Here is a 71,142-nt window from a genome sequence, read left to right as displayed (position 1 = left end):
AGGGACCCAGTTTTCCTAGAGGTAGACCAGATGCACAACAAGTTGGATCACAGAACTGGGGCAACAAATCTCTCTAGAAAGTGTGTTGAGTACAACACTGAATTAGGGAACAGTGCCCTGAACTTCAGGTTCACCTTCAGCGTTTCTCTACAGGAAGCTCCAAGGATGGTCCCTTCCTGTAGAAAGCTCATGATCACCTAGGGAGGTTGGCCAATTCATGTCAAGAAAGAGCTCAGGATGCAGGTGTTTCTGCTTTTTCTTCTCCATGAGGGAGTAAACATGAGGCTGGCCAGAGGACGTGAGCTTGGAAAGAGGCACAGCATCGACCTTCACGTGTAAGCCACCAAGTTTTGTTTGACATGTTCGACATTTCCTTTTCTTACAAATGCCTATCTATGCCATTCTCTGTCAGATTGAACACAGAGACTGTATTTCTCAAAGTAATGCAACTCCAACTTACTTTAAGTGCAAGGAGGCATAGGGCAAGGTTACACTCAAGCCATTACCAAGAAAGCAAGAGGGATTGCTGGAGTCTTCCAGCACTTACCTTGATTACTTGGGATGTGATCAGGGCAGGGACAGCTGGATGCACACAGTGGCATGGGGCAAACGTGGGAGTAAAGGGTTAACTGTCAGGGTTAAAATTCAGGACACCCGTTTTAATTTGAATTCCAGATAAACAACAAGTAATTTTTTAGTGTAAGTGTGTTGTCCCATGAAATACATGTTTGTTTGAAATTCGAGTTTAATTGGGAGTCGTCCTTTTTTATTCACTGAATTTGGACCCTGGAACACACTGCTACACTGTAATTGTCGTGATTGTGTTGTAATAATCGCTGGCTTGTTTCCTGTTGCTTTGAATCTTTTGATTCCTTCAAGTATGCCGCCAAAAATTCTAGTATCCGAAAAAGCTGAGAGCCACTGAATTCCCTATTTATTCTGGAAAGTCTCCTCTGATTAAGACTGACAAATAAAATTCAGGACACCCATTTAAATTTGAATTTCAGATAAACAAGTAATTTTTTAGTGTAAGTGTGATGTCCCACGGAATACATGTTTGTCTGAAATTTGAGTTTAATTGGGAGCCTTCCATTTTTGTTTACTGATCGGCAACCGGACCTGTGATTCCCTTGGCAGGTGATCAATGCAGCCCCACTAAAGGGCTAATGTTTTGCCCTGTCCGCCATCTAGTGGCCACACGAACGAGGCGGAAACCAGGAAATCGCTTGAAAACAGCAATGCGAGAAAGTTGAAAAGAAGCAACTCGGCTTTCATCTTTAAGATTCTTTAAATTATTTTCTTTTTACGTACTTCTTGGGATGATCCAATCAACAGCGCAAAGTGTCCACCAAATATCTGAAGTCCATGTAAGTCATCCCTGGTTTAAAGGGCAAGACTCACCCGCCCACTGCCTGAGACCTTGGGCTTCCCCATTAACACATAAATGCGAATGTGCAGCCTTGTCCTTGATCTGCTGGGGCTCCTAGATTCCTAGTGATTGTTTTATAATAAGCACGTGGCTGCCAGCAGTATCGAGTATGATATAGGTCAAGCTGGTGCAATCTTATTAAACCCAACTGTGCCCATAGGGAGACACAGGGAAACAAGTATTTCCTGTTTGCTGTTAACCCAGGGGTATGCGGTTGAGTGCCAAAGGGAGCTGGTACCATGCTGTGAGCCTCTGGGTGCACGCTGGAATCACCTGGGGTTTTTCAAAATACCAATGCCTCTGCCTTCCCTCTTTCACCTCCCCCCTACCCTTCCTTTCCTCCCTCTACTTCTTCTTCTTGTTCTATTCAAATCACGGGAGTTATGCATCTGCATGGCCTTGCTTTAAAGTAGTACATTATATAGCCCTGCGGACTTAGTAAGAGAGGGACCTGGAAATCGGATTTCCCTTTAAAGCTGGGATATTCTGGGGACAAAAATCTCTCCTCCTCAGTATATCCACAGCGGCCTCTCCGCTTTGTTTTGTCTTGTTTTACAGAGAAGTTTGAAAGGCACAGGAGCTTCTCTGTCTCCAATTTTGTTTCTGTGATTCTGTGATCTCATCACAAAAACTCATTATGAAATGATACAGAAACTCCATTTGCAATTTAGCCCAGAATAAAAGCTCAATTTGTTCTTTGAATAGATTTTAGAATAAACCGAGAGGGAGTTCTGTATAGAAATTTATTTTCAAGCACCCTCCAAATTGACAAGGTAGCTCTCTAATTATGACAGTAATTGTAATAAAAATGATAAAAATGATAAAAATTGCCTGCAATTTATCGAAAGTCTCTTATTTGTCGGATATTAACCAGGATGCTTTACATGCATTATCTTTTTTTAAACTCTCAAAGCAACCCAGGGGGCCTGGGGACCATATCCCCATTTTCCACACAAGGAAACTGAGGCTCAGAACCCGTGTTTCCTCAGATGACACAGCTGGGAAGTGGCAGGGCTGTTTTTCACAGCCAGCTTTGTCCGATCGCAAAGCCTTTGTTCTTCCTTCTCTGATATTGTGCCAAGGCTACAATGCACGGTTCTGCAGGTGTCTTTCCCCTCGAAGCCCCTCTTGGGATGGAGAGGTCACTTCCAAGTCCCTCCCGCGTCCATGACCCTCAGGCTCCAGCCACCCTTGCCCAGCGTTTTGAGGTACTTGGAAGCAGGTTTTAAAGATGACTCCCTTCCTTCCGGCTGGCTCAAGGAGTCCAAAAGCAGTTTTCATTTTTTAGGACACGTACCTTTGAGGAGCCGAGTGGCCGTGGGTCTTACTGGGGCTCTGGTGATGATATTCTAGGCTCTCCTTAAGGGTCTGTGGAGGATGAACAAGAAAACAAACCACCGTTTGCGAAATGGGGAGCGGAGATATTACCAACACAAAATCTGTATTTCCGAATCAATCCTTTCCTCGCGCCTCGAGGCCCCTCCGGCTGAAATGATGTCTCCCTCCCTCCTCTGCAAAGCTGTCGGTGACCTCCCTCTGCTGGGGGTCCGTGAATTGCTCCCTCCAGGCTCCCAGCTCCTCTCGCTCAGGCCTCTGTTCTGCTCTGCACACTCTGTCAGAGGCAGTGGGCCGTGGGGTGGGTGCAGACACATCTCTTCCTCTAGACTATGAGCTCCTTGGGCTGCACAGGGAGGGTCTAGACTGGTCAGACTTCCCCAGGGAGTGTGTGAGTGTCCAAGGAGAAGTGGTCCCAAGGCACACAGAGCAGGCAGCAGGCAGGAAGGAGGTAAGCCTTTGCTAGCCTTTGCTTGGGGACCCAGGAGAGTGTGGATGCCTCTTTAGGGAGGGCTTTGAAAATCCGTACGGTGTCGGGGAATGGTACATCTTCTCCATTTCACAGCCTGTGGTTTTTCTGAGCACCTTAGATTTTCCTGAATACCTTTAGCCTCTCCTTTGTGACAGTCCCCCAGCGCCCCCCCCCCGGCTGTCAGAGGACAGAAAACACTCACTCTTTCATTCAGCAAGCCCTTCTTGAGAGTCTGTTAGGGGCAGGGCTCTGTGCTGGGTGCTGGGGATAAAACGGGCAGCTCTCCATGGCTCCTACCCCCATGAAGCTTACAGACAAGGGAAACGGCTTACGATCACGGGGACTAAAGTGTCCAGTACACCATGAGCTCCATGAAAGTACAGATTAGGTTATATTTCCTTCTTAACATTTTCAATTTATTTTATTTTTTAATGGATTATGTAATTCACACACCACAAAACGCGCCCTTGGAAAGTGGGCAATTTTAACCGTTTGGTATATTCGCAAGGTTCTGCAAAACTCACCACTGTGTAATGGCAGAACATTTTCATCGCGCCCCCAAAGGAAGTCCATCCCCATTGGCCATCACTCCCCATTCCCTCTGTCCCCAGTTCCTGGCAACCACCAATCTACTTTCTATACTGTGGGTTTGCCTTTTCTAGACATGTCACGTCAATGGAATCATGCCATACGTGGTCTTTCGTGTCTGGTTTCTTCTACGTAGCATCGTGTGACCAAGGTTTGTCCGCCCTGTGGCACAGATCAGTGTTTCAATCCTTTCTATGGCCAACAAACCCCTGATACGAATATTGCACATTCTGTTTCGTTGGTCATCACTGGCTGGACGGCTACGTTTCCTTTCGCGTCTCGTGCCTCCCCCTTTCTCTCTTCCTCTTTCTTCTTGCCTCTCTTCTCCATTCCTCCTTCCTTCCCTTGTTGCTGCTTCCCTCTCTCAGATGCTTCTGAGTCACCGTGTGACCGGCGCTGTTATTAAGCATCTGATAAAGGCTCCAGCCTGAGATAAATTGAAGAGCACCAATTTTTTTTTTTTTTTAATGAAAGCTTTACTTGAAAACAGATTTAGTTTTGCTGAGAAGTTATGAAGATAGTCCAGAATTCCTGTCTCCCTGTCGCCCAGTTTCCCCTACTGTGACCGTCTTCTGCACGAAGGTGCATTCCTTCTAGTGAAGGACCCAGGACTGTTACAGAACATCAGCTAAACTCTATCCTTCACTCAGATTTCACTGGTTTTCCCCCAGTGGCCTTTTCCTGTTCCAGGCTCCCACAGAGACTTTAACCGCCATGTCTCACGAGGCTCCTCTGATCTGTGACGCTGTCTCAGGCTTCCCGTGTTTTGGATGACCTTGAGAGTTTTGAGGGGTACTGGTAAGGTTCTTTGTAGAATGTCCCTCCGCTGGGGTTTGTCTGTTTTCGTTTGTTTCTTGGGCTTAGACTGGGGCTATGGGTTACAGGTGAATAAAGGCATCACTTTGAAACTTCTGTGAGAAGCCCCACGGCTAAGAAGTAAGACCAAATCGGCCAGGATTACTCAGAAGAAAAGAGAGAGAGAGAGAAGCTTTACTTTTGAGGACTTGAAGTGATAAAAGTGGCATATGGAAGGATCCCTGGGCCCCTTTCCCAAAGAGTTGTATGTTCCCTGTCCCATAGCGGTGAAGAAAGCCTTTATCCGGCATGTAAACACAACTGGACATTTGTCCTTTCTCTTCCCTTGGTTCTACGGTGTGCCCTTGGGAGAGTCAAGCCCTCTTTCTGGGTGTCCATAGAATCTGGAAGTTGGAACCAGTGACCTCCAAGTCTTCTTCTTGCTACAACATAGGAGGAGACTAGAGGGCTCCCTTGTCTCCTCAACACTCAGCACATTCCTCAGTAGGAATCCCTTCTTTTCCATACGGGTCTCAGGTGGCTGGAGTCACATGACAGACACCCCCAGACCGCAGCCCCGCCCAACCCCATTTTTAAAGCTTCCTTTGCAAACACCAGAAGAAAACAAAACCCAGAAGCTTGTCACAAGGATCTCCACGCTGAGGAATGCAGTGAGCCCCAGGATGGCAGTGCCCAGAGCAGGACCCCTGTCCCTGGCTGTCCCCAGTCCCCTGCTGACACAGCACAGGGGCCAGAGGGATGAGGGTCATAGGCAGCTCCACACACTTCACGATGTTGGAGACTCACCCCAAGAGGCTGTTTTGGTTCAACAACTCCTGTGGCTCGACTAAGTTAATCACTGATGACAGGAGATTAATTTATAACCGGACAGCAGACAAGATAGTTCAGGCTTTGGCGGGGTGGCACTGAACTGTGGCATGGGGCGTCGTGCAGAAGAGGCCCGGTCTGCAGCTCGGTGTGGAGGCTGAGGGCTTCAGCTGTGCACAGCTTCCCAGAGGCCGGCTGGACAAAACAGAGAGGGACACTGTGCCAGGGACTCTCCTCTCTGAGCAGATTCGCTGCTCATAGAAGACCCGTCCAGGAGCACCTGGGTGGCTCAGTAGGTTAAGCGTCTGCCTTTGGCTTGGGTCATGATCCCAGGCTCCTCCCTACCCAGAAAGCCTGCTTCTTCCTCTCCCTCTGCCTACTGTTCTCCCTGTTGTGCTCTCAATCTCTCTGTCAAACAAATAAATAAAATCTCAAAATAAATAAACAAACAAACAAACAAATAAATAAATAAATAAAGGAGACCTGTCAAAACAACAGCCGAGCTTATGGGAAACGTCCAGTGTGAAAAGTCCAATTAGGAGGGAGTATCAGCCTGCCAGCGCAGTCCGGGCCCATCGGCTAAGCCATATGGGACAGGAGGAGGGTAAGGGGACAAGTAAGGAGATGAATGGAAGGTGACGGACAGGGGCGGAAGGCCAGCTGGGAGTCCTGCGCAGGGTGTAGGGTGAGGGGTGCTTCCGCAGCCTCCAGCGCCTCGCTCGGGGACCGCACCCCTCCAGCAAAGGCAGGTCTCTGAGGACCAACCCTCCTATCCCACCTGCATCCCCTCTGTCGTTCCCAACATGACCAACCCCATTCTGGGGCCAAAGAAGATCGAAAGGAATCATGATGTGCAGACTCCTCTGGGGCCTGGACGTCATACTCTAGACGTTGCTTTTGCAACAAGTAAAAAGACCCTTTCCTGCTGCATTGGGGCGCACGCGGCATCTGCGGAGGCTGCCGTTCCGCCAGGCGCGGCAAGCTCGTGTTTCTAGCCGGGACACTTTGGCGTTCTGAAGTCAAGCCCGTTGGTCAAGGAAGCCCCTGGCAATCCAGCCCTGGTGGCACAGGGTTCCGGAGGCTAGTCCGCGAGACCGCGGTCTCGATAGAGAAAGAAGGTAAGAGAAAGCGAGAAGACAAATGGGACCAAAAATAGGAAAGAAGCCAGATCAAAAATGGGGGTTGCTGAAATGCAGGCTTCCCACCCAGAAGCGTTCTGGGAGAGCGGCTGAAACGTGAGTGACTTATGCTTGATTGCCTACCGGGAGCCCAGCCCTTGTCATTTTGATTCAGTCCCTGCAGTCTCCTGTTTCTCTGTCCGTGTGTTCCTTCCACCCAGAACACCCTCTTCTCCAGAACCTAGTTCCTATTTGCCAAGAGCCAGCTGAGGCATCATTTCCACCCGAAAGCCTACCAGAAACCTTCAGGCTGGACATCTGGGTTCTTCTCTTTGGCGTCTAAAGTTCCTTACATCTATTGCAGCAACATCTGTGTGTTCCCAACCCTGACAGGCAACTTAGCATCACTTGGAGGACCTTGTTAAAAATATAAATCCTGAATATATATATATAAATCCTAGATGCCTGACTCTCTTGGGACAAGGCTTGGGAAGTTGTGTTTTATTAATCCTCATGAGTGTGTTAGATGCCAGGCCAGGGCTGGGTAGCTCTCATCTAGTCTGTGTCCCCTGGGTCTGCGCATAGGGCTTAGGTCATGGAGACCACATGCCACTGGGCCCAGTCATCCCCTAGGTCTGGCAGGAAAGGATGCAGAAATATAAGACGCAGGCCCTTCAGCTCAGATTATTTCCGTCCATTCATTGCTCCTGCCTCAGGCCCCAAACGCTGTCCTAAGGATAGAAGAACAAAACCCTCACGTAGCTTATAGGCTAGTTGGCAGACAGAGGCAAATCCCATCACCTACACATGTGTTATTGCAAAGTACAATGTGAGTGTTCTAAAGGAAAAGAGAAGCGGCTCAGAAACCCTATAACAGGCACTCTGGCAAAGGCCTTTGTTGAATTATAAAAAGAGACACACACCTCCCTTTGAACTGACATAATCTCACACTGAGAACCAGGCTTGACTGGTGAAGTATAGGCTGGATTTAAGTCACCCTCTCTCCTCTATCTCCCCCAACTCTCCAGCAGTGGAGCACTCTTGCACAGTGAACAACCTGGACACCCTTCTGTTGTGGCCCTGCTGCAGTCTCTAGAAGAACGTTCTGGCTTCTTGGCTCTCCCTTATAGCTGGAAGAGTCCTTTATCCTAGAAGGAGATAATTACATCTTCTACGGGCATAAATCTGTTTGGACATTTAGAGAGGAATTTATATGTAGTTTCTGGAGGACTGGGTGTTTTTCTTATCTAAATTGAAAAGAGGATTCTTTTAAATATGATCCAAGAGTGTTCTTTCATATGGTAATCACACACACTCTGGCTGATAAGCTCTAGACTTGGCATAAGGTTCAAAGCAGAAATTATGTTCAGATGAGGCACAGGGATGTTTTTTGATCTGATTTGTTTTTAGCTGCTGACACTGGGATAATTTTGGCTTCTGTGTGGCAGGAGGCCTCAGAAACCTGGGAAAATGAGACCTTTTGGAAGAAAGTCCAAAATACCTAGAAGGGATGGAAGGGCGCTTGTTACATTTTGGAGCTAGGACAAAGCAGCATTCTCTGGTGGAAGAAAACTCTGGTCACACGCTAGCCGCAGAGGATCTGAGCTGTAGTGGCCCTTGAGAGGCACCGTGTCCAGATCCTTCTTTCTGCCAACGGGGAAACTGAGGCTCAGAGAGAGCAACTGGCTCGGCAGTGCTCCTTCTGTGGATGGCCCACGGCGTCCAGCAGGAGGGTGGTGTGAGCTGACTGGGTGGCTGTATGTATGGAGACAGGGAGAAGGGGGAAGGTAGGGCTGAAGACAAGGAATCTTGCCACAGCCAGCACGGCCCCTCCTCTTTCAGATGCAGGACGCTGCTCTCCCTGCTTCCTAGGGTTAGGGCTAAGTGTCATCTACAGGAGAGGACACTGGGAACTGAAGTAAGGGAAGATGGAAGTCACCCGACAGACACCAGAGAGGGCACGGTGAGCCACATGCCACGTGGCTGTTTCACCAGGGGTGGTAGTAATCGGTCTGGGGTAGGGGAATGTTGGGTGCCCGAGTGACATCCTACTTTGGACACGGTATCTTTCACGCTTTCAGTTGTGAGGACAAGATGGGCTAATGGGTGCTCGGCGAAGGGTGGCATCTCTCATTGGAGAGCCTGCTAAGGAAAGGGGTAGGGGAGGGGCCCCTCAGCGGTCATGATTTCAGGAGGTACGACTCTCCCATCTCACAGGTGAGGAAACAGGAGAATTTCCTGCCTGGAGTCATACAGCTTGAGAGCAGTGAAGTCAGGCTCTTCCGAGGACGTGCCTTAAGCTCCGAGCCAGGCTACCTTCTCTCAGACTCAGCATAATTTTTGCCTGCGCCAGCTGCCGGCTCCTTTCCTTGCCTTCTGGCCCTGCCTCCCCTCCCCAGAGGACCTGCAGCAGACATGATCCCCAAATTCAAGTGCATTTGAGTACAGATGTGGTGCTTTGCACACGAGCCCTGACTTTGACAGACAGATGTGTTGGCAGTTCAAGCATTGGAGAATGCTGGAAATGGGAGTCCCTTTCCCTAAGATGAAAGATTGGGGGATGCTGTGGGACATACCCAGTGTTGGTTTTACTCCAGCTTGTTTTCCAAAGGCCCAAGCTCCACCAGCATGCTAGGGCCCAGCTCTGATTCAAACTTAGGAAGTCAGCACAGACATCTCTAGCCGAGGGCTGCTCCTGCGTGGCCCCTGCGTGGTCTGGGCCCCCTTTCCTTCTCTTGTCTCCTAGTTACTATGCTTCTGGGGACAAGGAAGGGACAGTTCCGAACAAAGGCCTTCATCAGTTCTTTTTGTGAAACTCCTACAGATTGGGTAACTGACAGTTTTTCATCAATACCCACTTCTCTAGTGAATTTCAACAAGCTCAAACTCCTAAAAAACAAAACATTTTCATGCCCTGTGAAGGGTGTAGGTAAATGTGGAACGATTAATTGAAAAGATGAGCATTTCTAACTCCTGAGGGCATGTGCAGGAGTCCCGACCAGGCTGGGAGTGAGGAGACTGAAGTTTCAGTCCTCATTCCTTCTTGCTGCCTGTGTGATCCTGGCCAAGTTGATTAACCTCTCTGGGCCTCCATGCTTGCTAAGGCCTGTTTCACCATTACAAACATGGAAAGAAACCTCTTGGGAACATAGTTCCTTTCCGGGGGTGAGTTTTGCACATTCAATCCTGGCCACTGATACTTGATGAGTTTGGAGTTTTCTCTTGGTGGGAACAGGGACAGGTGTTTAAAGCAAAGACCTGAGTTCTTTCCAGCTGTGGCCCTAAGTCGGTGGGTCTGGGAGGCCAATCAGGCTGTAGAATCATATGTGGTTTACACTGTAGAAATAGATCCAATTTGCTTAGAATAAAATCCTGGAGGTAAAGTGGTGTTTCCAAACTCCACTGAGTTGCAGCCTTAGAACTAAGAGCCAGACCGTGTACTCCGAACACTTCAGCGGACAGGTGGGGAGGCCCACAGTCCATGAAGGAAGTACCCCAGGACTCCTGGAGAATTTGAGACAGAACCAGAGCCAGAACCTAGCTAGACAATGTCCGGCCTAACGCTTGCGTCCTCTCTGTATGAATAAAAGCCAATTTAAAGAGTAAGGGATTATAAAAATCACCCTATTATCTTAAGAACAGCTTTAATATATGTAAATACAGGCCCCAAAGATTTTTATTTATAGTTGCAGTTTAACACAAATCCAAACCCTGCACGTCCTCAGACACCACTATGGACACTCGATTTGCATTTCCCGAAGCCACCCTGAGAGCAACTCTGAAATAAATTAAAAAGAATGGTCAAGCCTGAATGCACACCGAGGTTTCCATGTGCTCAACTCAGCAGATTCAGGTATGACCCCTACAGAGCTTGGACTCTGAACGGCCACTAACATTCTCTACGCTCAATGACCATTTCACACAATGAATTCATCTGTGTAATTGTGCTTAGCTGTCCTGAGATTAACTCCATGTTTGCATGAAGATCAAAATGCTTACTTTAAAAAGTTTGGTTTTCTTCCATTTCTGCCTTATCTGGGGAGGTAGTCATGCTTGGAATTTCCTGGGCTTTTCTTTTTTAAATCTCTTGGAGGGATTGAGAATGTGAGAGCCAGTAGTAGGGGGTGGGGTGTATTACTTACCTTTTATTGTCTTTTTTTTTTTTCTTGAACAACAATGGGCACCCGTTCTTCCCTGTGTTGATGTCCTCTTGTCAAATGCAACCCAGAAAATCGGGATCTTAAAGTGGGGAATGGCATCCTTGCTTGCTTCCAGCCCTAAATCTTACACTAGTTAGAATGTGATCTAGAATTCTGCTTTATCAGAAAGTTTTCTGCTGCTTTAGAGTTGACGTGCAGTAAACAGCACATACCAGAAGTGTACATCCTGATGGACTTTGGTTAACGCATACACTTCTGCATTTGTCATCCTTGGTAGGGGAATATCCGTTCTGGGCTCTTCCAAGGCTGGGCCGCTTCCAGGTGGGGCAGAGGCCGACATCAGGAGTGCTGAGAGGGTGGTGGCGTGATTGGAGTCAGAAGGCCTTATTTTCTCCGGGTTCACCTCACTTGCACTCTGGCTGAAGCTCTGAGAGAAAACGCTGGCCGGCACACTGCACTTTCGCTCACAATGGGGATCGGCCGGGAACGGGAGACGTTTGAATGGGGTGGGGTGTTTCCACTTAATCATTACCACTGCTGACATCAATGAAAACCTGCATGGGCACCCACAATGAGTGGAAAGGAGGCCAGACTCTCGGGAAGTATTGTGATGAGGTCGGGGACACAGAGAATGCAAAACCGAGCTGGGCTTGGATTGCGGCTTCAGTGCACGGTTGTTTTTTGTGGTCGAAGTGTGCAAACTGCCCTAGCTATTTCCAAACAACTTCAGGAGAGGAATGGTTGGGTTTTCCAGCTCCCCAGTGGGTGCCCTGGACACAGGCAGCCTTGAGAACAAATATGTCCTGTCCAGAAATAGGAAGTCAACTATTTACTTATGCAAGCAATGCTATAAAAGGGCTTTATAAGGTGAGTTGCAGCTCCTGAGCTTTGGACTGACCCCTGGATTGGTCTCAGAAGGCTCCTTCCGGAGGAAGGAAGGTCCTGAAGCTCTCGGGTCGAGCACGGGATCAAACAACAACTGAAATCAAGTAGAACCTCCCCCATCTAACAAGCTGGTGAGCCCAGGCAAAACACCCTCGAGACAGCTTCCGAACGAAGATGTCAATATCGCCATGTCAACCTGAACCAACATCACAGCCTTTCAAAATTCATTTTGTGAAGTTAAGAAAAAAAATTTTTTTAAATAAAAGCACTTTCAAATCCTATGATTATTGCCTTCACCCCTTCCTTGTGTGCCCCCAACTCTCTCTCTGAGTCCTTCACCTCGTCAACCTCCTTTGACAAAGCCATAGCCATAGCCTTGGTTCGATCTGACGCAGCTCACTTCACGCCTGACCCCACATAGCTGAACCAGGTTCTAGAAGAACACGCCATCATGCTGGTGGCTCACACTTCAAACTCACACCCTTGAATTTCAGGAAGCTCCTTAGGACTGCCGGGTAGTTATACTGTAGATCCCTGGTCAACGTATATTGGCATGGCCCATTCAATCAGTATTTGTCCAATGAATGGATTGAATAAATGAATGTTATTTAGGATCCTATCTGCACTAAAGCTCCTCTTGCCCGAGTTTACAAGTGGATTTTATTTTTTAAACTTTTTTTTTTTTTTTTTGAATGAACACTGGCCTTAGACCTAGAAGGCTCACGTGCCACTCTCAGCACTGCTGCCTACTAGCTGGGTGATCTCAAGAGAGTTATGTTCCCTCCCCGGGACTCAGCCTTTTCTATAAAATGAGGTGGATGGACCAGAAACGCTAGCAAATAGAGAGTCTCTTTAGATGGAGGTCAAATGAGTAATCTAAGGTTCCTACTTTTTAGTGAAGGTCACAGATCCGTGATTCTTCCTTGAGCCCAGCAAACCCACAGCTGGGTGTCATTTTGAGAGGAGTGGGGTCCCTAGCATTTAAGGGACCCTAAGAGAAACGCTTGCCAGAAGACCTCTTCTCTTCTTTATGGGTCTCTGATTATAGCTTCTGATCCTGTAGCTAGAAAGAGATTGCAGAGTAGGCAAACCTCTCCTGGTTCTGAGCAAACTTAAGGGAGAGTATAGTGGAAAGGTGGCCTTGGACTGGGATTCGGGTGCCTGGATGGTTCCCAATCCTGTCACTGCTCATCAGCCCCTGTCGGGCCTTTGATTTCTGGTCTGTAGAATGAGCGAATTAAAGTTCACTAAACTTTATTCTGTCCTCCACCACTCCCTGGCCCTGGTGGTGTCTTTTTGCCCTTTTTAACTGGCCTGGCCTGTTTCAGATCAAAACCGGCATAGCATTAGCAAGGTTTAGGATGGAAACACCAAGGTCTTTGATGGAAACACCACAGAGCAGGACTTTGGAATGGTAGGAGGAAAGGAAAGGCGTTGATGGTAGAAACATCTGCCCTTGAGTCGAAAACCAGCTGGGCGAGTGACCACAGACACAGGAGATCTCCCCACGCACCCACCATTCTAGAATATTGTACAGCACGTGCCCCCAGTGTGGAGTAGAGTAGACAGCTTGGGTGGTACGTGAGCAAATCATTAAACATGAATCAAAACTTCTAGTGTGAAAATCATGTTGAATTACTTAGCTCTTAATCTTTCTGATTCCTTTAAGGGGTCTGTTGTTGGGCTAGGGTATTTTAATAACATTCAAACCTTTGCTAATCAGTCCTTTCCTCTCTGGCAACATTCTCCCCCAGCCCTCACTTTTTATTAAATGGAGAAGAAACAAGGCTGAAGCTCAGAAAGCTTTGCCAGTCTAGAATTTGGTGATGTTGTTTTGCTTTATTACATTTATTTTTGTGGATAATTAATGGAAAGGGATACTATGTTCCCATGTAAAGTCATGAAAAATTTATCTTAAAATAGATGCATTTAAGTTAAAAAAATTGAGTTGATTTCTCTTTAAATATTAAGTGATAACGTATAAAGTCATGCCCTTTATGACAACATAGAGCAGACGCTTCCTAGGATTTGAGGAACACTGGTGGATGGCATTCCCCATCATAAGATTGGGGGTTGGTGCTCTGGACATTATAATAGTGCTTCATTTAGATCTAGTAAGTAACTCAGCTTTAGGTATCTCTTTCTCTCTAAGTAGGCTCCATGCCCAGCATGGAGCCCAGTTGGAGCCCGAACTCAAGACCCTGAGATCAAGACCCAACCTGAGATCAAGAATCAGATGTTTAACCAACTGAGCCACCCAGGTGCCCCTCTTTTTTTCTTATTCTTTTCTTTTTAAAAAAATTTTTAAAAAGATTTTATTTATTTATTTGACAAAGAGATCACAAGCAGACAGAGAGAAACGGGGAAGCAGGGTCCCTGCTGAGCAGAGAGCCCAATGTGGGGCTCGATCCCAGGACCCTGAGATCATGACCTGAGTCAAAGGCAGAGACTTAACTTACTGAGCCACCCAGCCAGCCCAATTTTTTTCTTTTTAAATAAATTTTTGCCTTTTCCTGATCACTACTGTATAAAACTTGGAAATATAGGAAAACATATAGAACAAAAGGAGGAAATATAGAAAAACCTGTAGACTAGAATGAGAATTTATTCATTCATTCATTCATTCATTATCTGCTCAGAAATAACCACGCCTAACACACTGGTAAATTTTTCTTTCTCAGTGCACTCATTTTTCTTTCTCAGCTATTATTATCATGTATGTATTTTATTTCTGTAGCCAATTTTATTTCCCTAGTATTATAGTATAAGCATATCTCAACATCACCCAAAACTCTTTATACACATTGTTTTAAATGGCTGTCAGGTATTTAACATGGAAAAGCCCCACGCTGGATTTAACCATTCCACAGCTATTGGGAAGCTGGGTTGTTTCCAGTCTTGGCCATGAAAGTGTTGCAAGGAGTGTCTTTACAAATATCAGTGTATCTGCATTTTGGATGGTTTCCTTAGAATAACCACAGAAATGGCATTCCTGTGGGAAGATTTTGAAGGCTTTGGGATAAAGCCAGACTTTTTAGTGGGAAGATTTTGAAGGCTTTGGGATAAAGCCAGACTTTTTAGTGGGGCCCGGAAGTACTTAGATCTGAACCCATGTTCAGTGGGACGCACTCTGGTTTGCGTGTGCAAGGTGGGGCTGTTCCTGGGAAGAGCTCAGCCTCTGCCACTTTGGGCAAGTTACCCAACTTCGCCACCTCCTGCTGGTACAGGTATGACCAGTCACTCCCCAGGAATCCAGGAGCGAGCGTTCTTCATATCTAGGCTTCTGAATGCCCGTATTTCAGCTTCAAAAGTACACACATCATTAACTTACGTGTTTCTCCCTTTGTGTAAAGGAATGAACAGCAGTTTTCTGGAAAATTACTTGTCGCAACAGCCTAAAATGCTCTTTTGTAGCTGAGCTGGGCAAGGTTTGAAAACAAATTGCTGACTCTCCGGGGAAGAGAGTAGATGGCAGGGCTCATACTTTCTTGGTGTCCCCTGTGCGTGTGCCCCAGCTGTGCTTAGCATCTTATGGAAGCTTCCAAAACAGCTCTCCCCAAAGTGCATTAAAGAGATTGCTGGCTCTGCAGGAGGCTAGTCTGTGTGCCTTGCAAAAAAAGGATTCTGTTGCTTAGAAAAGCCTGTGTGGTTCAAAGTTAAACGGATTCTTTCAGAGCTTGGTTGATCTAATTTTACTCACGAATCCCCCAGATGGAGACGTGATAGTCAGCATTTGCCAGGCTCACCTGACGGCAAAACCCTTTCTCACACATCTCATCAGACGGATGTTCTGAAAAACACACTTCGAGAATCACTGCTGACAACAACTGTGCAAGATAATGTCTGTCCGTGTCATGTACAAATGAGGAAACTGAGGCTCAGATAAGTTGATCAGGGTGTTCCAGCTGGTGATTCCTGGCCTTGGGATTTGAACCCAAGGCCACCTGACCTTAAGCCTGGGTTTGGTTCCACTGTCCCCTGGGGCGCAGAGGGTAGGAATCAGGGTGCCTTTAAGCTAAGTGCTGGGCGCATGAAACTGGAGGGTGAATGCGAAATCAATCTCAGAGTTGGGAAGAGGATCCCATGCTGCGTGCATTGGTCCTGGAGCCCAAGTTGATGGAAACTGATGCAGTGGGGAATCCAGAAAGCTGAGGTCAGTGGAAGACAGATGGGGTGAATTCCAGGGGCCCTGCTATTAACACTTCATGGATCGCTTTCTTATGGACTCAGCTGGTTTACGAGGGTGGTGGATTCATCTCTTGTGCCAGTGTAAGGTGGAGAGCAAGAAAGGAGCATTACTCTGTTGTGCTGTGGCGTGGAAGAGCCCAGAAGACTCCTGCCTTATTACCAGCACCTCTTGATTGTGTTAACTGCTCCCTGCCTCCCATGATAGGCTCTTCCCTTGATTCCTGTCTCCCCCGTGGGCTCGGACCGTTTCCTGCTGGGGCTCTGCTCTCGAGCAGCTGCAGGCCTACGGTGTGTGCACTTCACTGACCTCAGAGGTGTGGAAGAGATGAAACCTGGTAATGCAACAGCGTCATAGCCAGAGCTCTTCCATTCCACGCATTCAACAAAAATTCACACGCTGGCATTGTTCTAGGCTTCCGGTGTGTATTAGGAAACCGTCCAGACAAAAACCCCCTACCTGTAGGCATAGTCATGCTAGTGCGGGAGGGAGATGATAAACCAGATAAGAAAAATGTTAGATAGTGATCAGCAATAAGGAAGAAAAGGGGACAAGAGCAAGGTGGGGGATGGAACAGTAGGGGCTCACATTTTGGATCCGGACAGCCAGGGGGACCTTACCGAGAAGGGGCTTTCTAATCCCCGCACCACCCTTCGAGCAGGGAAGGGACCCCACGTGTGCTGTACCTCTAGTAGATGCCAAACATTGCACGTTTGTATATGCCATATGTATTTTTTCCTTTTCAATGTACAGGTGAGTAAAGTAAAGCTCAGAGAAGCCAGGTAATTTTTCCTAGGTCACACAGCCTAGGTATGAAAGAGCCCCCAATACACTGGAAAGCCCATGCTTCCTCTGCAAACCCACACTTTCTTCCTGAAAGAGCTAACCAGGCCAGGTCCCACTGACTCACTTTAGAGGGAAGGAAACAGATGCCCAGAGAGTCCTAGGTAGAGGTCAGGGATGCTGCTAAATGTCCCACATGCAGAGAATAGTCTCCGTAACAAGGAATTACCCTGCCACAGCCGTTGGTCGGAAGGGTGGAGGCAGAGAAACCAGAAGCAGAGGGAGTCTTATACAAGGGAGGTAGGCTCATGGCCACGCTCCGCTCACGACCCTCCCAAGGCTGCCTGTCTTCCTCGAGTGGGTGCAGAAGGACAAGGCCCTCCTGGCTCTGCTCCTGCTCCCTGTTTCACCTCCTGGTCCTTGGGGCCTTGCCCCTACTTTCCATCGAATGTCACCTTTGCAGATTCTCATATGAAGCTGCAGCCCGGCCCAGGGCTCTCCATGCTCCTCCCGTGTTAGAGGCGTCCCCACCCCACCGACGGCCCGACACGAAGTCAGTTACTATATTCCTTCCTCTTCCCCTGGGGGAAGACCCACAGCGAAGGCATACTGGTTTGGTTCACTGCTGTACCCCACTGCCTGGTGCTCAAAACACATTTGCTGAAGGAGCGAGTATATCCACATCATACTGGCCCCGACGTGCTCCTCTCCCCATGCCTGTGACCCGAGGCATGAGGCCACCATCTCATCGGGAAACCGAGGATCATGCTTGGCCCTTCCCTTTCTCCCTCTGACAGCTTTACTGAGGTATAATCCACATACCACACAATTCATTCACCTTTCGGTAGCTTTTTCAGTAGCTTTTCCTAATCAGGTTGGTATTTACCATGAGACACCATCAATTGTAGAACATTTTCCTTACCTCTCCCCCGCAAAACCCCATAGCGCTTAGCCATCAGCTACTAGTTTCCCCTGCACGCCGGCCGTAGGCAGCCAATAATCTACTTTCTGTCCAATATATGTGCCTGTTCTGGACGTGTCGTACGAATGAAATCAGACAATATGTGGTCTTTCGTGATCTTCTCAGTTAGCATAATATTTTCCAGGTTCCTTCATGTTGTAGTACGTATTAGTATTTCATTCCTCTTTTTACTGAATAATGCCCCATTGCATGAATTTCATCTTATTTATCCATTTATCAGTCGATGGACATTCAGATCAAGTTTTTGTGAGCCGTGGGCTCCCTCCCGCATCCCCAGAAACTGCCTGGCCACTTTGCGCCCGGAGAACCACAGTGCCTGCCACCTGGGATCTCTCTCGAGTGGGTCACCCTCACTGTACACCAGAATCATAGGGAGAAGGAAGTTCAACGTCCCAATGCCCAGACTACACCCCAGACCCATTACAGCAGCCTCTGGGTGGTGGACCCAGGCATCAGCCTCTCTCCAGCTCCCAGGTGGTCACAAGCACAGCCAACTGTGAGAGCCACAGTGTCTCTGTCTAACCCCTGCTTCGAGCTGCTACCTTAGTGCAAATCTGGTGGTGTCACCACACTCTTCCTGAAAGTCCCTTATAGCTCCCCGTGGCCCCCAACAAAATCCCAAGCTCCTGGGAGACACACAGATTTCTGGGACCTCCATCCGACGGCCACCCGGTCCTGCCTCCTACCCTCCCTGACTCATGTGGCCCCACAACTCCGTGTCTTTGGACACACCAGTCCCTCTCCACTGGCTGCTCTCTGCTCTCCCTGGGGGGTGGCTGGGCCCCCTCCTCCATGTGGACTATACCACTGTGTGTCCGGGCCTGTCTGGGAGTCTCTCCTGCCGAGGGCGAGTGTGTGATCCATGTCTGCAGGGGCCTGCCACACAGTAGGTGGGTTTGTCGGGTAGGTGGGGCAGGGAGATGAATGAGAGAGAGAAGGCCTATTGGTCTCCGGGGGAATGTGAGCGACCCTCTCTGTTGCCTGACCATTCTCTTCCGAATTCCAGCACGAATCCTGCGGCAGCCAGTTGGCTGTACCCACTGCGCCTCCCCGACCAGTGAGGGTCACAAGCGTGCGTCCCCGCTGTGGCCACGCCCACCGCCTTTTCCCCTCCTGGACCTACCTTGCTTCATTCCCTCGCTGTGGGCCCAGTGCCAGCAGGTGTTGGCAGAAAAGGGGGGACTGGGAGTGACTGTCCTTCTGCAGCTAAAGGCAAAGGGCCCAACCTAGATATAAACCATGTAAATCCACTTTCAAAGGGCTGGAGTGGAGTGGAATGTCTCTCATCCCTCTGTTAGCCATAAATCTTCTGGCTGGGGGAGGTAATTGTCCTGCTCTTGAAGAAGCTATAAAGGGGGGGGGGGCATTAGCAGTTGGCAGGGCAGAGGCTATAAGTGGCCCTCTGGGTGGGGCCCTGGCTGTGTGCCCTCTGCTCTGCTGAGCTCTCCTCTCCTTCTGCCTGGCATGGCTGTGCATCTTGGGAGGGCCTGTTGGAGGGCTCCACTTCTTGTGCTGGAGGCTTCCATGGAAGCCCTCCCTTGCCCTGTAAATAACCCAGCTCCTTTCTGCTGCTCAGCCGTGTGGACGCCACTTCATTTCTGGCAGATGAGGAGCACTGTAGAGGGAGTCCAGCTCTGCTGTGTGACTGTGGGTGACTGAATTCCCTCTCAGGGTCTTGGTTTGCCTTGAGGTGAGGAGGTGAGGAGGGTGGGCTGGCTGATCCCAAAGGGCCGCTGTCAGCTCTAACGTCCCAGCCTGCCCTCCCGACAGCAAGGCTGTATGAACGTCTTTCTGAAGGGCCTGAATTATCAGGAAAACCACGGTTGGGAAGACCAGAATCAAACACAACAAAAAATAACAAGCCAGAAATCACTCCTGTCTGTATTTTCCTTTCTTCTCTATCTGGCCTCAAGGGAGCAGCAGTGGAGAGGGACACAGCACTGGACCAAGGCGTCTGCAAGACCTGAATTCAATTCCCATTCTGCCCCTTACGGGCGGTGTCATTTGGGGTAAGTCATTTTTCCCTCTGTGGGACTCAGTTTGCTCATCTGTGAAGTAGGCTTATTTCACATTTCATTCACACAGGTACTTGCTTAGTGCCGGCTCTTGTGCCTGGCCCAGGGCTTGGTGGGGGAGATAGAAAGATGGATAAGACACAATGCTAACCCTCAGGCTGCTCACGGTCTAGTAGGAAGTCGGCCAAGCAGAAGGGCAACTGTGGCAATAGGATAACGATAGGATAAGATCACAATAAACGCTGTAACCACAGCTAGCATTCATTTACGTCCTGTTAGTGCTCGGCGCTCTGCTAGGGGCGTGATCATTTCATTCCCTCCTGTAACAACCCTGTGAGCATGGCAAGCGTCCCATGTCACCGGTGCTCAGGGAAGGTGGACCAGAGGAAATGGTGTGTCTGCTGGGCCCCGAAGTGGGTATGGGAGCTTCCTGGGCAGACCCTGAAGGGCTGGGAGGGAGCATGGGGACTGACCAAAGGCCTGCACTTGCCTAAGCCTGCATGGCTGGAGCCCACTCAGGGGTTGGGCTGGGGAGGGGGCGGGCAAGCCATGGGAAGAGCTTCGTGAGCAGCTGTGTGGAGGATGAGCCGAGCAGCCAGTGAGAAAGGTGAGAAGCCCTCCAGACCTGCTAGTGGTGGGAGTGCCCTCTTTGGAGGCTACTGTCATAGTCCCTAAGGGCCTGGGCTTAGGGACCCATGGTCAGAGGGGACTGATGGCCGTGTGGGTTGAGTGATGGGGCTAACGAGTGATGAAGCTAATGAGATCCTCCTGGAAAGGCGGAGTCCTACAGCTTGTCCCTGTTCTAGCCTCAGTCTCATTCCCAAAGTGACCCCCACCCCACTCGCCATCTTGGCTGTCAATATACTGACTGGCACTAGGAGAGAGGGGCAGATCAGGGAGGAGCCTGGGAAGCCTACCACAGCCCTGAAGGAATAGAAGCAGGGAGGATCTGAGCAAGGAGGCACGTCAAACCCAGGGGAAGGATGGTTTGATTATGAAAGCAGTCCTGCAGAGGCGATCGGGAAAACATCAAGGTACATCTCTGCCTCACATCACACATCCACGTAAGATTTAACCTCCACTCAAGAGTAGCATGTAAATCAACAAACAGTTGGAATACCATGTCCAGAAAGAGAGAACTGGTTAAAATGCGACCTATTGCTATCTTATGGCTAGCTCTCGAGTCATTAAAATCATGTTTTAGGGTACCTGGGTGGCTCAGTGGGTTAAGCCTCTGCCTTCGGCTCAGGTCATGATCTCCGGGTCCTGGCATCAAGCCCCACATCAGGCTCTCTGCTCCGCGGGGAGCCTGCTTCCCCCCCCCCCCCGCCTGCCTCTCTGTCTACTTGTGATCTCTCTCTGTCAAATAAGTAAATAAATGAAATCTTAAAAAAAAATAAAATCATGTTTTAGGAGCACATTTAATGCTTACGAGAGGTTATTAAGTAAAACAGCAGACTACCAAAAAGGACATAGGTTATGAGCCCAGTTTTGGAGACTGATTTCCACAACATACATGGAGGAGTTTCACGTGAGTCCACGTGGATGGCGTGCACTCACACGCCTGCGCAGATCGCTAGCAGTGGGACTGGAAACATGCCAAAATGATAATAGCTGTCACTGCAAGTCATTTTTACTTACACATACCTACTGGGGATTTTCGCGAAAATTCTGCTGTGAAGACTCCTTGCTTTTATAACATGGAAAAGAGATAAACGTTACATAGAAAGTTAATCTATGCTGGCTCTAATATTAAAATAGTGTAAACACTCGGGTGAAAGAAAGTGCAAACAAATCTGGGGAGCGTACCTCAGGAAGGCTGGAAATCCAGTTGCCCAAGGAGCTCAGCGTTTTCCCAAGGCCCCATCACGAAATGACAGGTCTATTAGTGCAGCTGGAACCTGACCGAAACTTGCGCTTCTCTGGATAGGAGAGACCTCTTCCCTTGTCCCACAAGATGGTCCCAGCTGCCAGGGGGCCAAAAATGAAGTCCACGGTTAGCGCTTTTTTCAATTTAGGTTTATCTCCTATACAATCTTCTTAAACATTGGATGCCTTGAAGTTACTGATATATTGGAAGCTAGTATGAGATGATTATCAGAGCCGGTCCTGATTCTGTATTTCACTCTACTAAGTTTCCCACGTCACCATTTCCGTATGCACTGGTTCTCAAAGGAGTGAAGGCTACAACAGCCCGAGTCTCTGGTTTTCACCTGTTCTCCAGGTGACTCTGAAACTCGCCGGCTCGTGTTACTCGCGCTTACGTGCTGAACGTAGTGGGTCTCAAATTGTGCTGTAATTATAATCACTCATGCAGATTTTAAACCTGCTCAGGGAACGACGGCAATAACTCAGATTCTGTTGTTTTTAAAGTTCTGCAGGTGATTCCAATTCAACCAGGTTTGCGCTTAGAGCTCTCTAAAATCCGGGGGCTAGGGCAGAGAAACAAGACGCGAGTGTGAAGGACTCTGTGTGTTCTCTGTCTCCATCTGCTGGCCGTTCTGCCGCATTGCCATAATTTACCTGTAAAAGGGCGAGGCTGCTTGTACTTTTAAGAACGTTGGCCACGTGAATTAAAGATCCGAAAAGAATGGAAATGTTTAAGTAATAAAAATAGCTACAGAATGTATTCTTGTATATAAGAGGATGGTTTAAGTTATAAATGCAGTAGGATAACCCGTCTAGAATCTTTTCTGCTGTTTCAAATTAAAAGCAGCCAAAAATAGTTAACAATTACCATTAAAATTAGGCATGTTGGACCCCATCTTTTGAGTACAGTGAGTCATTTCTGAATGAATGGCTTTTTTTTTTTAGATTATTTATTTATTTATTTGTCAGAGAGAGAGAGAGAAAGAATGAGTGAGCACAAGCAGGGAGAGCAGCATACAGAGAGGGAAGGAGAAGCAGGCTCCCGGCTGAGCAGGGAGCCCGATATGGGGTTCGATTCCAGGACCCTGGGATCATGACCCGAGCTGAAGGCAGACGCTTAACCAACTGAGCCACCCGGGCATCCCCGAATGAATGGTTTTTATCCATTTAAAAAATATATTTAGTGCTACTATACCTGGCGCCCTGTCGGCTATGGGTACCTAATAGTAAATGGACACCGTCTGTACACTGAGAAAGACATTGGGAGAGAGACAGAGGTCTTTAAAAATTATTATTATAGACTTTTGAGGGAGTGCATGTTCTGTGAGTTCCATACAGATTTATGTATCCACCACAATAAGGATTCCAAACGGTTCCATCAACCCCCAAACACTCCTTCATGCTTCCCTGTAGTTCAATGCTTCCTTCATCCCAATCTTTAGCAAACACTGATTTGCTTTTCCTAACTAGGGTTTTGCCTTTTCCGTAATGCCATGTAAATGGCATTGTACAGTTTGTAACATCTTGAGAGAGGTTCCTTCGCTCAGCATGATTTTCTTTCTTCTGCTTGCTTTAGGTTTCTCTTGTTTTTCTAGAGTTTAAATTTGAAATTGAGATTATTGATTTGAGAACTTTCTTCCCAATTTCTCATGCTACAAATTTCCATCAAAGCCCTAGCTGCATTTTGTGCATTTTGACATGTAGTATTTTTATTTTTGTTCAGTTTAGACTATTTTCTAATATTGTCTGGGACTTCCCCTTCAACCCAGGGTTTACTTAGAAGTATGTTCATGTCCAAGTATTTAGAGATTTTTTCCCCCAGTTATCAATTTCTGGCTTAATTCCTTTGTGGCCAGAGATCATACTGTGGATGATTTCAATTCCCTGAAATTTGTTGAGATTCATTTTATGGTCCAGAATGTGTTCTATTTATTCTATTATTGGTTATTGAGGAAAGAGTAAGTGTTGAAGTTTCCAACTATAATTGTATGCTGATTCGCCATCTCTCTTTGCAATTCTACCAGTTTTGGCTTCCCATAGTTTGAGTATTTGTTGTTAGGTATATTCCATTTAGGATTCCTATGTCTTCTTTTTGTGTTGACCCTATCATTCTAGTGTCCTTTTTTTTTTTTTTAAGGTTTTATTTATTTATTTGACAGAGAGAGAGATCACAAGCAGGCAGAGAGAAAGGGGGAAGCAGGCTCCCTGCCGAGCAGAGAGCCCAATGTGGGGCTCCATTCTAGGGCCCTGAGATTATGACCTGAGCTGAAGGCAGAGGCTTAGCCCACTGAGCCACTCAGGTGCCCCTCTAGTGTCCTTCTTTATTGCTGGTAAATATCCTTGCTCTGAAGTCCATTTTATCTGATTAATATAGCTACTCCAGCTTTCCTTTTATTTTTAAACTACACTATTTACTTAAAATGGTTTTTTTTATACATAGCGAATAGTTAGGTCTTAAGGGGTTCTTCTTTGTGTTTCTTTTTCTTTCTTTTTTTTTAACATCTTGCCAATCTCTCTTAACTAGCATAATTTAGGTCTTATGAATTTCATTGTTGACATGTTTAGATATAGGGCTACTGTTTTATTATTCGTTTTCTATTTGTTCCCTATGTTTTTTATTCCTGTTTTTCTTTGTCTTCTGAATTAGCTGAATATTTCTTTGTATTCCATTTTAAGTAACTGATTACCTAGTGAGTTTTTTTTTTTTAACTGTATCTTTGTGTGATTTTTAAATGTGGATTCTTTAGGCATTGCAAAACACTTCACTTTTCATACTCTGTTTAGGATTAACATTTTATTGCTTCCAGTGCAGTATAGAAATCTTACTACCATACAGATCCCTATTCCCTACCTCTTATAATTTTCATATGTACTACATCTGTATTTGCTAAAACCCAATCAATGTTATGGAAGTGAAACTTCTATTATACATGTTATAATGGACTCAAGATGGGGAAAATAATCAATTATATTTATCCAAATAGTTCTCATTTCTGTTGCTCTTCCATTCCCAAAGTTTCAAATTTCCCTTTGGTGTCAGTGTTCTATTAATAAAATATTATCATATTAAGAGGTCAAACAAGAAAACCCAGAGAGAGAAAGCAAGCAATGGTCATCCCTTGCTGTGGGACGATACTTCCTCTGGACCAAGAGAAGAGCTCCCTCCCTGTAGTTTTGGGTGCCCACGTAGCTGCCAGAGTCCCTGCCCCAGTGGGCTTGCCAAACGGCTGGTGTGAGGGAGGAGAGAAGCTACAAACAGGATTTCCCTACTCTCTGACCCACGCGGCCCTCTTTGCCTTTCCTAAAGCAGGAGATAGAGAGCTTCTGTCTTTCCATCTGCATCTGGTCTGCAGGTCCAGGTCTCTCTGTCTGCTAGGAGTCCAGGCCAGGAGAGACCAGAGGGGGGAAATGGCAAACTTAGGGCCAGTTTGGTGGTGCTCTGAGTTCTCCTGTCCCTCCCTCATGTTCCTGTTTACTCCTTCCCTTCATGATAACTGCATGTGGGGGAGGAGACAGAACCAGGATGGGTAGAACCGGAAGGAGAGAGAGAGATTTGCCGTTAACAGACAGGGGTGTGGATTTACAAAGGTTGGAAAAGTGCTTCTCTGGGGCACACTAATTTAGGGAGAAATTCTCTTTTCTCCCACAGTGTGGTGGCTAAAAGCCTGATTCCTTGGTTTGAATTTTTGCGTTCACTTTTCTAGATGAAATTTAGAATCATTTTGTTGTTTAAAGAAATCTTATTTTGATGGAAATTTAGATTTGTAGATCTGAAGAGAGGTGATCTTTTTATAATATCGAGTCCTTCCATCTAGAACATGGTACACCTTCTCTTTCTAATTCTTGTTTTGTGACCATCGAAGATTTTTAATTTTTTTTTTACAAAATATTCGCTTTGTTTAAACTTATTTATTAATAAATTTATTTCTTAATTGGCTTTGTTTAAATTTATCCCTAAGTATTTTATTTTGTTACTATTGTGAATAGAATCTTTTTGACATAAAAAAATTGCTTCTGTTATTGCTGACATACACAAGAGCCGTTGAGTTGGGCATATTTGTAAACAAGAGTTTAATAACTTTTATTAGTTCTATCATTTTCTGAGTTCATTTTCTTGACTTTTGGCAAATAGTGATTTCTGAATTCAGTCTCTCAGACTGGTTTCTACAAATAATAATTCAGAAACTGTCTTTGAAAAAATTTCTTGGAAATTTCTATTGCTGGTTTAACCACCTCCTTGGCCATTAAATCTTGTATAGCTTTAGGTCACAATTCGTAATGACCAGCTTACTCGTTTTGATTCTGACTTTTTAAGGAAAGCCACTGATAAGATAGGTATATTTTATGATGTTAACGAAGTATCTTTTTAATTTTTTTAAAAAGAACTTTGGGGGCGCCTGGGTGGCTCAGTGGGTTTAAGCCTCTGCCTTCTGCTTGGGTCATGGTCTCAGGGTCCTGTGATGGAGCCCTGCATCAGGCTCCCTTCTCCGTGGGGAGCCTGCTTCCTCCTTTCTCTCTCTCTCTGCCTGCCTCTCTGCCTACTTGTGATCTCTGTCTGTCAAATAAATAAAATCTTTAAAAAATAAATAAAAAGAACCATGATCACAAAAAACACTGAACTTTATCAAGTGCTCTTTTAGCCTCCATAAAAATGACTATTGGGTTTTCCTATTTGACATGTTAATGTGATAACATTTTGTTAATAGAACTCCTCCCCCAAACGCCTGCATTTCCACAGTAAATCCTAGTTGGTCACAGAACCAATTGCAGAGTATTAATTCACAAGGAAAGGCTTCTGCAAATGATCTAAGCTGCTGCTGCTTTGAATTCTGCCCGCAGTGGGGTTGTACCAGTCCCCTCTTCCCCGCACCCACGGGCCACATCTGTGCCATGAGCCGCTGTTGCTGGTGGCTGTGTCCTTGCGTGTGCTGGACAGGAAAGGCAAGTGAGTGCTCAGTGTCTGAGACTTTGGTCCCAACTCTAATATAATGCCCTTGTCCACTGGAGCTGAGGATCCCTTTTGTCTCAACCTAAGACTCAAGCTTTTTTTTTTTTTTTTTAAGTATTTTATTTATTTATTTGACAGAGAGAGAGAGAGATCACAAGTAGGCAGAGGTAGGAAGAGAGAGAGGTGGAAGCAGGCTCCCTGCCGAGCAGAGAGTCTGATGTGGGGCTAGATCCCAGGACCCTGGGATCATGACCTGAGCCGAAGGCAGAGGCTTTATTTAACCCACTGAGCCACCCAGGCGCCCCTAAGACTCAAGCTTTGTACCAAAAGCAGACAGATGCTTCTTCCCCAAGATCCCACTCCAGTGATTTCTCTCTAATGAGACAGACATTCAAGCCCAGGAAAGACATCAAAGAAAATTGTGTTTAACACCTACTCTGGGCCAGCTCCAAGCCAGAGGCTTTACTTCACTTTACTTAACTGGCTTACTTTATGTGACTTACACCTGACACTCTGAGGTACCCTTATCCCCAGTTTACAGAAGAGAGGTCAAGTAACTTGCCCCTGGATGTGGTTATTAAGTTTCATTGTTGTCCTTTAAAGCTCAGGTGTAGTTCCAAAGCTTGTGGAAACTGATCTGTAATTTCTCACTGGCCTTCAGGGATGGGTCATGAGGCAGAACTAGGGAAGGGGTTACAGCTGTCCTATTGAGTCTCTGGCCTGCCACAGGTCTGGTCCCTTCCCTGGCCTGTGGGGACCTCAGGGAAGGATGCAGGGCTGCGTGTGGCCAGCTACCAAGGTCCCGGGGCAGTGCCTCTCCCGCAGGGCTGGATTCCGCTTCCCGAAGCAGCCCAGGTAACACCTCACCTGAAGGAGCAGTTGGGAGAACCCAACTATTTGTCATCACGAAAATTCATGGTGTGTTGACAGTATTTCTGCCTAGTGCTCTGAAAATTCAAGGAAAATACATATTCGACATTTACTGAGTACCAGAAGCTATTCTAAGAATTTTCTACGCATTAACTCATTTAATCATTAGAATATCCCTATGAGGCAGGTACTATTATCCCCATTTTACATTTTCTCCCCTTAGAAAACTAAGGCACAAGAGGTCCATAGAAAGCAAGCCAGGACCTAAGCCTAGGCTCTTGACCACTGCACTGTATCAACGAAGTGAAGACCAAACGAACCAGAGGAGCTAGAATTCAGCGCTCTTACGTTGGAAAGACAGTGAGGTTCCACTCAGGATCTGCATTCATGCACAAACGTCAAAACCAAGGAAGCCCTTGCCCAGGTATTCCATGGAAGGTTTCCGCCGCCCTGTAATCACCAGAGGACACCTGCTTTCCCATTAACAAGTACCACAGAAGAGGTTATAACGTGCACCTTCCTCAAGTTCTAAAAGTGGGTAGAAACTCGTGAGTTTCTTTTAGTGGTCACAGAAAAGGTTCAAAAGTTAAGTGAGGTGTCCTAATGTGGTCAGTTTGTTATAAAAAGACTCTAGTCATCTGTACATGGATGACCCTTTCTCCAATTTTCTTTAAATATCAAAAAACAGTTCAGAACTTGGCAGTCTGAATGAAAATTTGGAATTGGAGCTGGACTATTATTTCTGCATCAGGCTCAGTTCTAACTCTGCATCTTCTGTGTGGCTTCCCTTCAGGACGGCAGCTTTCCTGGGGCCCTGAGCATCTGAGGGCGTTCTGGCCCCTGGGGTGCCACAGTGAGAAGGAAAAGTCAGCAGCCCTTCCAGACCAGGATCTGTACCCTGGATGTCCTGAGTTTCTAGCAGCGGACCCCTGGTCTTTCCCTGCCGATGGACACACTAACATCTGGAGACTGGGAAACCTTTATGGAAGTGAAAGATTTTTTTTTTTAATGAGATTTTATTCAAGATAAACAAAGAACATATCATCAAATCATTCAAAATATTTTTACAGATATTTTATCAAGAAACTCACCAGTGAGAGCCCTCCAAACAGTGGCTAACTATGCCACATTTTTGCTTTTATGAAAGTGACAGGTAAATGAACTGCTACTAAGAATGTATCCCTTCAAGAGAAAGAGGGAGGTTCTGAAAGTCATCATCAGATCAGCACCAGAGCAGCAGAGGTTCAACTTGGGCCCCATGCCTCTGGAACAATTCGTGTCCAGAATCCTCCCCAAAGAAAAGCTAATTTAAAGAACATTCTAGGAGATGTTTTTACTGTACCTGTGGTCTATTTCTTTGGAAATCAGTTGGTATTCTACCAAAGGAAAAGCAGGCCTTCAGGTACTGGACTCCTCTGTTCCCCACACTGCTTGGGTAGTACTTCCTGAGCAACCAGCAACACAGTAGAGGGAAAAGAGCAACTTAGGGGCAAACGAGAAACACGGAGGACACATGCATGCCATGTGTTAAGTAACAATAGTTAAATAATGTATTGCCAAACCCCATTCTATGTATCTTGATTCTTATTTATCCCAGATCAAATATAAGTACGGAGACATTTTATTTTTTTATTTTTTTTTTTAAGATTTTATTTATTTATTTGACAGACAGAAATCACAAGTAGGCAGAGAGGCAGGCAGAGAGAGAGGGGGAAGCAGGCTCCCCGCTGAGCAGAGAGCCAGATGCAGGGCTTGATCCCAGGACCCTGAGATCATGACCTGAGCCGAAGGCAGAGGCTTTAACCCACTGAGCCACCCAGGCGCCCCAGTACAGAGACATTTTAATTGGTTCTTTTATGTATCTAAATTCCTACCTGAAATCAATTCTTAGAAACTGTTGGAGGCAAAGAGATGAATGCAAAATTTAAATGTAAATAATTCTTTGGTGAGAAGTGACTTTTGTAACTGCTTAGACATGATCGAAGTATTATTTAAAAACCTTTCTTTCTAACCACCTAAATTAAATTAAATAGTTCTTTTTTAAGGCACAAATTCAAAGGTGGCAAAAGCACTATCAGGTGAGGATGGAGGACACCCCCCCCACTCAAGGACACCAGAGAACGGAGACAGAAGTAGGTATTACGGCCATGGTGAGAGAGAAACAGGCCTAGCAGGCAGCCTCTGCGTGCTGGGGGTCAACATGTCTGGGAGTGGGTTATGGGGAGATGTGGAGAGGCTTCCAGGCTTGGTACTGGGGGCTCAGTGCAGTAGCTATTTACCAACCTGGAAGGAACTTTCCAGTATTTTCGCAACAGAAGCAGCTCCACCAGTGCAAACTGGCTGAACACAAGCTCTGTGGGAAGCTTTCTAGAAGTGCAACTTGATCTGAAAACAGAGGAGACTGTGGGCACGTTATTTTTCATTAGTTTATTATAAAAGCAAAACAATTCCCGGAGACACAAGACACAACATCCTAATCTCTAAATTCCTTTGTGTTTTGTTTCTACCTTGTGAGGCTAAACGCCCTTCATGACCACCCGATCTGCTCCATCCGCACTCAACCCTGTCTCCGGGCTCCTGCCACACAGGTCAGAGGCTCCAGCAGCCTGTACCGTGGCCAATGCCATGGAACCACTCTCTGAGGTGGCTGAGCCTTTCAAGGAAAAATTTCAGTAGATGCTAACCTATTCTAAATAAAGGTGAACAGGTTGTTTCTGCCCCTAAAATTAAATCCTGCATATCTAGTAGTCAAGCTTACGTCTTTCTATTACCACCTAACACTTAGAAGTGTGGCAGACTATTCACCGACTTGTTAATTCTGGGATCACTACTTGGGATCCAGACGAGTCAAAATAAATGGTGAGGATATCTTCTAAAAAGCCCATGATGGCCCTCCTGGCAGTGTCACCGGTCAGTGCCTGGATACTGCTTACGTGCTCCAGGGCCCTTCTGACCAGCTGGCCTCTTTCATGTGCGCTGTGGGGTGCTCCGGGGTCCTCTCCCTCTGCTCCTGATTTTAGAAACTGTAGGATAAATGACTGCACCATGTCCCCATTCAATTCAAGAGTTTCTCGGATGCAGGGCAGGTCTGAGGCGCTGGCCAAGCTCAGGAGGTGAATCAGTGCCTGGCAGATCTGGGTCCGTAGGCTGGCACAGTACTTGAATTCCAGAAAGTCTGTGGTGTCTTCACTCTTCTGTAAGGCAGTGACCAATGCGTTCCAGATCTGAGCGTACTGGTCAACAGAGCCATAGTGCTCTCTCTTGCTCGGGATGGAAAGGGCAGTGGCGGATCTGATGCGCACTTTGAAATTCTTGCATGATGTTACAACCGACGTCAGGGCGTTGTAGGCCTGGGAGGTCCATGGGGCTGTTCCTAGAAAGAACCCACTAGCACTGAAACCAACAAAGGCTTAGACATCAACGGGGGAGGGGGAGAGGGGCAGAGGAAGCACACACACTAGTGCTCAAGCTAATCACTATGTTTTCACTTAATTCTCACACTAACCCTAGAGGATTAGGGTAACCAGTGGGATTACTGGGATAACCACAGGGTAACCAGTGGGATAACTGTGGGATTCTGGGGAAGGTGCCGAGTACTGACTCCCAAACTTCCCATTTCCCTAAACAACCTGCTGCATGCTCAGGGCCTCTGCTACTTGCTACTTCAAATGGGGACTCTGGCAACCACGACAGAGGCTTCTTCTCTGGGAAGAGACTGTCCTGAGGGCTTGGTGGGTGGAGTACAGACTGAATTATAGCCCCATTTGTTCTCTCAGTCAGGTGCTTCTGAGCAGAGCACACACTGCACAACTGTATGCACATCCTTGTTCATGATGACAAAAGAGTCTTTTATCACCCAAATTAGCATCCAGGCACGGCTGTGGACATAGCCAAGTCATGCATTTTATTGCACAGAGAAAGAAAATACTATCTAGGCAGTGACTGGGGAACAGAATACTCAGATTAACCAAAGGTACAACTGTCTTAATTTTGAGAAGATATTGCCCCGATTTCTGTCTTCTCTCCCTTCCTGATGGTCTCAGGAAGTTAGCCTGCTTTCTTCCTCCTCAGAGCTCCCACTCTCCACTCCCCCACTCCATTGTGAGAGTGTTGTTTTTCCTTGAGATGGGCAGCAGAATAGATTTCATCTTCCCTAACTCTCCTAGCTCCTCCCAACTTCTTCGTTGCCTTTGAAGACAGGCAAGCAGACATCTACCTTAACGATCTCCAACTCCGCAGGTCACTTGAGCCTATTTCCTCCCTAGAAAAGCCGAGAAGCTACTTCTCTACTAGCTCCCTTTTATTTTCTTAAGTAAGTTTATTTGTTTATTTATTTAAGTAATCTTAAGTTTATAAGTTTAATTTAAGTTTATAAGTTTATTTATTTAATTAATCTCTACACCCAACGTGGAGCTCGAACTCACAATCCTGAGCTCAAGAGTCACATGTTCTTCTGACTGTGCCAGCCAGGCACTCTCTGGGTAGGAGTTCTTGATAATAAAGGGGAAGCAGAGCAGATTTCCCTAACCTGATGCATGCTCTGCTGGTCCAGAATGGATTTACCTCCTCAGTAACACATCTTATTTCAAACCTCGTCACAAAGACAAGTGTATAAGGCAAATGCTGGTAAGGAAAGTGGATGGGATCTGGAAGCTACAAGCGACACGCCTAAGCAGCTGTTAGCCACCAATTCTCTAGTTCGGTACATGGCAGGTCACTACTTAGATGCCCTCCTTCTATGCCGCAGCCAAGGGCTCACATGGGATTTCTGATTTCTACTCTTTCTTCCATGCTACTTGTTTTTTCCTTCTTTTTTACCCCTGTTGTTAAAACAACATATGCTCTTGTAGAAAATTTAGAAGTGAAAGCAGAAAAAAAAGTCTACTTATCATCCCCTCCAGAGGCAACCACTGTCACTAATTAGACTAATTTCTACCCAGTCCTTTTTCTACCCATTTATTGAGATCATGCTATTGAAACAATTTTATAACCTGTTTTAATTTGCTTAACATCATACTTTCCCAGATTATCAAAAACATTTTGTAAACATAATTCTAAAAGATCCCTTTGAGGGGCGCCTAGGTGGCTCAGTCAGTTAAGTGTCTGTTTTTGGCTCAGGTCAGCATCTCGGGGTCCTGGGATTGAGCCCTGAGTTGGACTCCCTGCTCAGCAGGTAAGCAGGGAGTCTGCATCTCTCTCCCCATCTCCCCTTCCTCTTTGCTTGTGCTCTATCTCAAATAAATAAAATCTTAAAAAAAAAAACCTTTGAATATATATACTATGATTTATCTCAACCATTCCCATAAACTTGGGTGTTCAGAACATTTCCATTTTTTCCTAATACTGTGATAAGTACCAATGTAAGGAACATCATAAATAACAAATAGGCTGGTATGTGTTGTCCTAGGGCCCTCCACCAGAGAGAAGAGGGAGACTTTCTTACCTAACGGAAGAGCAGGATTTTTAAATACATTCCCCATTGCATAACAGGCATTCCACCGGACTTTCATGGCAGCCTCAATTAGAACAGTAGAAATTAGGGCCTGGATGGACTCCTCAATGATTTCAGCAAACCTGGGCTTTTCTATATGAGATGGCTGCAAAAAATGAAGCAAATTTCCAAGGGCCCGGACTGCATTGCTTTTTACCTAGAAAAAATGTAAAAAAAAAAAAAAAAAAAGAAAGAAAGAAAGAAAAAGCATTAGAAATCTGCTTTGCCAAAGAGATGTTACAGAAAGTTTATTTTCAGCTTTAAAAAACCCAGGAAGTCTTAGTGCCAATGAGACAAGCAGACCATAAAGGTGTAGCTTCTTGGAATGCTGTAAAGACCTAGTGTGGTGAAGAGCCTGTGCCCCTGGAAAGGTGAGGTCCTCTACAGCTCCTCACCGGTATCTTTAGATTAGACTTCAGAGAGGTGTGTCTTCCTCGTTTTGCAGAGATGGCATGGAAGACCCAGGGGCAACATAGCAGAGCTGGCTTGCAGCAAAGGGAGAAGAGGTGAGGTTTCAGAGTTCCAATCCCGTACTTTTGTATTTAAGAGTCTCAACTTTTGTAGCCTATTAGAATCATCTGGGGAGCTTTCTTTTTCAGAAACCAATTCCCAGGCCCGAAGTCCAGAAATTCTGAACAAATTAGTTCAAGGCAGGGTTCCCTAGGTTTTCAGAATCACCGTGCTCAATTAAGCACTTGGTATGGGTCAAGTGCTATGCTAGGTGCTTCAACACAAGCATCTCCGAGGCCGCTGAGGTAGAGGTCATGACTTCCATGTTCAAGATGAGGAAACTGACCTTCAGAGAAGTTCAGCAATACACCAAACATCACCCAGTTACCAAAGGGCAAGCCAGGATTTGAACCATGTCTGCCTGACCCTAAAATCCATTTCTATGCTCTCAACATACTAGTCTAACAGGAGCTATTCAAAGCCAAGAGCTGCTCATCCTTCTGACTTACCACTTCTACTTAAAAGATTTTTTGGAAAAACAAAACAAAACAAAGGCAGATTAATATTAAAGCAAACGAAAACAGATCACAAGTGGTATTACAAACAGCACTGATGTTTTTCAGGACACAGGAAGACAGGAGAGAAACACATCATACCCTGAGTACTCTCTCGATCACCTCTGAACAGGAATAGATTCGGTGGAACAAAATCATAATACACTAGTATCTGCCTGAGAAATACCAGTGCTGTGACTCTACCTTGTCTTTATCCCTGGATGCTTCTATCGCTGATCGCAACATCTTCAGGAGCAGGAGACCAGAGAACTCTTCCTGGAAACTGGGGTCTGGTGTCTCCCTACTCCATCCAAAACAGGCAAAACATGTTGAAAGGCAAAACCCAGTTGAATATACACATATACACATACTCTCACTTAGTACAACTATAAAAAAATTTGGGAAAACAGCTCAACAAATCTGTTCAGATTATATCAAGAACTTAGAGTTTATACCCTTTGCCTCAGTGGGTCTACATCTAGGTATGCGACCAAAAGGTGTATCTCAGAATAAAGATTTCATGCACAAAAATGTTCACTGCATATCAAGGCCTAAAATAATGCAGATGTTCAGTAACAGGGGAGTGGTTAAATAACCACTGCCCACTGATGACGGTGTGATAGTAATTCACATTTATAAAGCTGGAAGAATGCTCACACACGTTCTGAGAGAGAGCTCAGCAATGAAGAGCAGGACGTGTGAGGAGCAACCGCTGCCTCCAGGGAGGGGAGCAAGGTAGGAACGAGGCTTTATACTGAATACCTCTTTAGTATCATTTGAATTTTTTTTAACCTGTGAATATAATACTTTAAAAAATTACAAATTTGACATTTAAAAAGTAGTGCAGCGAATACTATGGTTCTGTACTTCTACTTCTGTATCTTCTATAATGTGGATATATAACTTGTATCAGAGACAGTATTAAATATATACACACACACAGAGAGAACAACTTGCTAATCTTTTTTGGGGTGCGGAGAAAGGGAGAGAGAGAATCCTAAGCAGAGAAAGAATCCTAAGCAGGCTCCACACCCACACGGAGTCCAATGTGGAGCTCCATTCCAACATACTGAGCTCAAGACCTGAGCAGAAATCAAGAGTCAGATGCTTAACTGACTGAGCCACCCAGGTGCTCCACAACTTTCTAATCTTAATACTTGAAGGAATATAAAAACAAAACAGGAAGACTGACTACACAATATGGGAGAATTACTGTTAGTTTTTTTTTTTTTTTTTAGTAGTAGTAATCAAAGATATCCTCCTGGGTCCTCAGCCTCAGAAGTCACGCACGGGAAATGAGCTGAGTCACCTACATGTTGACAATCAGAGTGTCTGTCAGGTTGCCCAGGGACCAGGCTGCTTTGGCCCGGACATTCAGAGATTTGTCTTGAAGTGACATCAATATTGCATTTGCTGTATCTGCAACAAAGATGACATCCTAGAAGATAAAATGAAACATGGTAGTTACTTTACGAGCTCACATAGCTGCCTTGCTATTCTGGAATTTATTTTCAGAGAAAGATTTATTTACCACAAATTTCCACTTGAAAATCAACATGTATTTACTCAATTTGCTGCTCTACTGGATTACAGTTTGGACCCTCACTCAAACCCCAGGGGAGGGTCTTCCATGATTTTGGTATGCGCCATGCACACCCAAGGAGCCTGCGGATTTTGCCTTGTCGAACATTTTACAACCTGGTCCATGACAGTTATCAATGAATTCTGTGCTTAGACTGATTTCCACCTTGGGAAATGATGTTGACAATGAAATGCATTTCTGGAAACATGCCTTATTCATTACACACTTCTCAGGGGGATAAATGTCCTAGGTAAGACTGAAAGAGAAATTTATTTCCTTCTTAGTAACAATTTTATCAGCTTTCTAAGTTATCACTATCACACGGTAATGTCCCATTTCTTTCTTTTTTTTTTTTTTTAAATTATTCATTAATTTAAACATTACCTGGGCACTGAGGGTCCTGGGCAGTACAGGCATTACTATATTTTAGCAACAATTAAGGAAACCAGATTAAAAGCAATGTTATGTCTTTTACCATCCAGCTCTCTATCTACCCAAACCACAAGCACACTGGCCCATCACAGGCACTGAAGGGCAGTGCAGACTCACACTGACCTGTCTGAGACAGGGGAAAAGCACATAGACTCCAAGGGCCCGTGAGGTCGCTGCTTTCACTAATCGGTTCTTGCTGTCGTTCAGCCCGAGCAGCATGGTGAGGCACAGGATCTGCCTGTCACTCTGCAGTGGGAAAGGTTGGCAAAGGGAAAGTGAGCCTGAAAGAACTAGAAGCCACTGTCCTCGACAGGTGACTGTGACGCGTCTGTGTCTGAGTTCATATTTGGGAGCAGAACACAACTGAGACCTGGAAGCTACCTTGGCAGAGAGCAGAGGTTCACTTCGGACCCATCAGGGGAGTGTGTGCACACAGAGCATATGTGACCCTTAACCTTTACCACTGTGTGAACTCGGTCACTGTATTCTGCTCCTTCATGAAAGCTAAGAGCAGACACAAATGTCACTGGGGACTAAAGAAGGGGAGCCTCCTAGACACCCCATGTGGTGGGCACCAGCCAAGTACAGTCACATACTTCACGTTACTCCTCACGTAGTGCCCATTTTATAGATGATAAAACTCAGTTTTACAGAAGTTAAGATCATCAGAGAGGTGGAGAGAGGAAGAGCTGGGACTTATACCCAGGTCTTCCTAACTTCTGGCTTCGAACGTTTCCTGAAATGTCTCTGACTTCCGAGCCTCGCCCCCCACTTCCACCACCCACCCTCTAAAGTGCAGGGAGGAAAGGCTCTCCCGAGACGTTAAGATTTTAAATTCTGCCCCCGCCCTCTCTCCATACTCAAGTAGACTGAGCCCACTTTTCTCCGAGAGCATGATGAATACTGGCTCAAAATGAACAAGAATCTGAATCAAACTAAAGCTCTGATGCTCGAGGGGGCTGCTTGGGGCTGAGGAAACACTCCTCTGGTTACCGGCAGGCTGCTGAAGGCTTCAGGCAGGATGGAAGACAGGGCATCGCAGGCGCTTGCCTGCAGAGTCGGGTGCTCAGAATTCTGCAGGGCTCTGGGCAGAGGGCCGTTCAGCATCATAGTCCAGAACATCACCACCTGGAACAGGGGCACAGTCAAAACCGTGGCCCAAGAGCCAACAGTGGAACCAGCTCGACGCGAACACTACCACAGGGGGCCACAGTAACGAAACATCCTTCTATAAAGCAGAGGCTTTCTCTAAGGCTTCCGCTAGTCCTTCCACAGCAATGGAAGGGGCTTCAGAAAATGACAATGGCATCCTTCCACCTTACTGACCAGGGACCGGTCTGCTACAGTAAGACGACCGGGGAAGACAATTGTGGGGAGGAAGGGGAAGATGATGGTAGTAAAAGCAGCAGCTGCCGGCACCTCGAGTCTTCCAGAGTGCGTCTCACATGCCAGACGCTGCTCTCAGTGCCTCACACAGATCTACACACTGCAGTCCTCAGCACAACTAAACGAAGTATGTGTCATTATCTCCACTTTCACACAAGGAAACTGAGGCACAAAGACATGGTGTAACTTGCTAGTGGGCATGAGAGCCCAGGGCCCAGAGGCCTGTGCGGGAGTCCAAACAGCGTGGGATCCAGAGGCAGATCCTTCAGCGGCCGCTTCCCATCTCTGCAACCTCGGGCAAGTCACCAAACCCGCCTAAGCGTCGGCTCCTCTTCAGAAGAACAGGGCAAAGTTGTCTACTTGGCAGAGTCGGGGTGAGAGTAAGACGTAATGCTGGGTGTGAAGTCCCTCACACATGCCCAGTGCGTAACGGAGACTTAAACTGAGCAGGGGGCTGCTGTGAGCACAAGGAAGAACAAGCTCACTTTCAGGCTCTCCAGGTAGGCACCTGCAGAGTACCTTGAACACTTCCTTCACCTGCTTTCTAAAAACTCGGATTTCATATCATTTGCCAATCTGTTCGTGGCTTGGTACCTCTTTCTGCCCCATGGATTTAGTCCCGAGATCTACCATGTATCCCACAGCCCAGTTCTGTCCTCCCCTAAATCCCAGCTCCTAGAAACCCAATCTGGGTCTCTCCTACCCCAAATGAAAAGACTGTGGACAGAGGTATGCTTGCCAGCCTCCAAGATGGCTCCCAGTGATTCTCACCTCCTACGTAAAGGAGGTGGCCCTCCGTTCCCACACTGGCTGGGGCTGACCTGTGTATCCAAAAACGGGCTGTGGAAATAACAGTGTGAGATTTCCAAAGTGAGGTCTTAAAAACACCACAGCTTCTGTCTTGTTCTCTCTTGATTCTCTTGCTGTGGGGGAAGCCAGCCACTGCATCTAGGGGACACTCATGCAGCCCTCTGGAGAGGTCTTCGTGGGGAGGAGGGAAGAGGCCCACTGCCAAAAGCCAGCGCTAGGTATGTGAGTGAGCCATGACGGAAGAAGATCCTCGAACCCCTGTCAAGTTCAGTTGGCAGCCCCTGCTGGCTTTCTGACTGCAATCTCAGAGAGACCTGAGCTAAGCCACTCCCAATTCTTGTGCCAAAGAAACTATGTGAGAGAATGTATATTGTTTTAAGCTGCTAAGTGTTTTAGATAATTTACTACCAACAACTGACTAGTAATATAGCAAGTGTATCCCTTTCATACAGATGAAATAACACCCAAGTGTGAACAGATGAGTCTTGCCTAAAAGTCACTGACAAGCAGGGGGAGAAGACTGGGTGCAAACTCAGGTCTGTCTGAGCAAATCAACTCATCTCCCCGTGAATGGTGACATTTCAGCTTTAGTGGCAGTCTCAGGAAAGAACTAGGGCTAGGTATTAATTTCTTGCAAGGATGATGGAAATTGCAAAGGGAAAAGAAGAGGCAGGTTGAGGAGGACAGGAGAAAAACCCATCACTTGTGGTAGGGTCATATGTTCCTCACTGGCACAGTGTGGGGACAGCAGAAAGAACTAAGATCTCAGATCTTTAATGGGAACCACAGGGGCATGGTGGTGAGGGTGTTAAGGGAATGGACATCTGTTGAGCACCTACTATGCGCCAGCACCTTTATATTTCAATCTTCCAATAGTCCCAGGAGTTAAAGATTATTATTCCTCCTTATGAGGAAATTATGCTTGTACATCCATTAATGGTGCTCCCTCAATTTGATCTCCTGTCTTCTGATTCCAAATGCTTGGCTCTTCCCATCATTCCAGTCTGCCTCTTGGGCAGGATGAATAACCAAACTAGGTTTTATGTGGAAGAAATGCTATTTCAGTTGCTGGCTGTATGTTACACATAAAGTGACCACACAATGAACTGCAAAGAAACCAAAGCACACATAAATCCTATTCGTGGTAGTATCACGTCATCACAGATTATAAACTAGTTTTTGACACTGGAAGGAGCCTTATCATTTACTTTACTTTATTACTGAGCCTCAAAACTGACTGAAGCACTAAGAAAAGAGAAAGCCGTGAACTGAGACGTACTCACCAAGGTGACTGGCACTCTCTGATCAGATGGTACGGTAGAGTCTGGTTTATACTGTTGAATTAAGCCTGTACCCAGTTCTTCCAAAAGCTGCCAAGGTAAAAGAAATAGATTATCAAAGCACAGTATGAGAATTACGGAGGTAGAAAACCTCACTTGTTTGGAGATGACCTCAAATCAAGGGGAAAAATAATTTCCAACTGAATTTTCTCTCCTTTCTCAGCAACTGCTATGCAAGAAGTATGCTTTCAGGAACAAAAGCACCAGAAATATATGGTTGATTTATTACCAAATGACTTCTTCGGGTTTTTACATTAGAGCTGCAAATACAAGAATGTATGATTTTCCCTACCTGAAACCTCCCTCCAAAAGAAACCTCAGAATGGACCGACACGTAGCCGAGGGAAGAACATAAAGGAAGAGAAGAAAAAAGCAGGTGGCTTTTCATGAAAGTTACCTTTGCTCCATGAAGCTGAATGGACGGATCTGCTTCCCCCATGCATTTGCAAATCACCTCTCCAAGCTCCATCAAGTACACTTGAGCCATTGAAAAGTAACCTCTGGCCAGATGAGCCAACACCTGCAAAGAGAAGGGACGAATAACCCCCAAGACCTGAATGCAGTGCGGGGCTGCAATATCCAGAGGCGTGCTCTAACATTACAGAAGTCGCTCACACTTAACACGGGGCAGGATTCTAATGCTGAAGGAAATGAACAACTGCGATCTGTATTTTATGACTGAAGTCAATTAACTGTGTCATATAATCTCAGGGTGCTTTATAATTTATGAAATGTATTTCACTAAGATTGGTGATATTATTTACACCTGGGAACAATTTGCTGAGGCTGGGACTCGTGGAATACTTCAGCTGAAGGAGGGAGCTAAGGCTGAAAAAGCTGGAAGTTTCCATGTTCAATATCAAACCAGACGACTAGCAGCAGAGCGCAGAACCAAACCCATGTCTAAGATCACAGTTGAGCACGGAAGAAGGAAGTATGTTAACCTAGCTTGTTTTCTTCCTTTGAAGGAGCAATTATTTTGTTGTCTCTAAGCAGACGGAAGATGAAAGAGAAGTTACAGAGAACTGCACATTTACTTAAAGTTGCAGAAATCAGAGACGAACTGTACAATTTCTTTCAGAATTACCATATAATCTAGCGCTCCCACCTGTCACATAATGGAGGTGACTAAAATGGCTTGCAACAAAAAGGCAGGCATCTGACATTTAAACCAAGTCTTCTCCCAGCCTCGGCCAAAAACACAACAACAGAGCTCTCACACCTAAAATGCAACTCCCAGTAACACCACTGGCCCGTGGCTCGGTTTTCCATTACTTTCATGGACTCGCTCCCCACAACCCAACATCCTTTGAAAGCAGAATGATTTCTTCCATTTCAGAAACAAGGAGCCAGAACCTCCTACCTGTAAGGCCTCCAGCCGCATGGGGGATGGTTCGTAAGTGCTTCCTCCAGCAGAGCCAGCATCGCTACCCGAACAGGAATCCTCCTTGGGCAGCACAACAGTGGAAATGCAGAGTCGGATGAGCCAGCAGGGCTCTGAAGATCCCTTTGGGGAGCTAACTGATGCTTCCTCCAGGAAGGGTCCTGAGGGGGCTTTTTTGCACCAATCAGGAGTGCTGAGGTGGGGAGTCACTGAATTGCTACTGCTGAGTCCGGAAGAACAGGGCTGTTGTAAGAGCAACTGGACTTCAGGTAAAGGTGCGTGAGTGGACACGATGGCTCCCAAGAGAGTAAAGCTTGACACTCGAACATTTACATCTGTCAAAGTTAGTGGGAATTACTGTCACTGTGGGATCACAATTACCGCCGCAGGCAATGAAGAATTAGGGCATCCTTGGTTAACCTTCATCTAATTAAACCTCTAGCCCTAACTTCCAGTTTAGAGAACTACACGGGACAGAAACAGTAGTTCAACAACCCTGTAAAGAAACTATCTGGCAATAGGGTGGTTGGGTGATGGGGAGGGTATGTGCTACGGTGAGTGCTGTGAACTGTGTAAGCCTGATGATTAACAGACCTGTACCCCTGGGGTAAATAATACATTATATGTTAATAAAATATATATATATATATATATATATATATATATATAAAGAATTCAGAAAAAAAAAAAAGAAACTATCTGGCAAACTGAGCATGTGAAACGTGCTGGGAGACAACTGTCTGGGACGCATCCATAAATCAGCGTGGCGAAAGAAAGGAAAGGCTGATGGACTACTCTAGATTAGAAGCCACTACAGTGACAGGATAACGACATGCAGTGCACGAACCCAGAATGAACCCAAGTTCTCACAAAAAACGAGGACAGATTCTTTGAGACATGGGGAAATTTGAATGTGGAGTAGATTTAAGATGATACTATGGAATCAATGTAATTTTCTTAGGTGTGAGAATAGTGGTGTGTTATTTAGGAGACTATCTTTATTCTTAAAAGATGCAAGCTGAGGTATTGAGGATGAAATATCATGTCTGTAATTGACTTTTTAAAAATTGTTTTTTAAAAATTTTTATTTATTTGAGACAGTGAGAACATGAGCAGGAGGAGGGGCAGAGGGAGAGGGAGAAGCAGGATCCCCACTGAGTGGGGAGCCCGAAGTCGGGTTTGGTCCCAGGACCCTAAGATCATGACCTAAGCCACCAGTAGGCACTTAGCCAACTGAGTCACCTAGGCACCCCTGTAACTGACCTTCAAATGGTTCAGAAATATACATATTTATACGCACACATGTATATTCACATACACAGATACACATGTGCGGAAACAAAGCCAACATGACAAACGGTACCAATGATTAAGTCTAGGTAGAGGTACGCAGATGTCCATTGCACTATTCTTTCAAATTCCTGTGGGTTTGACCATTTTAATAGTAAAAATGCTGGAGGACAAAGCCAGACGCTTGTCCCCTCAGTCTGCAGATGAAGAAGAACTGGAGCAGGGGAACGGGCAGGGCACTGAGCCCAAACACTCGGGATGTTTCAGTCTTACTTCTGCCACTAATGTGATGAGAGACTCCAAGGCAGGATTTACCTTTCTGGGTCCCGTTTTACACACTGGCGAAAGAAGTGAATTGGACTTAGTTTGCACATCTCTTTAAGCCTCCTAAAAATCTCATGAGGTAAGTCTACTTCTTCCTGTTCGGGGGAAAGGAGGCTCTGACAGGGCTGCGATTCTGAGATGGCAGCAGTGGGAAGGGGCTGCAGACCCTCAGCCTGACTCCAGGTCCATCAGCCCTCCCATGACGTCACAGAAACATCTGCCACCTCCTTTAAGTACTAGAAGTCAACACTGAACAACTTAACGTACCAGAATACGGTCTGATCCTAAAGCTTGCAAGCAAAAGAAAAACAACTGTTCTCCAAACAAGTGTTCTAGCACATGTGTATTATGTGTGGGAATAAGTCAGGAAACAGCAAGAAATAGGACTGTAGCCAGTGGGGATTTGAGGCTCTGGAATTTTATCCAAACCTCAGAGGAGATAATGTTAAGGAAGTTAGGTTTTATATTCCAGTTTTTCTTTCCAAAAAGAGGATGATGTCTATGTGACTCTCCATCCATCCTTACTACTGGGGCTTTAGGGTCCAAAGTGGGGTTCTAGCAATGGCTGGTTTCCCCGAAAACTTGAGAATAAGTAGAGATATCCTAGAGCTACAAATATGCTCTAAATACTTTTAAAAATAATAATCTAGATTTGATTGATATAAAAAAGCAAATGACTTTAAACTACCACCAACCTTTGTGGCGAATATAAGGCTTTATCTGGTTCCAGACTTTGGTCAACAGGCTGAGTTTTAGACGGTTATATGGTGAATTTGATACTAAATTTGCAAGGCACTGCAAAATACAAGAATAGCCCATTAATCGGTCTGATTAAGCCACAGAACAGACACAAACTTTACAGCATTTAATTAAAAAAAGAAAAGTCTTCATAGTCATTTGAAAATCAGTCTTTTTCCTTTTTGTTCTTTTTTTAGGGGAATAGCATTTGTATTCTCATTGGTACAACTTAATACTAAAAATAGGAGTATTTTTAGTAAATCATTTACTTGGACATACAGAAATTGTAGGTCAGATCAAATAAGTAGGCACAACAGTATAGCTTTAAATAAAATCACCAGTTAGACTTCCAAATAGGGTATCATTAAATAAAATTAGTACTTCATTATATTCCTAAGTCAAATAACTTTTGGACAATGTAAAACATACAGAATTGAAACAAGACAAAAACCCTCCAGAACCTATGGATAACTTGGCACGCTTACCTTAATTATTTGAGTAAGGGTCTGTGAGGATGACTCGGCCACCAGCGCTAACAAAAGACATCTGTGCAATTCTCTAATGCTGGATGCAATCATCACAGAAAAGGGAGTGAAAGCCCTTCGGTGGTCACTGGTATCTTCAGCAACAGACAGAAACTGCTTTGAGCCTTCCAAGATGGCAGATAAAACTTGCAGAGCACAGGCACGTGTCTGAAATTTCAGGATGATTCCCATCAGTTAGTTAATAATCAGGAGTCAAATCCCCTTCTTGGGGCACCTGCGTGGCTCAGTGGGTCAAAGCCTCTGCCTTCAGCTCAGGTCATGATCCAGGGTCCTGGGATCAAGCCCCACATCAGGCTCTCTGCTCAGAGGGGAGTCTGCTTCCTCCTCTCTCTCTGCCTGCCTCTCTGCCTACTTGTGATCTCTGTCTGTCAAATAAATAAATAAAATCTTAAAAAAAAACTTCTTCCTAGTTTTGTTTTTAATTTTGGAAGTATTATGGATCATTTTAACTAGGAAAATAAAGGCATTGGGATTATCTATCAGGTCCTAAAAGTAGCCATGAACTAGGCCCCTTGCACCTCCACTTTAAAAAGAGCCTTACATCACACTGCTGTTAGGTTTTCTTACAGTAAGGAACGAGTCTAAGCTACACAACCATACAAAAACCTGAAATCATGAACATGAGAATAACTTGGCCTGGTTTATTCGAGCACAAGACCAAGGGAAAAGAGAGTGAAATAGCTCATAGGGCAGAAATAAAATACATGAGTCTAGAGTCTGTTTTACATCAAACATGCTGCTTTATATGCTCTCCTGAAGCATCCATGAGTGCTCTAAGTTAATTAAACAGGATATTAGAGACTCTGCACATTCAACTTGGCCGGCATCATTTGTGATCCAATTTTTCAGAAACACTCTTAATGTACAGAAATGAACACTGCCTGTAGTGAGCCTATGATAATCAAAGAAAGGAAAACCATTAACCGTAGCCTGACAGATGGAAATGGAAGTATGTGCCTTTTTGCCAATGGCCAGCTGCACTTGTCGGAAGATTCACTGCAGCAAGCTTGTGTTTCTAATGCTAAATATGACTTTCACTTGGTACTCAGGATTTTGTGGTATGAAACTAGGGAAAGGAGAAAGAAAAGAAATAAAAAGAGAGCCAATTTAACCAAAATGGAATATAGGTAATAAATGTAGGACTAATAATGTAATACTGTACCCTCTTTGGCCAGTCCCCCAAAATACCAAACACTGTCAGATAATTTTAAAATGGAGACTCATCATTATAATTCGAATCTAGGGGCACCTGGGTGGTTCAGCTGGTTAAGCGTCTGCTTTGGCTCAGGTCATGATCCCAGGGCCCTGGGATTGAGCCCCATATTGGGCTCGCTGCTCAGTAGGGAGCCTGCTTCTCCTGCTGCCCCCACACCCACTCGTGCTTGCTCTCTCACTCTCTCTCTCCCTCTCAAATAAATAAAATCTTTTAAAAAATAATAATTCTAATCTAAGTATTTGCTCATCACGAAGTGTATCTGAGTTTGGTGTAAAAAAGGTTTTCTGGAAAATCTGCAACTGTATCATCTCTGCGTAACAACGAATAAATCATTTTTGCATGCCTCTTGTAGCGTGGACTCAAACAAAAAACTGAAAATTTACTGCTTTGAAAATAAATGTGTAGTAGAGCAATATGAGTCTTTGGAATTAAGCACAATCACCGAATTTAGGAAGATGACAATATATTAGGAAACTGTGTGTGTGAGAGATTGCTCATGAGAAAGAACTCACGCACAAGTCACAAGTCTGCTCATCCAAGAAAGAACTAGATCAGGCGCTGGAAAACTTTTTCTGCGAAGGACCAGTAGCACACACTTTACAGTTTAGACTTTGTAGGCCCAAGAGTCTCTGTTGCAACCACCCAGCCACAGCAGCACAGACACTAAAGATTAAATAGGAATGTGTTCCAATGAAGTTTTACTTACAGACAATGAAATCTGAATTTCATTTAATATTTACAATCATGAAATATCATTTAAAATAAAAAATTTAAAAGCATAAAACTATTCTCAGTTCATGCATCATCTAAAAACATACTTTGCCAACCCCTGAGTAGATGGTTGGTCTGAACTGAAAAATGTAGATGTTATGCTAAACCTTCATTCCTTTAGATAGTAATTAAAAACCATGATTCCAACAGCTCACAAATAAACTATAATGAAAAACCAAGTTGTAGAGAGTCATCAACTGATGTTCAAAAGTTAAAAAATTTTAGCTCAATTAACTTTGGTACCCTATAAGGGAAAAAGTATCCATGACCATCAACAGATGAAAACAAAAGTAATGTCACTGAAACGTATCACTGAGATATAAACTCTGTATAAAAAATTGATACTATATCAAATTACACTTCTCATAGTTCTGATTTAATTTCCTTTAAACCCCGTTTAACATATCTTTGTTGCTAAAAAATTCTACTTATGATACTGAGTTGTTAAGTTCTGCTTCACTGACTCTTACATCAATATTTAATAAACTGTTGATCAGTTCTGATCAGAACTTCCATCAGAAATGACTGATGTGCAAGCAAACTGTAAGAGGTGCAGCTCTCCAGAGAACTCCTTTTGTTAAGTTTTTAGTATCTGAGTGTTTACAATGATGGATGAAGACTTTTCAGTCAGATAAGCATCAGTGTGCTCCATTTCACCAGCGGGGGGTTTCACTTCCTTGGACACGCAGTCTTGTTCAAAGGTAATGAAACTGCCCTTTCCCTATCTTGCTACCTACAGATGCAGCAGAAATGTTTGCTATGGTAGCTCAATCAGTCCTTATGTTTTCTTTAAAAAAAAAAAAAAAAAAAATTATTTAAATTCAATTAATTAACATACAGTAGATTGTTTCAGGGGTACAGGTCTGTGGTTCACCAGTCTTATATAATCCCCAGTGCTCATTACAACACATACCCGTCTCCAATGTCTTACCCTGTTACTGCATCCCCCCAGGCCTCTTGCCTCCAGCAACCCTCAGTTTGTTTCCTGATTCTCTTATGTTCTCTTAAGTTTGTTTAAGTGAAAGTTCTCTTAAGTTTGTTTCTCTTATGGTTTGTCTCCTTCTCTGGTTTCATCTTGTTTTATTTTTACCTCTTCCCCTATGACCCTCTGCCTTGTTTCTTAAACCCCACATATCCTTTTTTTGTTTGTTTGGTCAAAATCTTTCTGGGAAGGTGATAAAGAAGTCACTGCTGGGAGTGGGTAGCAGGGAGGTTTCGATGCACGTGGCTGTTCCCTTCTTTGGCTTTGTCCCAGGACTGATTATTCTGCACAATTGTTCAAGGTTACTTTTATTTGATTGCATTCCCAAAGTTGGCTGCCTTTAGGGTGGAGGCATTTGAACAGTGTCAGGGTCTCTAGATCTGGAGATACCCAAGCCAAGGTCATTTGTATCTTGGTTGGCCTTATAAGGAAAACCTACGTCTGTAATAGTTAAAAAACTGGCTTTATTCTCTTTCCTAGTTATGCTAACTATGACTTTAGAGTTTGATTTGTTTCTACATTTCACAGTTCTCCAAAAGAGAAATAAATAAACATCATGGAATTTCAAAATCAGAACAATTCTCAATGTACCAAGAAGAAAGTATACCCCATAGTTTGTTCCTTAGATCAAGTCTGGATAATAATCTACCTTTTTAACACCCAAGCAATTTATATAGAAGACATCTGTAAATGAGTCATGGTATTTGCACTGATGATTTGCTCTGTGCTGCCTGGAGACACACAGGCTGTGCTTTCTGAAGCACATCTGGCTGGCTACTTGCTCCACAGCCCCATCTCTTCCTTGGCTACTGCCGGCAGCTCTCCTCAGCCGGAGGCTCTTCCAGTATCCGTATTTTCATCCTTTATGGTAGTTTTCCTTTCAAATACTAGAAAGGCTTCCTTACTCACTTATTTGCCACCACTCATTCCCATTTTCCTCCCAGCTTCTCCTTTGCTACTGATTCAGTCAATCTGAAAAATTACTGCTGCTTTTAACTGCTCGAGATATCAGGTATTTGCAGTTGTGTGTATAACTGAGGCCCATTTATTTTTCTTCACCCTGTAAGAGCTTTTGAAGGGTCACCTAGAAGTTTTCTCATCATAAGCATTTTTCTAAGCTTTGCACATCCTTCATAACCCCACTATGGACCAAAATATTCCACTGAGTGTTTAAGCCTTTTTATTTTTCTTATTTTCTCACTTTTTATTTTTCTTACTACAAATACCATGGCAATCAACATTTTCACCAAAGGGAAGGAAGCACGGCTGCTTCACTGCAGCTCAGAAGGGACACTGAAGTTCTAACCCTCACTGTGCTCAGGCTTGAAGCAAGCCCTGGGCAGCAGGCAACCTCATTGTGTCCTCTCTCAACCCGTTAGTCACATAAGCCCACTTCCTATCCTCCTGCCTGTCCAGTGGTTCGCAAGTCGGAACTTAGGTTGCTATTAGGGAGAGCTGTATTCAGATGAGATCAGGTATGGCAGAGATAACAATAAAGATGTGTAAAGTTCTTCTTCCTGGTATCATGTGAAAATTTAAATGCTCTTACCTTCGGAGAAGGATCTTTTAATGTAAGAGTCATCAAGGACACGGACTGAGGGCTGCCAAGCTCAGGTGTATCGGGAACAAAGGCTGACCAGTAGCCATAAAGAACTTTTTTTTCTATAGATTTTATAGTAGAAAGAAAACAGGCTAATGCTCCTTGGCGAACTTTGGCTTGGTAAGACCTACCCAAGAGAAGGAAGACAAAGTCTTTTAGTAGTTTTTAAAAAATATTGACATGAAAGTCTGTTTATTTTAGCCAACTCAAATGATACATTGAACATTCCGAATAAACCCTAAGGTAAAGATGCCAATGTGATATTAAAACAAATATTTTCCCATCAAAACACATTAAAGCAATTTGTTTATATAACAAGTTAAAAAGTTGGCAATATAAAACAACTAGACAGAAAATAAAAGGGCAACAGTTTGACATCAGGAAACTAGTGTTAGATATGCAAAACTGCAGAGTGTCCCTTCATCCAGCAAACTCACCCAGAGTACATAAGTACGTGCCAGGCACTGGGCTGAGGCCGACAGACATGAAGCCCGTCCATGCCCCCCACAAGCTCACGAGGGACAGAGACAGACAGTTAAGGAGATAACTGCAACAAAGCATGATCAACCCTAAGGGGGGAATAAGCCCACAAAGTAGGGACCTAAGCCAGAATTCAGGGGGTGGGGGCATCAGAAAAGGCTTCTCAGAGGACATGACTGCTGAGATCGTACTCAAGAGCAGTGGTTAACACGGCAAGGAGACAGAGGGAGAGGAAACTCCAGGCAGAGGAACCGCATGTATAAAGGCCCACACAAATGAATCTTCAAGTTCAATCCTGTCTGTCAGTCAGCTTTTTAAGCAAAGTTATAAACTTACAAGCAATGGAGATTATAAGGCATAACAACATAACAAAATACTACTACCTCATTTTACTCTGCATGCCTCCCTCTGCGTCGGAATAGTCAGACTCACTACTGCTGACCCTTTTCCAGCTGGCAGAACGGATGGGCGGGGAGAACAGGTCTTTTCCTGCAGCGCCATCTCCCTCTACGGGCAAACTCTGGCCTCCCAGGGTCGAAGAAGAGGGAGTGTTCCCCTCATGCAGGTGCTCTCTGCCTGAGCCAGCGACGGGGGCTACCTCTCTTTCACCACTGGATTCTTCTTCTTCCTCTTCTTCTTGCTGGATTTTCTTTGATTTGACTTTTGATTTTTTCTTTTTATTCTGATTGTAGGAGCAAATGAACACGTATATATGATAGCTACTGGTACCTGTCTCATTTAATAATTACTAAATATGTCTCCAAAATGTAGTATGAGGAAAGAAGAAAAGAGAAGAGAAAAAAGTGGCACTTCCCCCTCTGGGTGTCTGGGGCTATGCTAAGGGCTTACACACACCCCACTGGACCATGGGAAACAAGGCAGGAAGTGTGTGCAACAGAGCCACGCTTGGAGCCCAGCTTTATATTCTACCCCCGTGACTCTGAGCAAATCACTTTGCCTTCCATTAGTTTGACCTTCCTCATCTGTAACGCCACCTTCCCTGAACAACTGTGAACGCATTCAACCGCAAGAGAATGTGAGTACAGAAAGGGACTTGGGTGACAATTTTCTCCGTTCTCCCAGATAAGACATGTAGCTAGCGCCACTCCAGATGTAGAAAAGAAATGCTAGCCCACCACATACAATGCATGTTTTAGGGCACTGGGGCTTTGTAGGTATGAAGTAAAAGCCAGTTTTCTCCCTTTCTCCTACTTCTTTCCAAATGTCTTTGGAATATGTGCCACCCTTTGCATTCTCAAGGTCCCTGACTTTGAGGAAGGAAGGTCCTCGTCCCTTCTATTTCGGATTATTAATGTGGCTCCAGACTCACACCCTTTTACTTGCTACCGTAGTGACTTTTCTAAGATGTGCATCTGATCACCTCACTCCCCTATATGAGTCTTCATCTCTATCACCTGTAAGATAAAAGCTAACTCCTTAGCATACTGTATAAGACCCTTAGGATGTGGCCTCTGCTACCTGCATGTCCCAGCCTTCCTCTGCACGCACCTGACATTCTAGACTACTGGTTGACAAATGGGCTACGCGCATGCTCCTTCTCTACGCTTATGCACTTTGTTTCCTCTGAGTAAAACTCTTTCCTTTCTTTTTGTACTTTACTCATTCTTTTTTTTTTTTTTTAGATTTTATTTATTTATCTGACAGAGAGAGATCACAGGTAGGTAGAGAGGCAGGCAGAGAGAGAGAGAGAGAGGGAAGCATGCTCCCCCCTGATCAGAGAGCCCGATGTGGGACTCGATCCCAGGACCCTGAGATCATGACCTGAGCCGAAGGCAGCGGCTTAACCCACTGAGCCACCCAGGCGCCCCTGTACTTTACTCATTCTTAAGTCTCAGTTTGGCCACCACATTTTTTAAAAAGCTCCCTCTAGAGGCGCCTGGGTGGGTCAGTCGTTAGGCATCGGCCTCAGGCTCAGGGCATGATCCCAAGGTCCTGGGATCAAGCCCCGCATCGGACTCCCTACTCTGCGGAAAGCCTGCCTCTCCCTCTCTCACTCCCCCTGCTTGTGCTCCCTCTCTCTTGCTGTGTCTCTCGGTCGAATAAATAAATAAAATCTTAAAAATAAATAAATAAATAAATAAAAAGCCCCCTCTTACCCCTCTATTTGGATTGGGTACTCTGATGCGATCCCAGAGTACCCTGTGAATATTCTGATGAAAGAAATCACAATACTGCACTGTAGTTGCTTGTTTATCCACTTTCCCCTTCTCTTCCAAACTGTAAAAAGTAGAGTCTATATCCTTAATGCTTAACATAATGTCTGGGATGTAGCAGATGTTCAGTTAATGTTGTGTAAATCAATGAGTGAAAGAATTCCTCATTATAAGCATTTGGTAATTAACACCTGATACGTTTCTAGATGAAGTACTCTGGCTCACGTATCTGTATGTTCTCAGTTTCTCAAAGGAGTATAAGGGATATGGCAGCTATATGAACAGGCTGGGAAACTTGGTAGCCACAAGAGAGACCTACGATATTTACCAATCAGCCTTTTATAGAGAAAGTTGGTTGGCTTGTGGTCTTGAGCATTTGGGGAATGAGGATGTGCAGCTTCAGGTATAAAGTAAACATCCACTGTTATATCTATTACGCTGTCTAGAACTCTTAGAAATATAAGAGACTTGAACTGGTGTTTTCAGCAGTCTGATGAATTTAAATTTACTATGCTAAAAACCCTAAACTGAAATCAAATTCAAGGTGAGCCTTTGGCACAAGTAGTGATGCAAATCATATAAAACACATATAACAAGCAATTGAAGGCAATCTACAACTTAAGCCTAAGCAGACAAAGGCATACCAGAGTTGGTCGGGAAGTGCTGGATTCAGGTTGCTGTGGTTTGACAGGTGGTCGCCCGTCGTACTGAGGAAGTAGAGTCGGGTATAACACCGTGGGCAGCTCTATGTTTAGTCCCGGGAGTCCATGAAACATAGATTTCTAATAATGATGATTAAGGAGACACACACACACAGAAAACTAATCATAAAACAATGATTCACCATGTTCTGGATCACATCAATGAACAGATTAATGTCTAGAAGCTTATTAAGGAAATTAAAATGGACAAAAAATTGATACCTTGGTGGTTTAGGGGTTACAGAAGCATTTAATTTCATCTGGGTAGATCTATCCTGGCCAGATTAGGTTAGACTTGATTTTAGTTTATTTAATCATGTTTTTTATTAATATAAAAAATTTTTCCAATCTGTTTTATCTAATCCTTTGATCCATAAGTTTTTAACCAATCTATTGTTCTTTTTTCACTTACACATGTCTACATCCAGCTGTTTTTCTATTTGGGTGACGGGACAGGGAAGAATTTGACGTTTTTATGATTATCAAGCTGTTACCACACATGGCTTTGAACGGAGGCCACTTCCTGGCTGAACTGAAAGGTGGGTCCCCAGAGAAGCTGATCTGAACTTCCCACTGACCGGCAGGCTCAGAAGCCAAAGGATGCATCCTCCTAATGTGATCCTGACTGGCCTGCTGACTGCATGGGCCCAGAGCCAAAGGGAAGCCCTGGTTCTTCTTTCAAGTAAAAACAGGTTTGAGATGATCTAAAACTAAATTATTTACAGATCATAACCTATTCCTTTCCTAACTTAAGATTCATAAGTAAAGTTGCAGAATTTTGATATATTTACTTAAGCCAAGTTTTATTGTTTTCAGTTCTTAAGTATGCTTGTATATGAACATTTGAATGATCTTTCCTAAAATATAATACCCTAAAGCTAGCCTTAGAGTGATGATGTGAAGTGGTTCTTTTGCCTGGGGTTTAAGGAGGAAAGATACTCACCATAATGAGGACTTGGGTTTAAACAGGCAACACCTCACCTTTAGCACAGCCAGCAGAGCTCCAAGTTCCTCAGTCTGTGTCAGTTTCATCTTGCCTCCATTTAGAAGAGACTGTATACCTTTTAACGCATTTTGTAACAACTAGGGGAAAGAAGGGACAAGTTTAAAGGTAAAGGAAATGTAGTTATCCAGGGATCAACTTTCTAGCACCACTGAGGCTGGAGGAGAAAAAAATCTCTAGATGATGAAAAAAAAAGTTCAAAAGGAGAAAAAAAAAATGAAGATCCAGAGGAGAGAGATCTGATGAACTACTACTAATTATTTTCTAGAAGAAAAGAGTGCTCTCACGGAGGAGTGGTCTTATCCTATATGTTTATAAGCTAGCACGTACAAATGGTGAGCAAGAAAAAAAGAAAAAGAAGAAGAGGTGTGTAGTGGGAAGAAGGTGATAGGGATGGAAAAGTAGCAGTGGAGATGGGAAGCGGGGAAGCTCTCTGATGCACCAACCTCACTAGTTCTTAAAAGCAAAGGCATGTGTGGGGAGCAGGTTTCCAGAGAGCAAGTCTGATCCAGATTAATCTTCTGACCAGCATCCTCATTAAGAAATACCACCCTGAAGAAATACTACCCCCACGGAGAGGGGGGTATTTCAGCCTTTTTCTGAAATAGTGGAAACACTCAAGAAGCTTCCATTTCTCCCTGTTCTGAGGATGACAGGACCCTCTGTGGCATGGGAAAGTCACCCAAAGTAAAGCAGGTGTATGCCAAGCACTGTCAATGCTGTGTTTCGTAGCCTGCTCATAGGGCCCTACAGGGTAATTGCATCATCTGTCCCATTTCAGACAGAAGGAACAGGGCAGCTCAAGAAGTTCAGTAACTGGGCCAAGGTCTCCCAGCGACAGCAGTCAGAATGCACGAGGTACATCAACAGGTACTGAAGAGCTGCCCTAGAAATATTCACTTTAAAAAGGAGACAAAGGGGGATGCCTGGGTGGCTCAGTCAGTTAAGCTGCTGCCTTCAGCTCAGGTCATGATTCCAGGATCCTGGGATCAAGTCCCACAACTGGCTCCATGCAGGGAGCCTGCTTCTCTCTCTGCCTCTGCCTGCTTGTGCACGCTCTCTCTCTCTCTCTGATAAATAAATAAAATCTTTAAAAGGGCGTGTGGGTGGCTCAGTGAGTTAAGCCTCTGCCTTCAGCTCAGGTCATGATCTCAGGGTCCTGGGATCGAGTCCCACATCGGGCTCTCTGCACAGCAGGGAGCCTGCTTCCCCCCTCTCTCTGCCTGCCTCTCTGCCTGCTTGTGATCTCTGTCTGTCAAATAAAGAAAAATCTAAAATACAAAAAAAAGGAGATAAAGCTGAAAAACAGCATATTTAATATGACCCCACTTGAAAATTATAAAGTTATGCTCATTTACACACAGAAATAGTATCTGGGGGCTCATAGAACAAACTGTTCCAAGTGGTTATATCTGAGCAGGGAACTAAGAGGAACTTTCATCATCACAGATCTGTAATTTCTGATACGTGTCGCTCAGAATTTAAAACATGTTAATAAATTGTCATATATCTATCAGCTTTTTAAAAAAAGAAATAATATTGCAGATACTGTTGAAATCCACTCTCTTCCATCTAAAAGATATGTACAAAGGGTGCCTGGGTGGCTTAGTTGGTTGGGCATCCAACTCTTGATTTCTACTCGGATCATCATCTTGGGGTCGTGACATCGAGCCCCAAGTCATGCTCCATGATGGGTATGTGAAGCCTGCTTGGGATTCTCTCTCCCTATATCTCCTGCCCTTGCTTGTACTGTCTCTCTCACTCTCTTTCTCTCACTAAAAATAAATAAATAAAATGACAGTTACTAGTCTGAAATTGTATTGCTTTTATAGTCAGGAGAAAAAAAAAAAAACTTTTCTTTAAAAAGCTTTAAAATTGCAAAACAAAATAAACAGAAACTGTCTTGTAATTTAAACCGGAAAGATACGATGTCCATCTTTTTAAGTTACAAACATCATGCATGCCTAATATCTCTCAACAAAACTAATTTGACAACCAAATTATACTCTTTAGTAACAGCCTCCGTTCTACTGCTACTTCTAGACACATCTGTAACATTCACAAGATCAGTGGTAGCCCCACCTACCATGCAAAACGTGATATCATCCATATCAGATGATTTTGGAGACTGCAAAGTGGTCAAGAAAGCCTGGAAGCAGATATTTGGGTAGGGCTCCTCCAAGTACGGCTGTCCCGGCACACTAAAACACATATAAAAAAGCAATGCAAACTCAGTCTCCTTTGAAATGGGACTTACAAAAGAGTAAGAATTTAAAATAGCAGTAATACAGACCAACAGAGTTGGACTATGCCTTTGGATGAAACTGTATTGAGGAAGAATGTGCACTTTGCGTAAATAACTATGACTAGAAGATAGCACAAGGATGGAATGAATAGGAAGGAGGAAGAGTGTTTTCTATAGGGAAAAGTTACAGAAGTCTGTAGTGGAAGACCAGAGGAAGAATTCCTTATTCTGCTTTTCAGGGTTTAGAGGGAAGTAACGCAGACAGGTCCTGTCAAGCCAGAGGCACACAGCTGAGCCAGCCCGGCACCCACCCTAACAACACTGCAGTATAGAGACCAACAGCAGTTTAAGTCTGTGCTCCTCATTTTTCATTGCAGACATCTACAACTGGGTGGCCGGGATGGGTGCCAATTTCTTAGAAGAAACTGGTTTTGACAGAGGCCTCAACAAACCTTAAATTCTTATGACTATACTCTAAAAGATTTAATATGGTTAAAATTTACATCAACGGAAAACAAAGCCTTGGCATATTGCACATGGACTCCTTTTACCCTATTTTAGGGATAAGGTCCTAGTCTAGTTTTTCCTTTATCTTTTCTATAAGCAATATCAAAATTAAAAGTAAACAATATAAGATGATCTTATTAGCAAAGAACATGAGAATCACACAGTAGGTTATTTTTCTAAGTTGGCTCTGGTTTCAGACTGATTGAACCACCCACAAAGGGCCCATGAGAAGCCCTGTCTTACCGCAGCTGGGAGCCATGAGCATCCACATACCTGAGACACAAGTTTGCCATACAGTGCACGGCAGCTCTCCTGACTTCAGGGTCGGGCTGAGCTGAGTCACTCAATGTCATCAAAATCCCACTCTTGCCCAGCAAGTCTGGGAGGTACTAAAACAAAATAACAGCTAATGTTGGTCAAAGAAAGCTTCTAGGAAAATATTACTCTTTAGACAGATGTCAGTTTTTAAACTAAAAGGCAGTTAAGTTCCACAAGACTAGCTGCTAGGTAAATCTTCCAGATGGGCACGCAAAGGTGTGCCCCAAAACACCAGGGGGGGATCACCACTCCCAGCCTAGGTAGTTGCTGAAGCTCTTCCGTCATGGGTACATAGCTGAAGGGTAATAATAATAGTAACAGAGATTAATAATAATGGTAATGACATTCACTGAGTGCCAAGCACTTCACGAGGACTGTCTCACTTCATCCTCAGAGGAACTACTGTACACATGAAGACACAGGCTCAGAGTCGTTGAGTGAGAGTTGCTCAAGGTCACACGTACCATGAATGATAGGACCAAAACCTCAGAACGGGCCTGTTGCTTCAGAGCCTGTGTTCCTAACCTTTTGAAGGAAAGAGAGAACACAGTTGAAACTACCTTTTGACATTTTGAGCCATTGCAGTAAACCAGAGCTGCCAGGGCTTGAAGGATTTCCACGTGTGTCCAGGAACTACACTGATGAAGAGCAGAAATAGCATAGCCCAGCAGGAAAGCCAGGTTCTGCTCATCCACAATCACCTATCAAGACAGGAAAAAATATGCATGATTTAACTGGTAAAAAGATATCTTTATCCTTTCGGACATGTATGCTCACCTGAATCAAGCTATGAAAGACAGAACACATGTGCCCATCTTTCTGGTGTCAAAAAGATCAGCTCTGAAGGCCCTGCAAGTCTGATCATGACAAGGCCTTCTCCTTGCCCCAGGGCCTTGCTCATCACCTCCCCCTTTATTCCCTCCACACAAAGGAGAACCTGGCAAAGTCCTTGTAAATTTTTCTTGACACCGGCAGCTATAAATACATTTATATGTGTAAGACTCAATCCACTAAAATTGCCTTCTACATAGTAAATGCTCAACAAATACACTGCGAATATGTATGTCTGCTAAATAGCTACTATGTCTCACTCTGATGTGGGGAACAGGACAGGAAGACGTATCTTTGTCCTCAAGGAGTTTATCATCTTGTTGGGACAAAGCTGGTTAATCGAAGTATCAATTCATGAATAATTGAAATAACCTGTCATCAAAAACTAGGAAGTCGGCTAAGGGCTGTAGGTACCATATGTGATCAGGAATTTTTCCAACTGCCTGAATTACAAAGGTAATATATCTGACAACAGTAAACATTCAGAAGGTACCATATCAGTGTGAAAAATTCTAAACTTGAAAATAGACTCATTTCATTTAGGAAGTCACACGTAGCAGACACTGCTTACCTATCAGCATTCATCTCCTGTCTCCTGCTGGCAGAGTACTGATTTTATTTGGTGGCTCATCTCTTGCACATGAGACCTGAGGGTAAATCCCAATTAGCTAAGACAGTGGTCCTCTACTGGGGACAATCCTATTTCCCAGGGAAATAAGATTTTTTTATGGCAGTGAGTACAGACATTCACAATTGGGGGGATGCTACTAGCTTCTAAGGGAGAAGATAAGAGAGATGCTGCTAAAATCCTATAATGCACAGGACTGCCACCCACAACTAAGAATCATCCAATCCAAAATATCAATAGTGCCAAGATTAAGAAACTTTGACATAAAAGTTGAGCTGCACATTGTAATCATCTAGGGAGCTTAAGCCCTCCAGGTGATTCTAATATGCAGTCAAGGTTGACCCATGGTTTAAGCCACTCATGGTAAACCATTCCCCTGATCAGAGGGGTGTAGAGGGGGTTTCATATGACTTAGGTCTCTCCAGCCAAATATCAGGAGAGGTCTGATGGGAGACTGTGGGGGACAAGAAGCCTCGTTCTTAAATCAAAGGAACACAAAACAAATCATTCTTTTGCTTCTGCAGGATGTTATTTATTTATTTCACATGGGAGGCCTGGAACTGAGGCCACCATCTTGACTGTAAGAGATATGGAAAACCCATACAAACAGTGAATGAAAAAAATGCCATACGTTTCTTCTTATTAAGTGCCCCTTGGAGTTCCTCCCTTGGGGGTTGTGACATGAGATAATTAAAAAAATTTTTAGCTATTCTAGGTTGGTTTTTCTGTTTCTTGCAGCCAAAAGAATCCTAGATTACATAATGCTAATTATAAATTTTATGCTAACTATATTCATGTACTCATGTGGTATCCTATGGTAGGTAATAGCCGCAACTTCTGAACTGTTTCTAAAAAGATATGAGATTTATTTAGGAAGTTAAGAAGGTTCTGGAAAGAGGGGAACCATAGTACAGACCTTGATATAAATAACAGAGGTCTTTTCATCTAATGTCCTCTTGCTCCCAAGCTACTTCTTATGTTTTATGATGAACAAAGTAGACTGCAAAAATGGTAGTTTTCGGAAAGGGGGATAAATATTGGTAGGAAAGAATCAGGGTATTGTTTTAACTTTTTCTTAGATATATCTTGGTCAAATACATCTTCCATAAAAAATTCTAAGACCTGGAGGCCTCAGTGCTATTGGTTTCTTGAACCAAACAGAAAGGGACACCTCTCATGGACAAACTTCTAGAACTGAGCAGCATAATTTTTTTGGTCAGAATTATATTTAATATCATTCTTAGTAAGGAAGTGCTTCTTGCAGTTTTTCAAAAGATCAGCCTATCATACCTAACACAAATGTAGCATTTCAAAGATTTAGTTTATGATGAATTCTAAGGTCATACACGTGATTACCTGTAATCTGTTAAGTAAATGGTGGATAAGTTGAGACACTTTGCTGACAAGATGATTCTGATTAAGAGGCACCAGTCGGCAAGCTTGGACTAGAAGAGTACAGACATCCTACCAAAAAAAGAAGATAATGAAAAGGCAATATGCCCATTAGTCAAGTGAAGAACCACCACCCACCACCCCCCCACCAAATATAGCCAAACAGAAAAATGAAAGTGAATGTTCACACTCAAAATGAGGAAAGATGAAATCTGAAGTAGAAACTCAGAAAAAAAAAATTAAATGACATCACAGAAATATGATGTCCTAAAAAAGTATAAGACTCAATGTGGTTTTGGTCAGGCTGACGACTCCAGAGTCTCCACATATGTAGAGACAGTGCAATTAAATAACCAAAGAAAGGCCTCCAGAATGTAAAAGTACACAGTGAAGTTAAAAACACCAAAAAGTAAACAGACACATGAAAAGATGCTGAACACCACTCATCATCAGGGAAATGCAAATCAAAACTACAATGAGACATCACTGTACATTTGCCAGAATGCCAGAACGGCTAAACACAAAACACAAGAAACAACAGGTGTTGTTGGCAAGGATGTGTGGAAAAAGGAACCCTCATGCACTGTTAGTGGGAATGCAAACTGGTGCAGACACTGTGGAAAACAGTATGGAGGTTCTTCAAAAAGTTAAAAATAGAACTACCGAATGGCACTACTGGGTATTTACCCAAAGGATACAAAAATACTAATTCAAAAGGATACATGCAGTGCTGTTTACAGGACCATTATTTACAACAGCCAAGATGTGGAAGCGGCCCAAGTGTTTGTCCATGGATAAATGGATAAACATGTGGTTTAGATATCTATAGTGGTGGAATATTACTCAACCATAAAGAAGAATGAAATCTTGTCATTTGCAATGACATGGATGGAGCTGTAGAATATTATGCTAAGTGAAATGTCAGTCAGAGAAAGGCAAACACCGTATGATTTCACTCATCTGTGGAACTGAAGAAACAAAACAAACAAACAAAGGGCAAAAAAGACAAGAGAGAGAGACAACCAAAGAAATAGACTCTTAACTATAGAGAACAAGTTGATGGTTACCAGAGGGGAGGCAGGTGGGGTGATGGGGGAAATAGGTGATGGGGATTTAGAAAGGCACTTGTGAAGAGCACTGGGTGATATATGGAATTGTTTAATCACTGTATTATACACCTGAAATTAATATAACACTGTATGCTAACTATATGGGAATTAAAAATATTTTTAAATAAAAAAAATAGAACTCATTCATTCCTATCTTAAAAAAGAAAAGAAAGTAAACAAATCATATTTTCAATGCCACTGGGAAAATCAGGAATGACACCTGGATCAATTTATTGTAAAATAAGGTAATTCTTCAAAAAAAAAAAAAAAAAAAAAAAAAGAGGGCAATCTATTTGCAAATCACACTATTCATTCATCCACTGATGTTTATTGAATTCAAAGGTTTGGAGCACCTACTATGTGCTAGGTAGTGTACTAGATCTTTGGACTCCAAAGATGAACATGTTCCTGAACTTTGAAAAGAGCTCATAGTGAGGAAGACAGAAATACTCATAAATAATTAAAGTGAATTAAATGCTGAAAGAATTAACTGCAAACTCCATGGGGGAAATGGTAATTAGGGAGGTCTTATGGAGGTGATTTTTTAAAAAGATTTATTTATTTATTTATTTATTTTTTTAAAAGATTTTATTTATTTATTTGACAGAGAGACATCACAAGTAGGCAGAGAGGCAGGCAGAGAGAGAGAGAGGAGGAAGCAGGCTCCCCGCTGAGCAGAGAGCCCGATGCGGGACTCGATCCCAGGACCCTGAGATCATGACCTGAGCCGAAGGCAGCGGCTTAACCCACTGAGCCACCCAGGCGCCCAAGATTTATTTATTTTAGAGAGAAAGAAAGCACAAGTGGGTGTGGGGGGTGCAGAGAGAGGAGGATTGAGAATCCCAAAAAGACTCTGTGCTGAGTGTGGAGACTGATGTGGGGCTTGATCCCAGGACCCTGAGATCATGACCTAAGCTGAAACCAAGAGTAGGAAACTTAGCCCACTGCTCCACTCAGAAGCCCTAGGGAGGTAGGTTTTTTTGTTTTGTTTTGTTTTAGATTTCATCTATTTACTTGAGAGAGAATGGGGGGGGGGTGGTCAGAGGGAGAAGCAGACTCCCTGCTGAGCAGGGAGCCCAAATGTGGCATTCGATCCCAGAAGTCCAGGATCATGCCCTGAGCCAAAGGCAACCAACTGAGCCACCCAGGTGCCCCTCACGGAGGTGATTATTAAGCATAATCTGGAATGATCTGAAGGATGACTAAAATCTGCCAGACAGACAAAGCAAAGAAAGATACAGCAAGCAACAGGAATGGAGTGTGCAAAGACCTAGAATACCAGTAGGTGTGAAACACTAGTAGATGCTGAGGAACAGCAGGTTTTAAATGACTGCACACAAGGCACAAAAGGAGAAGTGACAGGAGACTTCAAAGGCACATATTTTTGATAAAAAAAAATCAAATTATAATAATAAAGCAAAAGGTCCTAAGTACCTCCTTAATTCCATTCTGCTCCCTGGGGACATACACTATTATTTCATTATAAATGCTTCCATTCGTTGCTGTGAACTCTTCACATCTATAAATGTATGTATTCTCTTAGACACGCTCCTCACTCTGCATGTCATACTGCAACGAACTGTTCCATACCCTGCTCTGATCATCTACCAATATGTATTGAAGACCTCCCCAAATCAGAGCTTTGCCTTTCGAATAAGATTTTTTTCCCATGGAAAAAAAAAGACCACTCTAGTAGTAGAACAAAGAATGGTTCGGAGAAGAGCTAGACAGGAGGCTGAAGAGAAGTTTGAGAAGACCAGTGGAAGAGTTCAGGAGTCATCTTGCCTGAGGGCTTAAGGCACTGCAGTGGGAGCACAGAAAAGGGAATAAGAAATATTTATGAGACGGAATCTGAAGAATCCGCATTGGGTAAGATCTGGGAGGAAAAAGAAAGCACCAGTGTGACCTGGCAGACTGGGCATGTTTCCGTGAGCTAGGGCATGGGATGGGCTGTGGATACAGTTGTCTGCAGAGAAAATATAACTTCGTTTTTAGGAACTGTCAAGTTTGAGGCACCTGTGAGCACCAGAGGCAGTGGTATGACTGGGTCAAGAGTTCTGGGAGTTCAGTAAGTAGAACTTAGAGTAGAAGACATCATGGCCTGATGTGTGTGAATATTATTATTACTCTAAACAGGAGGCAGATAGCGAAGGGCTAGTAGGAAACAACATAAAATGGCAGGGAGCATGGGACAGCCTTTGCTCCAACTCTACCTCTGCCTTTTGCCAGCAATATGACACTGGATCTTTACGTGCCTCAGTATTTTTATCAGTAAAGTAGATCTAATACTACCCACGTTGTAAGATTCCTCGGACCGTACACCATAAAGTACAGTACATGATGGTCTGAGTACCAGGTCTTCAATAAATGGAAGAAGTGAATTTTATATGCAAAGTGTTCTGTGCGCAGGGAGTGGAGCGGTGCGACTAGAGAGGACACCTGCAGTGTTATCAGAGCAGAAGTCATCAAGTGGGGTTTTAAAGATGCGAGTTTGCCAAGCACTGCAGGATCTTCAGATGGAGGAGAGCAGAGACTGCCGCGGTCGGAGGGAGCCTGGGAGCCTGGAGCTAATTAACGCGTAGCGGAGCTGGGAAAGGCCGGGCGCGGCAGGCGGGAGCTACCGGCTGGGTCCCTGAGGCTGGAGCCGGGGCCAGTAGGCGCGGCCCGAGTCCTCCCCACCCCGCACGCCGCCTACCTCCGGAGCCACGCCGCCGCCCTCGCTGTAGTTCTCAGAGATGAGCTGGTCGAAGAGCAGGTGGATCTCGGTCCGGGCGGAGCTGCTGTCATCCGGGCGCAGGGCGCAGAGCCTGGCCGACAAGCAGCGAAATCCACTGCTGCGCTCTGGTGGTGGCTCTCGTGGCACTTCGCGCCCGGGAGAGCCGGCGACTTGTACCGCCGCCATCTTTCCTAAGTAGGACAACAGAGAAACACTTCCGGGGTATTCCCGGCTCCGCGCGCCAGTTCCGGAAATACTTCTTTAGACCGGGTCCCTCCTCGGAGTGCTTTGAGAATATTTGTCAGAAATTAACTTGGAGGGTTTTTTTGTTTTGTTTTGTTTTGTCTTTGTTGTTGTTGTTGTTGTAGCTTTACCTCCCACTTGTCTTTGAGTCCTGACTGAAAAGTGGGACTCTATTTGTCCTTCTAGAAAGTGTGTTCCTGGACAGGGCTGACATGGCTATTTAGTACCAGCGTTTCAGAAGGGCTGGAGTTGGAGGGGCGGTTGGTGGTGGGAACGGCAGAAACCGCTGTTTCTACGACAACCTTGGATTCTTCTTATATCGTGTGAGAGCCTTTGATTCTTACCCAGGCACAAAACCACCCTGTAAATAGAGGGTACAAGTCCCAGTGTTCCTTGCAGCTGGCTGTGCATCCTTCTGAGAAACTTGCGCTTCGTTACACATGAAAAGAAATTTGGAAGTTCAAACTGAGCCATGTAAAATATAACCTGCCTACGGGTGACCTGGTTGAGATTGGACACACCAAGATTTCCTGTAGCCTTAAAAGCAAGAAGCTGGAAAAGAAAGTAGCTATTTTATTTATTTTTTAATTTTATTTTAAGATTTTATTTATTTGACAGAGAACATGAGTAGGCAGAGAGGCAGTCAGAGAGAGAGAGAGAGAAAGGGAAGCAGGCTCCCAGCTGAGCAGAAAGCCTGTTGTGGGGCTCCACCGCAGGACCCTGGGATCATGACTTGAGCCGAAGGCAGAGGCTTTAACCCACTGAGCCACCCAGGCGCCCTGAAAATAGCTATTTTAAATGCTGTAAATGGTTTTTAGTCACCCAAGAGGTGAAGGCATGAAATTTGCATTTGGTCATGTCTTGGGTTTTTTGAATTATGCAAATAATAGAGCAGATGCTCATCAGTGGTTCTTAGGAAAACCTCAAAGTCACCCGAATGTACATGTTTTATCCTGAGACTAAAACACTTGTGTTTAGCAATAACAATTGGGGACACGCTTTAGAAGAGTTTGTTTTCTGAAGACTTTGGGTTTTGGGAAGAAATACTAATTTTTTGTTTGAATTTAGATGTCATTGTGCTCATATATTATTGCTTATCCTTGGGATGTGTGTATGTGTGTGTTATGTATTTGTGTGTGTTTGTGATATTCAAGCATTTGCTCAGGGAAGATCAGGAGCTGAGACCTAGACACGGAAGCGCTAGTCTGATTTCTCCCAAAGCAGAACCTTTGATGAGGTTTATATGACTGACTTATTCAGGAATGAACAGGGAAGGAGAATCAGTACACATATGTACTATTGAATTGGCCATTGCAAAGGGTGAATGATTGCTCAATCCTCAAGATTTTCTGAGAAGCGTTATGGAATGTTCTCAGACATCCCCCTGACCCATGCCAAGGGATGTAAGAAGGAAGCATATAACTGTCAGCCTTTGAATTCTGTTGTCAGGCATTACCCTCACCAAGTATCAATTCTCCAATGCTTCTCATTTGAGCATGTCAATGGGTAGTGGTTCCTGCAGGAGTTTCTGGTTGTACAAAAAATCCCTGAAGCAAAAGTGAGAGGTATGGGGTACTAGGGTACAAGTCCAAGGCAAGTCTCTGATTATCTTGTACTAAACTAGTAGATGCCTGACAGAAACTGGTTGCCATAGCGATGATTAAAACAAGAGTGTAAGGCCAAGAGTATTTGAATGAGTGCACGAGAGATATCCAACACTGGGCTAGAAGAGCATGAGGCCTGGTCATCACCACAGTGGAGGTGGTGACCTAGACTGGAAAGGATCTGGGTTTAATGTGGCTCATCTTAGGTTGTAACATGGATAATCCATGTTATTATTCAGGACTGAATGACCCAGGAATTGTGAAGTGCGCCGATACTGCCAGTAGCTGTCTTTTAAGCTCTGACAGAATATACCCTTGCAGATGGAAGTATGGTTTCTACAAGGAAATGAACATTCCTACCCTTTAGTGATCACTAACTGAATAAAACATACATCACACTCTCAGGGAGGACTTGAGGGCCCCCTTCCTTGTCTTTTGTTTAGATGATAACCCCCAAACTGTGGAACTTAGAGCTTGGCAAAAGTTCTCCCAAGAAAATCTCACACATCCTTACTCCTCCTCACTCTCAGTATTTTTTAAACTTACAGAACATTGGGGCCTTGAAGATGCTAAGCATGTTCACAGCCATTTCCCTTTATAAATTCCGCGTAAGGTGATCTGGAGCCCTTCCTCTGGAATATCACCTCTTTCATATTTTGGAAATCTGTCAAAACTTTATCATCTCATTAGAAGTCTGGATCATTCTAACTGAAGTAGGCTTTACCCTTTACCCCTTCTAATTCACATCCTTGTTTATTTCCTTCAGAACATTGACCATAATGTGTAGTAATAATCTTTATTGTTATATTATCTATTTCTTTCTCTAGGAAGTGAGCTTTGTTAAGGCATACATCCTGTCTGTCTGGTTCACTATTTTATCCCTAACACTAGCATGGCACCTGAGTCATGGTAGACACCTCCCAATACTTACCAGTGGAATGAATAAATTCATTCAGCGCCTCCTATTTCCCATTGGTTGGTTGTTGTGAAAATCAAATGGGATCTTTGTGATACTTTGTAAACTATAATGTTCTATAAATCTTAGCATCCAAGTGAGGTAGATACTGTTATTTTCCCTTTTTACAGATTTAAAAAGTTTAAATGGGTTAGAGAAAGACAATTTAAAGGGTTCAAATGGTTTGTCAAGGCCCACACAGGCAGCAAATTGGCTGAAATCAGACCACAAACCAGGCCAGTTGCAATAATGAAGAACACGGACAAGAAATTGTAAGTCTATTTTTACCTCCCATCTTTTGTAATGGGGAAAACCAGAAGAGAAGGGCTGGCTTTCAGGATCCAGATGAGCTAGGATAGGCTAGGAAGGAGAACTGTTCTAGGCTTCTGTTCTAGATTCCATGAAAATTAGTACTAAATGCCATCATCCCATCTATTTGATAATCATAACAATCATAGTTAACGTAATTGAATGTTTTCTGTGCCAAGTACTTTACATGAACTAATTTCTTTTGTCCTTGGAGCTCTATGAAGTGTATATTGTCATACAGATCAGGAAACTGAAGGACAGAAAGGTTAGGACACTTGCTGAAGGTCACACAGTTATGTGGCAGACCTGGGTTTGAAATTCAGAATCAGAATTCCTAACTACCACACTATAATGCATAGGCTCTGGAGTTGGACATGGGATTAGAGGTAAGACCCGGTGACTTACCTGCCATATGATTTTCAGCAAATTACTTTATCTCTCCAAACCTCAGCATCCTTATATATAAATAATAAGCATAGTCACAACGTGGTTGTAAGGATAAATTAGATGATGCTTATGGAGAATATAACACAGTTGCATATCAAGTGCTCCACAAATGTCACCTGTCTCCCACCCTGTCCACCTCATCATCACCCTTAACCAAATAACCCAAACAGCGTGGGTACTGTTGACAATGATGGTTTATTAAAAGAAATGACTCTTTCCCCTTCCCCACCACATCTCTTGTAATCTCTACCCACAGACCCCCATTTTCATCTGTCTTCCTGGTCAAGGAGTTCCAGTTGTATCTTTGAAGACAGGAAGTGTTGAGAAATTATTAGGGAAGGATGACCTTCAAGATGAGTCTTCATCTGAAAAATGGACCAAAAAATTATACATGAGACCTGCTGTTTTGGGGACCTGGAATGACAGAATGCAATCGAGAGGGGATAGTTCTCAGTTTGGGGAATCAATAAGCACCTGAAAGAACCAGCAAGGCCAAAAGCATCCCAAGGATGTGGGTGAATTGGACAGATATTATATTCTGAACACAAATGGGTTACTTGTAAAGTTTATGTTGATTCTATTGTGTTAGTTATTATGTGGACTAATAAATACAGCTTAGTTTATAATCAAGGCTGAGTCATGGTAGCTTTTCATTATGCGTTTTCATTTGATGGATATAGAAAATAAAGAAACGATCATGTGAGGACCCTGAAATATTTCTACAGGAAAGGGGTTCTCATAGGTCAATCTGGTAGTGTGCTTCAGAGGTGGAAAATGAACATACTCTTTGGTCATAAATTATAATTCTTAGAATTTATCCCAAGGAAATTAATAAGGGCATATGCACACATCTAATATTCATTATAACCATATTAATAAACAATGAAATATTAAATGTGTATTAATGGGGGTTGCTAAATATATGAGTATATATGGTGGACTTCTACAAGGCTGTTAAAGAAGATTGGTATTGTTCAAAGTTGTTCACTTGCTATTTCTTTTTTTTTTTTTTTAATTTATTTATTTATTTATTTATTTATTTATTTATTTTAATTTTTTATTTTTTATAAACATATATTTTTATCCCCAGGGGTACAGGTCTGTGAATCACCAGGTTTACACACTTCACAGACACTTGCTATTTCTAAGTGAAATAATTAAGAAATCAAAATAGGCATAAGATCATCTCATTTCAATATATATGTTATGTATCTGTGTGTGTTTAAAACATGCACCAGAGTATTAAGCACATATCATTTGGGGATGGGAGATAATGTGACTGGTTTTTATGTTCTTTTTGTTCAAATAAATAATCTGATCTCTTTCCTGGATATATGATGAGCTAGGATAGTGAAATTATTTTAAAGGTTTGGAAGGCACCATCGTGTGATAGATACTTCTTCTTGGGAAGGGTGTGAAGAGGGAAAGGCCACAGAGAGACAGGTTTCTATCCCACCCACTTCTGGAAAGTCCCATCAGAGCCAGCCAGCCTAGTGGGAACAAGGTTTGAGGAAGCAGGGAGGGCCTGATGTTTTTACCTGTCCTTAAACTGCAGCACAGACATGGCCACACCCATTGCTGACACACCTCTCCCCTAGGTCACAATCCCAGTCGCCGCTGCAGACCTCAATGCAGGTGCCTGCATTAGAACAGACTGGCTGAAAAACACCCGGCTTTAAGCACAAGTATCAGAGAGGACAGCCCTTGACTCATTGAAAGAATCCGTTCCATTTTTGTTTTCCAGTTGAATAAAAAGGGAATTTGTAAATAGTTACTCACAGAACAACACTCATTAACATCTTACACATTACAGTTTAAAATGATGCATTCACATGTCCACAATAAAGTAAGACCCACTTTAACAAAGAGCGTAACTGTGTTTGCAGAAGAGAAGTACAAAGAAGTCCCCTCAGATGTCCCCACTTCCCTACTCTGCAGGGAAATGGGCAGAAAAGAGGAGATTCACATCTACCAAATGCCATCAAGGGTGCCTCGCAGTCACCCTGCGCAGTGAGTCTGACTAGTCTCACCTTACAGGTGTGGCAGCTGGGGTGCACAGAGGTGAACTGCCCACTAGTAGGTACAGAAGTGGAATTCAACTGACACCTGCCTGGCCCCTGGGCCAAGCTCCCTCTGCCATCCCACTTGGTGAAGTAGATCTTGACATGATGAGCATATCTCCAAATTTCAAGAGGTCACTCCTGGCCTGAGTGGAGCCCTGCCCCCAGGTTCCCAGAGCCTCAGAGTTAGTCTTTGAGATCAAATGAAGTAGGTCCAAGAAACTGGTGAAGACCATACAGAAGCTTCTAGGTAAATGTATGCAGAGCTCTGGATGAATATGTGCTGTGTTTTTGCTTCTGCTCAGCGATTATCAGGAGTTTCTCTACCTGTTTCTGTGTCTAGACTTCTTTGGGCCTTTGTTCCTCACGGGTAAAATGGAGCTCTTGGATTGAGCAGGGAAAATGAAGTTCATTTTCCAGTGTCAGTCCTGATCCATAAAGATGACTCTCTGGGGGTGCCTGGGTGGCTCAGTGGGTTAAGCCTCTGCCTTCGGCTCAGGTCGTGATCTCAGGGTCCTGGGATCGAGCTCCACATCGGGCTCTCTGCTCAGCAGGGAGCCTGCCTCCCCATCTCTCTCTGCCTGCCTCTCTGCCTACTTGTGATCTCTCTCTCTGTCAAATAAATAAATAAAAAAGATGACTCTCTGATGCTGTGTTGAGAGGGCTGGCACCACCTGCTGAGAGGGCTCAGGCTGGCACCAAGCACGAGGCTCGGAAGGAAGAGAATGCTATCTAGCACTGTAAGACTGTAAGAACGGGCCCGGTGGAGTGTCTGCCATATACTTGCATCCTTCAGAGAAAGTCAGTGTGATCCCTCCATGCTTCTATCCACTGTTGTTGATTTGTGGTGAGAAGATTCAAGACTTTGTCTCCACTCATAGCTGTTTGGTCATTCAGTAAATCTGTTGATTTCTTACAAGGTGCAAAGCATAGAGCTAAGTTATTCAGAAAATATAAAGATATAGAGTCATTACCTTAAAGCAGCATAGAGTCTAACGATGGAGGTAAGTAAGTCTTGTGTTGAAGGCACAAGAAACAGGGCAGTGTGGACAAGTGTCCTGAGAAGAGGTATATCCAAAGGAAAGGGGGTTCAGAGGAGAGAGGACTTTACTTCCAGTAGATTGACTAGAAAAGGATGTCTTGAAGTAGAGGAATCTTTTAAAGGCAGAATTGAGGGGCGTGGTAGAGTCTGATGGAAGAGAAGAGAATTACTGGTAAGAGTTCACAAGGGGAGAAATGTAACTGGGCCTGGCATAGGAAGAGGCATGCAAGGCCCTTGCAGCACAAAGTTTAAGGGGCACATGCACAGCCCTGAGAGTGAACATCTCCTTAAATACGGCACCCTGGGTGCCTCATCTCCTCACTCCTTGGCTGAAATACAAGGAATACGGGAAGACTGGCAAATAAATGCAAGGCTTGGGAAGTAGAAGGAGGCAATTGGAAGTCAGGCAGGAAAAGTAGGTGGGGGGTAAAGTTATGGGGCCAGATCTTGAGGACCTGAGGAGTTTGTGTTTCACTTGCTAGAACAAGGGAGGGATGGGACTGTAGTTCACTTAAGAGAATTATTGTGGCATAAGGGTATAGAATGGACCAGGGTTCCATGAGTAAGCAAACCTCAGAAGCAATCCAGGGTCAGGAAGTGCTGTCAGGAAACCACACGGCACTGTCCCAAGCAAGGGGTAGTCAGGGCCGGATGGGCCATGTGGCAATGGGAAGTGGAAAGGCAGGAGCACATGCAAGAGACAATTTCAAAGAATGGACGGTATTTGGCAACTGGTTTAATGTGGGAGAGAACAACACAGCAGAGAGAGGATTAGGAGTTGAAGCCAAGAATCTTTAGGGAGAAGTAAGAGCTCCAGCAACAATAATCCAGGAGAGAAGAAAAATCTGAGGACTGATGGAGTGGCAAACAATGCCAAGTGCTGCAGAGGTTACAGACTTTTGCTGTTGAGGAGGGTCAAGAGATGTGTCAGCAGATCCTGGGAGTGAAGTTTCTGGAGACTGATGGGGACAGGAATGGTGACCATCTTTAGGAGGCAAAGGAAGGAGTTGTGGGGAAAGTTCGGGGAGAGAGTTAAGATTGCTCCTTTGAGAATGTTGGGGGTAAAAGGAAAAGCAGAGATTAAGATGATTCCCATAGAGCATGATCAGGAAACTATGTTCTCTTGTGACCTGATCTATTTGTAGCAAGAGACCAAGAAACCCATGGGGGAGAGAGATGCTGGGGAAGATGGCGGGGGGCTGATGAGGCAGCAAGAGGGAAGAGTGGAGAGTCCAGTGGAAAGGAAGACCCAAGGAAAGGAGGGGGGAAGAGTGGAGGCAGAAGGAGAGAGGTGCTGCAGTCAAGGTGGCTCCTGGACTAGAAGATCCGTCCTTCTTGCCTTCCTTCCCCCCACCCCCACCCCCAGCGCACACCAGTCCCTGCCGGCCCACTTTCCAGCTCCCTCATGCAGAGAAAGGGCTGCCTTTTGCCTAGACTTACCCAGAAGTTGCCGTGGTCTCACCGCAGCCTGGAGCTCCTGTACCTCTGAGCTGAGGGTGAGGAGCATCGCCAGGAGGAGAAAACCCCCCAACTTCATGTTGCCTTCGGAAGTCTTGGGTGAAAATGCAGCAAGGCTGAGGACAGCTGCAATTTATGCTCTCCCGCCCACTGAGCTAGAACGCAAGCCCAGGGGTGGGACTAGGCACGTGAGAGCCTGAGCCCTGCCCAGAAACTACGTCTGAAGAACTCCCGCCTGGTAGGTCTTCTGGGGAAGGCCTTGTTGCCCAAGCCAGTCCTAGCCAAAGGAACGCCCTCCTCTGGCAGATGAGTAAGACTCTCCCAAAGCAGGAAAGCTGTGAGTGACAGAGAAAAGGGTGGAGTGGGGTGTGGGGGGGCACTAACTTATATTATGTACTTGATCCACGTGTTCCTTTTGCCACACAAGCAAATGTCTCCTCTGGGCCAGGCACCTGCTAGGCACAGATACAGCCTTATAGAAATTCCAACCTAGGAACTGGGTATTAGCCCGGGAGCAGCCCCCTGTCTCATTTACCGCGCCCTGCTCTGGGCCCTAGAGCTCTGGTATTGAGGACACGGAGAGTCAGGAGAGCCAGCAGGGGTGCTCCTAGGTCACCTGCTGCTGGGAAGGAGCCCCTCCGCCCCCCTTAGTCTCCTGTCTTGGTCTGATTTAGGCGGTTGCGGGGGTCTTTGCCTATATGAAGTACATCCTTTTACGGCCTAGAGTTTCACTTCATCTTGCCCACCTTCTTTTCTGAGAAC

General features: G+C 44.6%; 1 protein-coding gene and 2 long non-coding RNA genes across 9 annotated transcripts in view; 1 reads left to right on the top strand and 2 right to left on the bottom strand.

Annotated features, from left to right (window-relative positions):
- The window catches only part of LOC116577511, a 3,986-nt gene extending 3,101 nt beyond the window's left edge, over positions 1-885 (top strand). For all 3 annotated transcript variants that reach the window (XR_004280524.1, XR_004280525.1, XR_004280523.1), the window contains one exon: positions 3-885. This is a non-coding gene — a long non-coding RNA (uncharacterized LOC116577511). The remainder of the gene's footprint in view (positions 1-2) is intronic.
- A 27,494-nt stretch (positions 886-28,379) lies between these two features.
- HEATR6 (HEAT repeat containing 6) lies at positions 28,380-62,481 on the bottom strand. 5 transcript variants are annotated; one of them, XM_032320808.1, is made up of 20 exons: positions 62,242-62,481; positions 58,402-58,509; positions 56,147-56,287; positions 55,542-55,657; positions 54,603-54,717; positions 52,495-52,596; positions 51,457-51,594; positions 49,022-49,320; positions 48,108-48,285; positions 43,530-43,736; positions 43,002-43,101; positions 40,672-41,027; positions 39,706-39,828; positions 39,252-39,338; positions 36,766-36,900; positions 35,896-36,018; positions 35,072-35,196; positions 33,963-34,059; positions 32,707-32,911; positions 28,380-28,708 (listed from the first exon to the last, which is right to left on the bottom strand). In XM_032320808.1, the coding sequence occupies exons 1-20, from the start codon at positions 62,446-62,448 to the stop codon at positions 28,662-28,664; spliced, it is 3,009 nt and encodes a 1,002-aa protein (XP_032176699.1). In that variant the 5' UTR covers positions 62,449-62,481; the 3' UTR covers positions 28,380-28,661. The 5 variants fall into 5 exon arrangements, with proteins under 5 accessions (XP_032176699.1, XP_032176694.1, XP_032176695.1 ...); XM_032320803.1 differs by lacking the exon at positions 28,380-28,708 and adding an exon at positions 29,672-30,672; XM_032320804.1 differs by lacking the exon at positions 28,380-28,708 and adding an exon at positions 29,672-30,636.
- A 3,515-nt stretch (positions 62,482-65,996) lies between these two features.
- Positions 65,997-70,525, bottom strand: LOC116578212. The gene is made up of 3 exons (XR_004280775.1): positions 70,363-70,525; positions 67,359-67,459; positions 65,997-66,185 (listed from the first exon to the last, which is right to left on the bottom strand). It is a non-coding gene; the product is annotated as an uncharacterized LOC116578212 (long non-coding RNA).
- Between the last annotated feature and the right edge of the window lie 617 nt (positions 70,526-71,142).

This window comes from Mustela erminea, chromosome 18 (genome assembly GCF_009829155.1).
Source record: "Mustela erminea isolate mMusErm1 chromosome 18, mMusErm1.Pri, whole genome shotgun sequence".
NCBI classification, from domain to species: Eukaryota; Metazoa; Chordata; class Mammalia; order Carnivora; family Mustelidae; genus Mustela; species Mustela erminea.
This window is presented reverse-complemented; position numbering and strand designations above follow the sequence as displayed.

Coding starts and splice junctions, on each gene's coding strand:
- HEATR6 (XM_032320803.1), bottom strand. CDS start 62,448: ATGGCGGCGGTACAAGTCGCCGGCTCTCCCGGGCGCGAAGTGCCACGA. Junction 55,658..56,146: donor ATGGCTCAAAATGTCAAAAG/GTAGTTTCAACT, acceptor ATTTTGTTTTAG/TACCTCCCAGACTTGCTGGG. Junction 34,060..35,071: donor GACACTCTGATTGTCAACAT/GTAGGTGACTCA, acceptor TGGATGGAGTAG/GGAGACACCAGACCCCAGTT.